The 60,948-nt window shown below is 36.6% G+C and overlaps 1 protein-coding gene across 3 annotated transcripts; it reads left to right on the top strand.

Moving 5' to 3' along the window:
- The first annotated feature begins 331 nt into the window (after window positions 1-331).
- Window positions 332-50,267, top strand: RBM26 (RNA binding motif protein 26). 3 transcript variants are annotated; one of them, XM_040054858.1, is made up of 22 exons: window positions 332-651; window positions 11,272-11,390; window positions 12,007-12,143; window positions 12,953-13,041; window positions 13,588-13,799; window positions 15,523-15,783; window positions 17,917-18,156; window positions 19,623-19,790; window positions 20,142-20,282; window positions 21,294-21,405; window positions 22,172-22,331; window positions 23,686-23,850; window positions 27,384-27,515; window positions 28,500-28,571; window positions 31,636-31,764; window positions 33,880-33,954; window positions 34,619-34,789; window positions 38,562-38,666; window positions 41,191-41,400; window positions 43,133-43,219; window positions 45,984-46,097; window positions 49,436-50,267. In XM_040054858.1, exons 1-22 carry the CDS (start codon window positions 581-583, stop codon window positions 49,523-49,525), a joined length of 3,060 nt encoding a protein of 1,019 aa, XP_039910792.1. In that variant the 5' UTR covers window positions 332-580; the 3' UTR covers window positions 49,526-50,267. The 3 variants fall into 3 exon arrangements, with proteins under 3 accessions (XP_039910792.1, XP_039910793.1, XP_039910794.1); XM_040054859.2 differs by having other exon boundaries at window positions 488-651; window positions 19,623-19,763; XM_040054860.2 differs by lacking the exon at window positions 31,636-31,764 and having other exon boundaries at window positions 489-651.
- The last annotated feature ends 10,681 nt before the right edge of the window (window positions 50,268-60,948 follow it).

Raw genomic sequence — 60,948 nt, 5'->3', positions numbered from 1 at the left:
GAGCACTGCTCCGTCCAGCCGCAGCACCAGCGAACTTGTGGGCTCTGAAACCTCCTCAGGCCGCCCCACAGACACGCCGCTCCCCCCGGCCCCCACGCCGCGGCCTCGCCTCCCGACAGCCCCCGCGCGCCGCCAGGCCTCGCGAGAAGCTGGGCTCTCGCGACAGCGGGGCGCCGCCATCTTACCCGCTCGCTCGGGCGCTCGCTCCGTCGGGCGCTGCGGCTCAGGCGGCGGGGGGGCCGCCCGTCCCGGACCGCGCCGCCGCCGCGCTCGGCCGCGCCGCCCTCCGGCGGGGGGAACCCGCGCAGTGCCCGGGACGCGCTCCCCGGCAGAGGAGCGGCGAGAGCGGGGCCCGCGGGAAGCAGCCGCCGCTCGACTGGTTCCGCCCCCTCCGTGTCGCTGGGCCTCCGGCCCCTACCGGGCGGCCTCTACTGAACCGGGAGGCGGCGGAGGGTGCGGGGAGTCGCGGCGGGAGCCGGGGTGCCGGCCGGCGGGGCGGCGCGGACCCCACCGCTGGGGCTGCTGCTGCTGCTGCTGCTGTTGCTGCTGGCGGGGAGGCGGGGGGCCCGGGCCGCTCTGGATGGTGGTTAAAATGATCATAGAAAACTTCGAGGCGCTGAAATCCTGGCTCAGCAAAACCTTGGAGCCCATGTGAGTAACAGCGACCCTTCCTCAACCCCTCGAATTAAATCTTTCCCTTGCAGAAGATGGGGATCCGCAGGGGCGGGAAACGCGGTGCTGGCGAGTCCCGGGAGGGCATCTCCCAGCGCCCGTCTTCTCCGGCCGCTGCCTGTGAGTCGTTCTCGCGCTCTCCCGCTCTCCCGTCGCCGTCTTCGGCCGGGGGTAGGACCATCTCCCTCCCGAGGATGCAGCTTCCCCCCCTAGCGACCGCGTTCCTCTTCCCTTTGTAGCCCAGGGAGAGCGGGAGACGCTGCGTGTGCGTGTGCAGCTCGCGGTGCCCCGCGCTCAGCCCCGGAGAGGCCGCGTTAATGAGCGCGGCCCGCCGCCCCGCGCAGGGACCTTCTCCGAGAGAGCTCAGGTGCCGCCGGGGCGTCTTGCGGGATCCTGGGGTCTTCCCGGTAGCGTTTTCTACAGACTCGTCGAACGTCATTCTTAGTTATTTTGAGTATTTGACGCTCTCTGGTTTACCTTCCCCGAAATGAAAATTGCATCAGTAGGGGACTTGGGAGTAGGAGCCCCAGAGAATAATTTGCCTGTTTGTGAATACGTGCGTGGCCTCTAAGCATAACATTCATGTGAGTAAGTGGGGCTCTTCTGCAAATGCGTCTACCTACTCTGAATGGTATTTTAGTGGAACTGAAGTGTGAACTTAGTTTTAAAGGTTTGTCTTCTGGAAGTATGGCATCTACAAATGAAAGTATACACTTTTCTTGTCATTCTGAACCGCTATTTTAACATGTCTGAATTAAATTGCTGGCCTTTGATTTGAGTTAAATGAACTCGAACTCCTGAATTCAGTCTGTTGTTAACTTCTGTGCTGAGGTGTTTACCCGCTGCAGGTTTTACTCTTGACGAGTTCAGATGGGCGGGGGAGGGGGCAGAATGTGCTTTATAACTTCCATAGCCATTAGTTAGGTATATGTATGTACAGATGCAATTTGTACGGCTTATGCTGAAATAACTTGAGAAAGTAATAAAATGCTGAGACATTTTTTAGGAGGGCTTCACTTGGTTTGTTCTTTTGTTTGTTTGGGTCTTTTTATTGGGAGGGGGCCGGTGGGGGGAAGTGGTAGTTCTCCTTTACTCCATAGGGTCTAATCCAGACCACACTGAAATAGATGAACTATGAATTTACTTTCTGTGGACTTTGAATTAGGCCCACAGCAAATTGCACCGAGTGTCTTCATTTTAAACGGTTTGACGTTTAAGATTTTTTGTTTTGAGGGGGGAAAAAAGGGCATCATCTTGAAAAGCTGTAGTTTGGGGAAGGTGAATTAATTACTTTTTCTCTTGGGTCAGTATAATTCAATATGTTGTATTTTGGAGTAGTAGACTTCCCTAGTCCTCTGCTGCATAATGCTCACTATTAGTTTCTGGGTACTTTCTTGCATGAATATTTTGTTAATAGCAATCAGCAGTTTGATGTCAGTGTTTTATTTAGAGTGTGCTGGTTAAGAGCCTTGGAACAGACTCCGGGTGGTCCGTGTTTCTTTGTTTGAATATTAAACCGTGAGCTCTCAGCAATAGTCAGCAGTTAAAGGGTGAAATTGAGATATTCAGCTTTCATGATCAGTGCAATTTTCTGCTTTTTTTCACTAAGAAGATATCACCAGCACGTATCTGTTAAATTAAATGTGGTGTGTGAGCAGATCAAATGTGGTTGTCGTTTTGGAAAACTGTAGAGAGCTAGGGAGATGCTAGTCTGGAGGATGATGAGTTCTCTGAATTTAATTTAGCTTTGGGAGGAAACAAACCAGCAGTGACTGTGATTCAGTTTTCTGCATTGTCCTGTGTAAGTGCATTGTTGAGTAGATGTTAGAATTGGTGGAGATGTATTGTCCTTTTCTAGCAGTCAAATACTCTTGGAGCTGCTTTTGGTATCAGCCGTCTGAAGTGTGTGACTACAGCCATAGCTTCTGGCTGTATGAAAATTGGAGTGTGCAGCTTCTTCTAAAGAAATAACTGTTGCATTGCTAGTACAGCGAGGCGCTAACTGCTGATCCTCTGGAGGTGTTACTGTAGCCCAAAAATGATTTTTGACTTGTCTTTTCCTGTTAATGAAATAAAAGTGCCGATTGTTTTTTGTTTAGTGGCTCTTACAGAACCTTTAGCTGCAAGATACTTAGCTTAGCCTCCTAACGGCACTAAGAAAGGCACCACTGTATTAGGCCATTATGGAGGTGAAGTCTTGGTGGTTTTAAGGGGAGAAGTGCATTTAAGAAGAAACATAAATTTTATACAAACCTGTTTTGATCTATATTTATGTGCTAGTTACCTAGAGCAGAGTAGTTAGAACATGCTTTCCAAGGAGCTGCATTTTTTATGTATCAGGATATATAACTTATTCCAAAGGCTGTGATGCACGTACTTACGAAACCTAATGTTTCAGAATTAACATATAGCAATAGCCACAAAAGTCTCATTTTATATTTTACAAAGTTCTAAAAATTCTGATTTCTTAATATAATGAAACAAGTGTGTTATGTAATTGTATGGACTGGACATGATTTTGTTGTTGGATTGCTTTCACGTGATGAAGTCTCTGGGAAACACTGTTCATAGACAAGAATATTTGAAGGAGAGGGATGGTGGAGGATTTAAGATTTGGAATTTTTTGTTGGTGGTAGGTTTTTGGGTTGGTTGGTTTGTTTTGGACTACTCTAATGCCTTTGGCAAAGCCTTGGTGATCATCCATACAGAAAGGCCTTATCTGAGTTTTGTCTTGCTGCAGTGAGGCAGAAACTGCAAATGCTGCCATGCTGGAGCATTTGCACAGTCCAGCTCTGTTTGAGGGGTAATAGGTCTCTAGGAGTTTTCTCCGGCTCTTCAAGAAGAGGCTGTTTTTGTGGTTTTGGAAATAACTCTTCGTGCAGCTCCATGTGGTGTACAGAGAATTGCTAAATATACACACAGAATCATTGCAGATCCAGCCATGTAAATGTAGTACCAGTACAGATAAAGTGCCAAGAGGCTTTTTGTGCTGTGACTGCTCTGTTTGACTGGAATTATCTTGTATGTTCAACTCCAGTCACCTCTTGTAAGGAAGGCATTTGTTACGAGTCATCCTTGCTGCTTGCAGCCAGCAATGAGCTAAGTTTTTAGTGTTACACACTTTTTTGTCCATGGCATGGTTTCTGTCAAGTGTTGGAAAGTAATGTTAAACTTGGAATACAACCGTATGCCTGTCACTTGTGATTTCTATACTACCAAGGCACTCACTGAGCCTGTCAATTGTGATGGGTTTCTTTTCTGCAAGTCCATTCCAGATACTCTGAGAACTGTGTATATAGTCCTTGCTGGAATATCAGGATTGGCTTGGCAAAGTTCCAAGTAGGTATTTCTTTAATTTTTTTTTTCTTGAATTTGTTTGAAACTCTACTTGTGAAAAAAAATTAGCTTTTTGTACTAATGCTACACTCACAATTTCCCTTTTGAGACGTGGTAATATTCTCCTTCTTGCCCTCATTCTCTACACTGGAAAGTTTCCTTGGTTTTAATTACTTTGTGTAAAATAAATTAAATTGAAATATTTCTGTGGCCTGCTGAATTTTACTTTCAATTTGATTAAGGCTTCCATATCTAATTTTTTCCACTTCACTGTATTTACATTTTTCTGAAGGTTTGTTCCTATACTAAACTTGAAAAAAAGATGAAATGCCTACAACAGCATTTATGCAGTATTTAGGCATACCTCATTGAAATGGAAAGGTATTTCGTATTGGTGGATTCTGTAAATGAATGTGGTGTTGTAACAACTTACATCAGATGGAATAAAATGAAATTTGTTTAAAGAATATTTTGAGTATATTTATCATTGGAATTTTTTATGGCAAATGATCTGTGTCCTCTGGTGTTTTGCCTTCATTCCTTTTCAGCCCCTTTTTTTTTTTTTTTTGGCTTCACAGGTTAATGATAAAAAGTAGCGAATAAAAAAAGTTTACCAGAGATGTAAGGAATATGCTAATAAGCCAGGCCATTGAAAGCATAGAAATAAGTTAAAATGAAAAACCTTGTCATTCCTTTCATGTGGTGCATCATCCTACCCATAACATTCATTGGGCCACCATGAGATTTCTCTCATTTTCCATGCAACTTCCTGAGAAGTTCAGAAGCAATAAGCATTTCTCATTTCACTTACTTTGTTGACACTTTGCATGAAACTATTCATATCTAATATAAATAAAGCACAAATGCATGTCAACGGTATGTCATTTTTAACACTAGTTATTTTTCTGCATCTGTTACGAAACTTGATAGAGCTACTGTATTTGAGAAATCAAGGTTCCTACCTTAGAGTGCTGATACTGCTAGCTTCTGTGTAAAAACATTACGTTAATATTAAAAGATTGGTATTATGTATAGTTGAAAGCAGAAAATAAAAAGGAGAAAATTACACCTGTTACGGGAAACCTTTTTTGTTCTTACTGCGAATATCAGCGGTGAAGTGAAACCTCTTTGACTGCATTGCAAGTCACAGAGACACTGTGATGAGTTTTGCTTTCTGCATTGAATGGGTGTTGGAGAGCCAGCAAGCTGACAGCTGTTCTTCCTCATGAGAGCTGTCTTGAATCTAGGGGTGGCATTCTAGGCTGCCAGTTACTGGTTGCAGCTGTATGAACATGTCAGATCTGGGTATCATAATAATTTAGAGCTGATTTAATGGCGTCATTAGCTTGAATAGCAGCTTTGGAGGCTGCAGCGTTCCTCAATGTATTTCTATTGCTTTAAGTACTGTTAAGAGTTGATGAAAGCAAGTATTTTAAGAATGGTCCTTCTCGGCCACAATAGTGTCTCAAGATAAAAGCTGGATCTTGCTGAATGAGTTCGTCATTAATTTTTATAGGTTGGTGGGGGTTTCGGGTTTGTTTGTTTGTTTTTTAAGTAACAACAGAGTGATGCAACTGCCTGAATTAGGCTGGCTGCACTGCCCAGTATGCAGTGTACATCTTTCTGCACCCACTCAGACCTGCAAGTGCAAAGCATTTCTCTTAGTCTTCAAACACAGCCACGTCCACCTTGGTTAATATCAAGAACTGAGCAGTATATTAGCAATCAGTCAAGCAACAAAACTAGACTATGAAATTTAGGTTATTAACTCTCAGGATCAGAGTATGACAAATAGCATGCACCTACATGTTATTTCCTTAAAAGCAACACCATTTGTTGTCTGGAGTTGTGCTTTTGAGGTTTCAGAGTGTTGTGGTAGTTTAAATTTGTCAAGGAACTCGTTTCAGGATTTGCAACATCTTTTTGGTTTGTACATTAATTTTAAAACTGAAGAAAAAATTCCCCTTGTGTAGTTTCTTTACATCTTAAAAAAGTAGTGTGTGTGTACAACATAAGCTGTGTGTTAATAAGGGCTTTTGAACATACAGCTACATCAGTAGTGTGTTTTTGCAAACACCTTTAATATCTATTCCATATATACTGCATTTCTCAGTTAAGACTAATGTCTGTAGTTGCCCATTGATTGAAAAAGTCAATGTGGGTTCTCAGAACATATTTTATATTAAAAAAATGAATATTGGAAGTGGATAGGTTAAAAGGTGTTTCATGAATTGCAAAGTATTCAAATAAGAAGAAAAGACTACTGAGAGGTGACTCAGCCAAATTACTTTTCCTTTTTCAAATATTATCTACAACAACAACAAAAATTAAGGCTTAAATTTACCCTGACAGCTTCAGCTTTTCTGGTTTATCTTTATTTGAAATAGTAGTTTCAAATAATGACTGCAAAACCAGGTGAGGTCAGAAACATGGGCTTTTGAACTTTCCTGTGAGCTTTGTTGAACTGTTTCTTCTGTGATTGAGCAAAATATTTGGTTAGGAGTTGTCTTCCTTTTTGAAGATTCTATCTGTTGCATAGCAATTGGAGGTATCCATATAACTCTGTAAAGAACATGTAGAGATCTAGGAAGAGAATTCTCCCGTTTATGCCTATATATTCAATACTGTATTGTAGGATTACTGAGCAGTCTCCCTTGTTTAATAGAGAGGAGTAGGCACTGTATATTTTCTGATGTGGGGAGTGCAGACTGCAAAAAAAGTATTACTAGAGGTAAAAACATTTAACATTGCTAGGAGCAATTATATATATTCAGAAATTGGTTGTAAGAAAGCATGCTATGGTGTTGAACGGTAGCACACACTGGGATGTACTTGCTGCAGTGGAAATGAATTCATATTACTTGTGCCAGCTGGTGTTTGTTTGTTAAAGAAAACATAAAAGCAAAAACAGGAGGAGGAACTTGTGATTACAGATGTGTATTAGTGTTTGCAGCACATGCCTACAGAATGTTGAAGGGATGGAGAAAGAGAAATCAGAGTTGAGAAATGTTTTTCTGCGTGCTTCAATGAATGTGACCATTTTTCTAGTATCCAGGCGTTATCATAAGAATGAAGTTATGTATAAAGTTCTGTCGCACTTGTAATGTAGAGATTGTGTTTATGGTGATGACTGATGTACCGCACTATATTCAAGTTTAGCTAAGGATTCAAACCTGTATGTAATAACTGAAAATGTGTATCATTCAGTGAGCAGTAGAATCCAAATACAGGGGTTTTTTCCTCATTTTTAGAGCAACTTTCTCTAATATCTTTCAGTCTGCAAAAATATAGATAGACATATATTGTTCCACACGGTATGTTTGCTGCCATCAGCATGGGTGCCTTTCCTCTTTTCTTTATTCTCACGTTACTTGTTAAGAAAACAAAGTTGATTATAAGAGCATAAAATGCAAGACAAAGAGGTTTAGAAAAACTGACAAAGCTAGCTCAAAATCAATGAAAAATCCATGTGTGCACAGCAAAGACAGAGCAAGAATATTGCATATTATTCACACACAAAGGCTGCTATTCTCTAAGAAAATACCGTTAAACTAGAGAACTTAAGATCTTGTTTATCAGAAAAACTCAAGGCCCCATAATCCAAACCAGCGGATTTTGGCTAAACCAGTGGATGAAGAATTTATATAGAACATTTCAGAATTAAGTTTGAGTGAAAAAGTGGAAAGGAATTGCTTTTTAGAAAAGCTTCCCCCAAACAGAATGATTAAAGATCATATGTAAAACTTTTGGTAGCTATAAACAGATTTTCAGGCAAACTTCCTTTATTCACGGTTTTGAAAACCTTAAATTTATTTGTTACTTCATAAGACCAGTTGGGCCTCTCTTCCACCACTTGAGGTTATTAGCAATTTAATTTTAACATCATTTTAAAAAAAGGCAGTTTACGAGAGCTTGAAAAGCAATAAAAGATCAGATTATAAACTTGTTAGATCTATTTAAGATACTATGTACAGAAACAGTCTTCACAGTAGTGTGGAGAAAACAGATTAATTGTTTGTGAATTATTTTAAGCTTTGAAGAACAGATACAGAAGAGGACACTTCTGTTTCAAGTCAGTATCTAAAAAAGGATGTCAGTCTGTGTGTAAAGACCTTTTGTAGTTTAATTTTAAAAAAATCAAAAGCACATAAAATCCTAATGTTGATTTACAAAAGCATCTTCATCTCACTGTACCACAAATAATGAACTCACTGTATTCGTTATTGCTTAATTAGTGTCAATTTGAAATAATTTGCCTGTTAGTAATTAAAATAGTATTTGTTCAGTAGCCAAAATTGAAAGCATGTCGATTCTTTTTGTTGTAGAAATTCCCCTGTACACACTGCATAACAATAATAGTAGAATTCAGTATGATTGTTTTGCATTGTTCATATGTGGCTGTACAGGGGGACTAATGTTGAAACATGTGCATGAGTGCACAGCAGAATGTGATCCTGTGTTTTGCAAATTAAAAGTACATTTTCATTGAGAATATTTCCATAAGATTATATTGGAGTTGGGTGGATGAGTTCAAGTCTTGGGATGGATGGGATTGCTAAGGTTTCCGAAGTCATCGTGGCAGGGAGGATGAAAGCATTAACAGTTCATTATTTTTGAACATCTTCTGTTTGTTTGGCTTTTGGAGTTGTGTTTGTTGGTTTTGTGTGGTTTTGTGGGTTATTTTGGTTTGTTTTTTGGGGGGATAATTTATGGTTTGTTTATTTTGTTACAGTCTAGGTGGCTTTCCAGAGATTTTCTGGGTTTTATCCTGCTTCTGAAAGGGGAATTGCTTTAAACTGAATATGAGGTTGTTGTATAGTCAGTGCTGTAGAAGCTGGAGAACTAAAACATTGCAGTAGCTAAGAGCAATAAGTTTTTACCTTCTAGACTGACTAGAGGTTCCTCCCTCCCTCCTAAATTTTGAGTGCATGTGTCATTTAAGTAAGTTGTAGCAGAATTTGAACAATGACAGCTGACTGTTTGTATTATCAAATGAGAACCAAACTTGTAGAAATGGAAATTAAAAAAGAAAAACTGAGGATAAAAAATACCTGTCATGATGAAAACAGCACATTAATTTTCCGTGGCACAATTCATCTTGAAACTGGGAGAGTATTGAAAATCTGAAGTGCCCTTGAAGTTACATGAAGAAACAGTAAAAAAAATTAATAACTTTGCAAATTCAAGGATTGAGAGGTTACGTACAGCAGGTCATAGGGCCTGCTGAAGGCAAAGAGAGCCCTCATTTGCAGCCTGTGATGAATACTGTTCGATGCTGGGCTTTTGGATAATCTGCTTGGCTGATGTGCTCAGTTGCTTGTAGGAGGTTGTGTCAGGTTGTGCACTGCCTTGGTGCTTTGACAGTATTTTCTTCATGATGAAGAATTGTTAGACCTAAATGGGGCAAACTAGATGCAAAAAATTTCTGAAGAATTTTCAGTCAGTGTGCAGTCTGGTTTTTGATTCGCAGTATATATTTTCATTTTGTTCATTTAGTGTGCGTGGGTTCTTTCAGAGTGTAGACTGATTATGAACTCCTGTTTCCTGTACCTATAAATAATGCAGACTAACATGGAATACAGTGGTACGTCCACTAGCAGCCCAAGTTGCTTTTTCAGCATGAAATTCCACTGTTGTCTGCTTTCTAGAGGATGCTGGGTTACATTTGAAGCTCTGACCTTTAACTTCAGGGCTCTGTGTGCTGGGCCCAGGCTATCCATAAGTGTTGATGACAGATCAGCTTCTTTTGCTTAGTGGATATGTTTGTGTGGGGGATGTTGCTTGTTGTGCAGGAGATAAGTTTTTCTGGTGAGAGGAATTAGGTGGTGTGATGTGTTTGTTTAGGGATTTGGGTTCTTTTGCTCAGTGTCCAAAATAGTTATTTCAATGATCAACATTGAGGTTAGTAATTAAGCTTCAGCATTTCTATCTTACTCATTGTGGAAGGGATTTCAAACTTCTTATTCCTTTATTATGACTGTTGGACCCCCTGTGCTAGAGCAGTACTTGTGTAACATTCAAATGCAGTGCAATTCCTTGACCACAGATTAATTTTTCTTACTGGTTGTTTTTGCTAGATAGGATGCATCAATGTGGTTTTTTTCTTCTTGTCATTCTTTAAACATTAGTACAAACTTTGGCCACCCAAATAAGCTGTCTGTATCACATGACATCTATGCATCCATTGAATACTGCGTTATTTTGTGGGGCCTGAAGTCTTCCTTTGGTGTATGCTACATGAGGAGATTAAGTTGTGTGAGACCAGTGTCTCACCATTTCTTTAGTTACTGTTTTTGAAACATGAATAATTTTGTGCAGTAGTCTCACTTTGGCAGGCTTTACAAAACCACCACAAAGTTCATTGCAGCTTCCTATTTGTGAAACATTGTAAAAAAAAAAAAAAAAAAAAAAAAAAAAAAGCCACTTATATTAAATAATGTTCTACTAGATACATGGCTTTCTTCATTTTAAGTTCTTTGTTGATGCACATACAGCCATCAATCAGCTTCTACATTGAGGCACTCCATATGTAATTGTAGGTTGATTTCTGAATTCAGATATCAACTGGATAATGATCCCCTAATTTTCTCCCCATTTTCAGTGTACCTCATATAGAAGGTACCTTTATATTATCTGTTATAACCTCTTACTGTCTGCTACAGTATATGAATTTAAGCTTTTGAAACCAAGTTTGAAACTGAAAAAATCAATTTCAGTTTTCATGGTGTTCATATGTAAGTAGTAATAAGGATGTTCAAAATTGTATTTAGACAAATGCCTGGGGGTCTGATTTTTTTTTTTTTTTTTTTTTTTTTTTTTTTTTTTAAGCCTTGATCACTTCTACTGTATCACTGTATTAATTTGTGATTGGAAGACTGACTTTTCCCAGCTAACAGTTACTCAGTGTTACATTCAGAATTACTGATTCCATGTTTGGGGAGTTAGGGAAGTATTTGTTGTCTTTTGTTTTAACAGAAAACAGACAGTTGAGGCTGTTTCTTATGAAATAGTTTGTTCTAGTTTGCTCTGATGTTCTCTGTGCAGTATTGTTAGGAAATATTCTAGGCAATAGTTCTCTTGAAAAGGAAGGCGATACTTAGAAATGTTATGTATCTGGACTCTGCTTTGAAAAATACACCTGAGTATTTTTCAATTGCTTTGGTAGGAAATGGTTTTTGCCCTATATATGTATTGGTCATACCACTTTCAGACATTAATTTATGTAATTAAATTGCTTTTTTTTTCTAACTAATCTATTTGCAGATGTGATGCAGATCCATCTGCCCTAGCTAAATATGTTCTGGCTTTGGTAAAGAAGGATAAAAGTGAAAAGGAGCTGAAGGCATTGTGTGTTGATCAGCTGGATGTATTTCTTCAGAAAGGTATGGGCTTTGTCATAACAATTTAGATTGAGTGAAAATTCTGTCTTGTTCAATTTATTTAAGCAATCATTTACCATAGAATTGGGCTTTAATCTCTTTATTAGCTTTGTTACTTTGTAGAATATAATTCTCTTTTCACAGAGTAATTTTTAAAAGCCCAGGTGTACAGGTTAGTGTGCATACGTTAGGTATATGTTTTGTTAGTACTCACAGAGGCCCAGAACCATAGAATGGTTTGGGTTAAAAGGGACCATAAAGATTCTCTAGTTCAGCCCCCTGTCCTGGGCAGGGACACCTCGCACCAGAGCAGGTTTATCAGGGCCTTGTCTGACCTGGTTTTGAATGCTGCCAGGGCTGGGTCATCCTTAACTTCCCTGGGCTTGAAAACTTTAGTGAAACATTGTTCATTATTGACATTTTTTGACTCTGTAAATGTCCATTTAAAATATAAATTAGGAACACAGTATTTAAAGAAAAGAATCTGTTGTTTTAACTTTTTGCTGAATGCTGGTTTTGGTTGCTTGTCTGGGTTTTTGGGGTTTATTATTATTATTTTTTAAAACAAATGTTAACCATGGTTTTATACAATGGATATTTGTACACTCTTTACTTTTAGAAACTCAGATATTTGTGGAAAAACTGTTTGATGCTGTGAATACAAAAAGCTACCTACCTCCACCAGAGCAACCATCATCAGGAAGCCTGAAAGTAGAATTTTTTCAGCACCAAGAAAAAGAGACAAAAAAAGAAGAGGTGGGCATTGCTTTTAGTTTACGTGTACATCTTTTTCCTCACTCATGTAATTTGCTTGTCTATTTAACTTCATGGTGTTTATTAGTAACAGTTATTAGTAATTTCTTATAGTTTATATCAATAATATTATTAATAATTACATGACAGCATTAAAATAAGTTAGAAGATTTGTGCTTGACATGTTGAGCACTGCTGCATGATTTTTCTAACACAAGTGGGTGTCTTAAAGGTAAACCAAAGTGGTTTTGCTGAGGCAAGGGTAAATGAAGTCATTGAGCAGTACAACCTGCATTAGTTCTCTGGTCAAAATTGCTGTTGTAGTTGTGCTGCACTTCAGTTCTCCATAAATCCAGGCTGCCATTCTAAATTGCAATTCTCATTCCTTCAGCTGCTTGATCCAGATAACATCCTTTTGTCAGGAGTGTTTATGTTGTTTGTTTAGCCAGAAGAATAAATTTGTGCTTTTCAATAGCAGCCTAGGTTTGCCTGTGTGACAGTGTTTTAAGTGTGAACTGAACTAGATAACCTTCTGATGAAGAAAAAGGCTTTGGTGTTGGTTGTTGAATATCCATGCCTTCTCAAATCTTCCCAAAGCCTTAATATGTTTTTTTTGTCTACCTGCAGTAAAAGCAGCTGTATTTTCAATGCGGATTGATTATTTTATTTTCTCTCAAACAGGGCTAAGTATGTTAGAGACTGAAATATTTAATTTAGTGCTACTGCTGATGGCTCAGTTTTTATTTGGTTATGCAGAAGTTTGCATTTTAGTGTACTCATGTTTTGATCTAATATGTATGCTTTGAATTCAGATAGTTAAAGAGGAAGAGCGAGAGAAGAAGTTCTCTAGAAGATTAAATCACAGCCCTCCTCAATCAAGTTCTCGCTACAGAGACACCAGGTAAAAATTTTTGCTTATCCCCTTGTATCAGTAATGAGATGGATTTGGACTTTTTACTGAATTAAATACTTTGTTTCTGTGTTGTCATCTAATAAGCCTCAAAAGAAGACTTCTGTTGTTTTAATGCATATATAGTTAAGGGGCAAGGGTGTGTCAGTGTGCCCAGCTATCCTTCAAGGAATTTTATGAGTAATTCTGGTGTTAGATTTGTTGTTTATATTGCAGTATTTATTCTGCTTGATATTGAGTTTGAATTTTGATTTAGAAGCATTCCCTTCAATAAGTCTTGGTGTTTCCAACTTGGGAACTATGCAGTATTGGACAGAAACAGAAATTCATGCATGCTTTAAGTCTTAGGTATGGTAAAAATAAAGCCAATAAGCAAAATTAATTTTAAAATCCTTCTGAGAAGAAAGGAGTAGCCATAAGTTGCATACAATTTGTAGCTCTTCTCTAGTTAGACATTTCTTAAATTTTCCTAGTAATAAGGATTGCAAATTACAGCTTCATAATTCTCAAAATTACCCTCTAATATTTCATTTTTAGAAGTCGTGATGAAAGGAAAAAAGATGAACGTTCTCGGAAGAGGGATTATGACCGAAATCCTCCCAGGAGAGATTCCTATAGGGATCGGTACAACAGGCGGAGAGGGAGGAGTCGAAGCTACAGCAGGAGTCGAAGTAGGAGTTGGAGCAAAGAGAGGTTGCGAGACCGTGATCGAGACCGGAGCAGAAGCCGGAGCAGAACGCGAAGCAGAGGTACCAACAGTTGGTCTCTAAAATACGGTGAATGTTTTCTACAAAATTTAGAAACTAAATGTGAAAACTGTGTTCAAAGTGTACTAGAATTTCCTCTGTTGTTCTTTATTCCTTTATTCAAATATAGCTTTGTTTTCTGTGGAAATGAGGCTTCCGTGATTGTGTTCTCAGTACTTGTTTTCCTCTTACCCGCTGTTCTTCTTTAGTACCTTTGTATTGAGGTGACTGTGCTGGCCACTTCTTAGCAAGAGAGGCAGAAAAATACAAGTTAGTTGCATTTCATTAAGTTTTAGGAAACTCAGAATCAGGTTTAGATACAGATAGTAATACCCATCTACAAAGGTGGAACTGGCAGAAATTGCCTGTTTGGCAGTAAAGGACTTGTCAAGCAAAGCAGTACAGCTCAGTTCTTTTGGTCTTGTCCCCTCTTTAGCGTCATAGGTGAAGGGCTGAAATCATTACAGTAAATATTTGCATTTGTGCACCTATCTGTAGGACTTCAGGCTTCAATACAGTAGTTTGTAGAATTAAACGTCTTTAAAAGGGGGGTTGCTTTTTCAGCTGAAAGGAGTGTTTTTTCCCGCAATAGGTTTTAATGGTAAATTACAGAGCAGTGAAAGTAGTTTTATGTCTTTGTCTTGTCTTAAACAATATGTGGGTAAAAACAGTTTGGTAGAACTCTCTTTTGTATTATTTTTCTTTCTGTAAAACAGGCCTTGGTAACCCTTAAAACCAGGAATGCAGATTTCTGAAAATATGAGAGCAGATATTTTTCTAACAACTTGCTAGCAAGCAAATTAAATAACATGCAGCAGTTTAACTAAAAGATTACAACATGATTAAGTCTGAATTTAAGGATTATTTACATAAACTGAAATGGCAGTACAGTATAGACAATATTGTATAGTGAAAGCTTTGTTTCTTCTTAGAACATGAAGAAAAACCTGTTTTACCCACACTGATGAGTGATCTTTAAGCTATTTCATAATGTTACTTTAATGTGGAGTTATTTAAGTCTATTAACTTACGTCATGACATAACTATTCTGTCTTAATTGGGATACTTACTGTTTATTTGGTGGTAATACTAGAAAGTGAAGAGAATAGTTTGTATGTATTCAGAATAAAAGGTCATTTTACTTGCTGTATCTGCCCAGGAGTGTTCCACACCTGTCAAGCATTATTATTTCACCTATTGTGGCAAAGCTTTACCTGCAATAAATACATGCATTCAAGTGGAACAGGAAATGAAGATACAACAATAACATTGTCTTGAAACGTAGAAGATAAAGATACATGCATCACTAAAGAAGTACTCTGCCTGAAGTTAAATAGGGTATCTGCACTACTGTGGATGCAGCTGTTATTAAAATAGCCCAGGGTCTCACTGTGTACTTCACAGATCATTATTTTTCTGGTTAAACCTTTGGAATGTAGAATCATGGAATAGGTGAGGTTAGAGGAGACCTGAAGGTGGTGTAATCTAACACCCTTTATCGAAGCAAATAAGCTGGAGCAGATTGCTTAGGACCAGCTGGATTATAAATAATTCCAAGGGTGGAGACTCCACAGACACTTTGGGACGCCTGTAAAACATTTCAATTCCTAAGTATGTATATTGAGTTGGTGTGGAGTAAAGACTGTAGAGAGTAATGGCTGTTTCTGGTGAAAAGGTGGATAAGGAGTCATCCAATATTATTTTTATTTTTATTTTTTTGTTACAGACAGGGATTTGGGAAAGCCAAAATATGACATGGATAGAACAGATCCATTAGAGAACAATTATACTCCTGTTTCTTCTGTGACAAATATTTCATCTGGCCACTACCCTGTCCCTACACTGAGCAGTACTATTACTGTTATTGCTCCTGCTCATCATGGAAATAACACTACTGAAAGTTGGTCAGAATTCCATGAAGAGCAGCTGGACCACAACTCCTATGGAAGACCTCCGCTGCCAAAGAAACGCTGTAGAGATTATGATGGTAAGTGCATTTTAAGTTTTTAATTGCTTCTTGCAGCTGTGATTGTCCCCTTTCTGAAAAGATTGAGGTAATTCACCCTTCTTTCTCTGATCTTCTCTGGTAAAGTGGGGTTTTTCTGTTGCACAGTTCTTGAATGCAAATTTTGTACCACTTCTTGCAGACTTCAGACAGCTTGCTCTTTTAGTGTTTGTATATTTTTTTTAACTTGCTAGGACTATTCTCTATAAATGCAAAATAGTATATTAAAAAGTTATAAAAAGAATCCAGTTGTACCCAGGTTTTCTGTCTTATGTCATGTTCCAACCAAATACTGTATTTGATGGCTTTGACAATGGTTAGTACCTTACTGATCTCATCCTATTTCATTCTGTTGTATTGAAGAGACAATTTTTAACTACAGCAGTCTAGAGCTGAAACTTCCCAAGCTCATGTTAGACCATCATTTCTTTCTGTATGGCTGTTTCTTAAAACTGGCTAGGTTTTCACTTACCTCTCTCTTAAGCTTTCATTTTAAATGTCTTGTGCCGCAATACGCACAGGAGGCTGTTGCAGCTGGCAGTGCCTTAACTGAATTCAGCCTGTCAACCTGTGAGCTCAGGAGAGTTGAAATCTCCCTGTAAGGTTGCTTCTGAGGAATTTTGTTGTTATTGTTGTGTACTACAGTGAGGAGTTTAAGTTCTAGGCCAGTTTACATTCAGAACTCTGATTAGAATTTTTTTTTTTTTAAAGTAAAAAAAATGGGAAACTGAGCTCTCAAGTGTTGGCAGAGTCGTGCTTAGGAAGAATAGCTTTGCCAGTGTACATCACAGCAATGCTGTGGAGCAAGTGTAATTGTGAATGTGTCTTTTTGTTTTGAAGTCCTCCTCCTATCTGCACTTTCAAATTTTCAACTTTACCTTCTGGTGAACTTCTGTTTTTGTTTAACATTTCAATTTAATGTGCTCTATAATTCTTCCTGAAGATGGGGTAATGCATACTGCTTCCCCAAGTCATGTTTTGAGGAAGTGGGCACTCCTCTTTTCTTCCTGTTTGTAAAACAGGTGTTTTAGCCTTTTCCCTGTATTGCATTGACTGGTATTTTGGTGTTGTTTGTTTTTGTGGGCACTATTGCTAAAAGATAATAATAGAATAGTTTGGGCTAGAAGGCCCCTATAGAAGTCATCTAATCTAGCATCCCTACAGTGAGCGTGGTCATATTCAAGATTCAACAAGATCTTGCTCAGAGGCCAGTCCAACATGATCTCTGTGTTTCCAGGGAAGGGGCATCCACTGCTTTTCAGGGCAACCTCTTCCACTATTTCACCACCCTCATAATAATAATTTCTTTTTCTTACATTTACTTTGACTCTATGGTGTTTTAATTTAAAACTGTGACCCCCGGTCCTATCACTTCAGGTCCCACCAAAAAGTTTGAAGTACTTAAAGGCTGCAGTGAGTACTTAAATTCACTGCTCTGAGCCTTCTTTTCTCCAGTCTGAACAGCTCCAACTCTCTCAGCCCTTCCTCATAAGAGAGGTGCTTCAGGCTTCTGGTAATTTTTGTGACCCTTCTCTGACCCACTTCTATGTTTGACTTGTGTGTAAAAGAAAATAAGTGAATATATATATTTAATATTTACAAATGCATGTGTTATGTGAAAATAGCAATTTTTTTTTCTCTTACATAATCACATTAAACTATGGCAAATGTTTATAATGCTTCCTGAAGTAATTGCAGAAGAGGAAAAAAAGAATGAATTTGCTCATGTTGGAATTTCAGAATGTTAATATCTAGCTTTTAATAGGGGTTTCTCAGTCCTAGTGTCTGCACTTTTTGCTTAGAAACAAATTGATTCTGTTATGTGATGACATCTAGATTTCGTACTTTGCTTTCACTATTTGTTATAATTCAGTGCAAAATTAGTTCTTCAAGAAGAATAGAACGCTTCTGTGCTAGCAAGTTTCTGCAATGTCCGTGTGTGCTGACTGTTAACAATAAAGTTTAACGGTCAGTTTCACTTTCTGATCTAAGCTTCTGCTGCTCTGTGGAGCTCTTAATTTACAAACTGCCACATTATACATTGAATGTCTTATATTCACCCTGAATCAAGCAGCAGCTGTTGAATACTAACATCAGTTTTTCTTGATGTTTCAGAGAAGGGCTTCTGTATGAGAGGAGACATGTGCCCTTTTGATCATGGAAGCGATCCAGTAGTGGTAGAAGATGTGAATCTTCCGGGCATTCTGCCTTTTCCAGCACAACCCCCTGTTGTTGAAGGACCACCTCCTCCTGGACTTCCTCCCCCTCCACCAATTCTGAGTCCTCCTCCTGTTAACCTTAGACCACCAGTACCACCACCTGGCCCCTTACCACCCAGCCTTCCACCTGTAACAGGTAATCAAAAAATATTAAATTCCATTTTTTAGTAGAAAAGCCTTACATGAATAAATAGAATTTTCTACTAAAAAATTAATTTTTTTAATGGAAAAGGATCTTGAGCTGTACACAGTGAAAAAACTGTTCTGAAGAATCCCAGTTGTATTATAGAAAGTTGAACTGAGCTCTACTATGGCATGGCTTACCTCAAAATTATTCTTTCTGATGATAATTGTTAGAGAGGTGGTTGTTCTAAAATGTTCCAAGCTAAATGTCACTCTTTAGTATGGAATAATATTTTCAAGTAAAAGCATGACATAGCAAAATTAAATTCCTTGAGTATTACAGAGAAGTTGTCCAAAGTTGACTACTGTTAAAGAAGGGAAAATCCTGGAAACAGCAGATCCTTACTGTGTAATTTATATTAATAGAAGTAAAGATAATTCATGACTGCATCAAATTTATACCTGCAAATACCATTTGGGGTTAATTTTGAAACTAACTTGTAAAGTAACTAAGAAACTCTCCACTTTGTTTACTGTTTCACTGGAAAGTACTTCAGCTGAAGCATTAAAAATTTCAGGACAACTTATGTGCCTGTCATTTATAAAGCAGCCAAAGTTTAGTGCTCAGTTATCTTGTGTGGTTTAAAAGCTATTATGTTAGTTTTATGTGATTATTCCTTTCTCTCTTTTTTTATTAACTTAGGTGTCCTGCTTGGTAAAATTATTTCAGGAGTAACTGATATTTGAAACTGCTTAGACATTTCTTTAACAGATTTAATTTCCTGTTGATAGTATATAGTGTAGCCTCCTCTGGGTTGGTCCGTTCTACCTTATATGCTGTTTTCAGATCTGCTTCATAAGTTCAGATATAGCACTTTATAACTTCTTCCAAAATCTGCTCTTCTCAGTGATTACATTGAGGATTTGGCTTGACTGCTTAGCTTTGAAAGTGTCACATTAGCTGCTGTAAAAAAAGTCAAACCAACCAAACAAAAAACCCCCTCTGTTTTAAGAAGAGTTTCATTAGGGTTGAAGATTTCTTCTTGGGTGTTTGGAAAAATAATTTCAGTCGAGTTAGTTATTGTCACCATAGAATATTTTTATTTTATTAAAAATACTTATTTATTTTAAAAATAGAATTTGTTTCTTTGATCAGTTTTTATCGAGCTTTAAAATGCTTCTGTTAGTAAAGATGAATACTGGGCTAGCAATTAAATTTTGCTTGTAGAGAGAAGGTGTTTGGAGAAATGTTAAATGATTCAAATGCTTTTCTCTCTAATCCAAGTTCTGAGTCATTTGCTGTTGGGGGTGGTTTCATGTGAATTTATGGTAGAGCATCAAGTCTGCAGATGTGTCTTCTCAGCCCCGTTTCTCTTAAATAGCTTTAAAAGCATTTCAGATCAGTTTCCTTTTGAGTGGAGTATAATGGAAGTGCAGTGGATAATAAATGAAGGCAGTGTTTTCTTTTGTTTTTGACAGGACCACCCCCTCCCCTTCCACCATTGCAGCCTGCTGGCATGGATGCCCCCCCAAACTCAGCAACCAGCTCAGTTCCTACTGTTGTTACCACCGGTATTCATCACCAGCCGCCTCCTGCTCCACCCTCTCTTTTTACAGCAGGTGTAGTACTGAGGCTTTGCCCACAAGGTTTGCTAAATAGAAAAACATTGATTCATATTATACTGTACTTTATAGAGATTTTAATGTTATAGTCGGGGAGATATTTGTATCATATAGACTGCGGCAGTAGATTAACATTCTTCTTTTCAGACTTTGTTCAAGATGGAAGTAAAATTTGCATATAAAGTGTGAATTTTGACTGGAGAGTAATATTTTCATTGTGTTTAAGCAGAAAACTTGGGACAACAGTTTTTTATGATAGTGGTTATACAGCTGTTTTATTGTAACTCTATCTTGTAATTAAATTTAGTATTACATTTGAATCCTTGGGGGGTTTAACTGCAATTTATTTTAATTAGACAATTTCTTTGTTACCAGAAACGTATGACACAGATGGCTATAATCCAGAAGCTCCAAGTATTACAAATACTTCAAGACCTATGTATAGACATAGAGTACATGCCCAAAGACCAAATTTGATAGGACTCACATCAGGTGATATGGATCTACCACCCAGAGGTATGCTCTCAAAGCTATACTTAGTTTAGCTGATTTTCTTACATTCATGCAGGTTAAGGAACTTTTCAGAGAATACCTGGAAAACACTGCATTTTTCTAAAATCTTCTGGAATTAAGAGATGCTTAGCTGAATAGGGAACTTATGTCTATAATTGCATTTTTACAGGTAAAATGAAATCTCTTGCTATAGTATTGAACAGTTTACTCTTAGCTGAAGTAACTGGTCCCTATGTATATCTTTTGTACAGAAAAATATTAATGTTTCTGTAGTAGAGCCTCAGGATGATTTTTGCTGCAGAGAGGAGGGAGTAATTTTTATCTGGTAACAGCTTTATGTATGAGTAATCTTAACCTCACAGTTCCTGTGGCCCTGAGAAGAAGCAGCAGCACATAAAATGAGAATGGAAGAGGGATAAAACCATTTTTGATGTGGTTTTTATTTGCATTTGTATGTATTTATCTTTAATCTTACTGTGTTTCTGTTGGTGTATTTTCAGTGAGGAGTCCCCCAGTGTGATTCCTGTTCTTCAGCAAAAGTGACTCCTTTCCCACTCCATCCATAAATCTTGCTCCTAGGTGTTAGTGCCTGGAGTACTGTGCATTTCCTATCATGACCATTTTTGTGTGTGCCATCTAATAGTAGAATGGAGGTGCTAGCTGGAGTGGTGTGAGCCTCAGAATATTGCATGGGACATTGTGATTCATTGTGAATCAGAGCGCAGTCATCTTGAGGCAGATGCCTTCTGTCACACCTTTTTTGTTTTCTGTATGTGTGATGTTACTGTGACAAGATGAATGCTGTTGGCTATTTTGATCTGTCACAGCATCTGTTGATAGTAAAGAAGAGAAGTCTGTGACCAAGGTTTGATTCAGTCAGAACAAGAATCATAGTAATTTCAAAATAAACAGTCGTGCTTTGCAGTGCAAATTGAGTGTGAGCAGAATACTGTTTTACAATCAAATACACAGAAAATAAATTTTAAAAAGTAAAATCTTCTTATCTATTTACAGAAAAACCTCCTAATAAAAGTAGTATGAGAATAGTGGTAGATGCTGAATCCAGAAAAAGAACAATTGGTGCAGGGGATGGTGGAGTTCCTACAAAGAAGACTTGGTTTGACAAGTGAGTGACTGTTAACACAGTGTTGGCTTAAGAGTTGGAATTTCATGAACCGTTTTACTGTAATCTGAAACATATGTATATGTCTATAAATTGCCAGCAAGTGAAACTGTGAGTACACTGATAGTACTAAAGTAAATCATACTGTAGAGTGATTTGTATTTGACTTTCTTCTATCGAAGGTAGTATACAGATAGATGAAGTTGCTTTGGATGATACTAAGATCTGCTTGGCACGATCTAAGAAGTAGGAAAGCTGCAGTGTGATGGTTGTTAAGAGATGACTGATTATAGTTGTGAAATGTGAATTTTATCACTGCTATTTTGATACGAGTTGCCAGGTACGTTACTGTGAAAAAAAGCAGAGGGTGCAAGGTTGGAAGGGGTGTTAAGAGATTGCTGGGAGTGAGGAGAGCATTGAAGTAATAATTATTTGAAACAGTAGTGGGGAAATTTCATGGCATAGCTAATAAACAGTTTTTGGAGAGAAGCAGTAGAAGCAGGAAGTTAGGAATTACTGACATGGGCAAATAATGTGAATTACCTCACAGATTTATGTCCTGGGGTATGCTGAGAATATCATTGGGGAAGATGGCAAATGTATGGGCATGTGTCATGTACTCTCCTTCACTTTCCTAAAATTTCATTATTTTTTAAGTCTACAGATCTTTGTGTCTCATGCACACATGCTTCTGTGTAAGCATATACAATTTAACATTGTGTTTGCTAGTTTGCTATGGATTTCTGGCTTGATTTTTTATTTGTTGCAGGCAAAATTTTAACAGAACAAATAGTCCAGGTTTCCAGAAGAAAGTGCAGTTTGGAAATGAAAATACAAAACTTGAATTGAGAAAAGTTCCCCCAGAACTTAACAACATCAGCAAACTTAATGAGCACTTCAGTAAGTTTGGAAACTTAGTCAACTTGCAGGTAAGAGTCAACAAAGAACAAGCAGTATGCTTTGATGTCAAGATAGTAGTAGTTGCTAAAAGCAGAATACCAGTTTTTTTCCTGGTTCCCTGAAACTCTTTATTGTTTTCCTAACTTGTTTCTTAAACAAGATCTTGGATTTTTAAAGATACTGCCTTTAAATGGAATTAAATGTTCTAATTATCTTTTAGATTTTTAACAAATGTGTTCCTCAGAGGTAAGACTTTCAAGAGACATTGTTTAAAACATTGCAGATTGATTGCACGTGGGTTTTTCTCACCCATTTTCTCAAGTTTGGATCTGCTATCATAAATGCTCTGTATATTCAGAGATACAGAAAACCTGTATTTCTCATTCAGAAAGCAGTCCCTGTGACATAATTGCTTTCTAGTTCCACGGTAATGGTGGTTTGTCCCTCAGAAAGACTTTGTGGTTTATTGGAGTCACCCAGTAAGCAGTTAAGAGAGAGGAAAGCAATGAAAGAAGTAGGGCCTGACTTAAGTTGATGTTACATATTGCAGGCTGCACATGTAATGTGAGTATTTCATTTCCAGTCTCTAAGCTACTCAGTGTGACCTTTCACCATGCTTCATTATGAACAAGTTTCAGATGCTACCTTGCATTCTTTTAAACCCTCTCCTGTGTGCACCGAGGGCTGGAATGAAGAGGTGCAACAATATTTTTGTATGCACTAATACAGTACAGAATAAACCTTCTGTGCCTGTCTGAACACTGGAGGGATTTTAAATCTCTCTTAATTGCTATTAAATATTTCTTAAGCCTTTCTATAGTTTACCTAAGAATATGGGTTTATTAGCAGCCAGTATTATTCATTAAGACAAGTAAAATATGGATGTGTATGGAGAAACAGATACGTATATGGAGATGTCAAGCTGTGCTCTTGCAAAGAGTATAATCTTGGCTTCTGAAGCTAAAATAATATGTTAATGTGCAAAGGAGGGAAATCAAAATGAGCTTTGCTGTCTAGCTCTGATACTAGATAGGACATTTACTATCTGGCTTCTGCATTTTTTGTAGTAATTTTCTTTACTTTGCTGATGCTTCCTTTTGTCTTTCAAACAGCTACTCATATTTACAAACAGAAATACTGCTTAACTGGAGTTTTGCTTTACTTCGTTTGTTGGAGGTTTTTTAACTATTCTTAAAGTTTATAGCATAATCTCAAAGTTCATTTTGACACCCGGCCTTGCAGATGGAAAGTATTTATCTAATGACACATATTGTGTGTAAATTGTAAGCTTCTAAGCCTTAAAGCTAATGATTTAATGATCATTTAGACACAAATGAGAATCCTCTGTGTAGTGAATTTTGTTCTTCTGTTTTTAAAACTTAGGTTGCATATCAAGGTGATCCAGAAGGTGCCCTTATTCAGTTTGCCACACATGAGGAAGCGAAGAAAGCTATATCAAGTACAGAAGCAGTATTAAATAATCGTTTTATTAAAGTTTATTGGCATCGAGAGGGCAGCACACCACAAATCCAGACTACTGCCCAGAAGGTAGGGGATCTAAGTCTGTTCTAGTGTATTATGTAAAAGAGTCTTCAAAACATTTTTAAGAGAATGTTTATATCAAGTAAACTAAGTTCTTTTGAGATAATGACTCTTTCATGTGATTAATTTCCAGAAGTAACTCTTACGTTGTAAATTCTTTGACCTCATAAACTGTGTTCAGCAGTTGATTAGCAGGGTGAGACTGAAGGTATTTAAAGAAAGCCCTTCAGTGACTTTTGCTATTTTCCACTCTGTTATCATCTCAAGCAAGATTTGATACAATTCTCTGCTGAATGACATCTCTTTAATTAGGATAGGCTTTTCTAATTTCTTCTGGTAAGCATAAGAAGGGCAGCATAGTTATATTTCTTTTAATGAAAGATAATCTCTATTTCCTTCCAAGAGGTTCTGGTTTTTGCTGTTTTCTATTAAGCACCTTTCCCTTTCCCTTTCCCTTTCCCTTTCCCTTTCCCTTTCCCTTTCCCTTTCCCTTTCCCTTTCCCTTTCCCTTTCCCTTTCCCTTTCCCTTTCCCTTTCCCTTCCCTTTCCTTTCCTTCATGCATATTGTTGTACAAAGTTGCAGAAGAATTTGTTTTACAAAGAGGCACCTATGTGTATACACAACTATACACTCACAGATCTAAGGACTTGCAAACAACGGTGGAAGAAGAGAACTGCATTAGAGAGACTAATTTTGTAGGAAGGGATCAGGGACATTTTTAATAGGGAGGTAGTTGCTGATCTCTGTGATATCCTGGGACAGAATGTCTGGGAATTGGAGGTGTATCACAGGAGGTCCAGACTAGACATGAAGCATTTCTCTACTGGGAGAATGGTCAGGCAGTGAAACAGGTTTTCTAGAGAGATGACTGATGTCACCAAGCCTGTCACTGTTTAAGTGGTATTGGACAGTGTCCTTAACAATGTGCTTTAAATTTTGGTCAATCCTGAAGTGACCATACAGTTGGACTAGATGATTGTTTCAGGTCCCTTACAACTGAAATACTCTAATCGATTTTTTTTTTTTTTATTGAATTGCAGAGGAATGCCTTTTGGAAGTTGTCATGTTTGTAGCAGCATTGGCAACATTAAAAGAAACAAAAGAGCAGTTACTGTTGTGAAGGGTAGATTTGTAACCTGTTTCAAACCAAATCAGACTTGTCAGCAGTACAATAGTGGCTGTACTCAAGCAGAAGAAGAACCTTGGATTCTCCCTGGTTCTGTAGGTTATTGAGTAGAGTCTTCTCAGCGGCTGGTGTAGCAAGTCCTTCAAAATATTTGTGTATCCTGTTCTCTTGCATTTGCCATCAGTGTGGAACAGCACATTCTGCCCTTCAGAAATATGGGACAGGCTCTGTGGAAGAAATGGTCACTTAATTTTATATGCTGTTATAATACGTGAATGACTTGTTAGAGTATTCTTTCAATTGCTGCTCTGAGTTGAGAATATATATTTTCTCTTAATGGTGTATATCATCATCATTCAGAATCATGACCTGGTTTTCCATGGCAATCCTGCTCTATAGCATTTTAAGTTTCCTTTCTCCCTTTCTTTGTAAGAAGTGCCATGATTTTTGTCTTCAAAAATTCGGTTTTAATGACATCTGTCTTACTGTCTTCCCTATTATTATCCTTTAGATTTTATTAGTATCCTTAATGCTTTGTCTAAAGTAGTGTTGCTCAAAATGGTATTTGTTTTCTAAGCTTGATTTTCATCTCAGCCAGAAGAGGGCAGTGGAGTACATCATTTGCATCCCTACAGATATTCCCTCTTACTCAAAGGATAGCTTGGACTATGCTATCAGCTTATTTGCTGATTACGCTTTTCAGAGTATTATTGGAGTATTAACTGTATTTCCAAACAGACATTCAGTCTATATATTTGTTATTTTTAGTAGTCCCATAATTTTTAGTGGTGGTAGCAGCTTTCAGTCACACCACCTTTAGCAAGTTAACTTAGCTGGTTTGGGAATGAATCCCCCTTAGTCCTGGGGATGGTATTAAATATTCCTGCTTCACCAAGAACAGCCATTCAGCACATGTCAGCAGACTGCATTTTGAAGACTGCTATCAGCCACAGAAGGCACACAGCAACAAGAAAAACTTTTAACATGAAATTAAAATTTTAAGAGCAATGCTTCTGTTTTCTTCTACCCCAAGACAGAACATTTAACAAGTTGTTGAGTCAGTAAACAGGTATTTTTTGTTCATAAGTCTTTCAGGAGCATGAATATTTACTTCTCTTTTCATTGAAATTAATATTTGGTATCATATCTGTGAGTAGTATGGAAACTTCTTCATATAAATATTTGTACAAATATTTGTATTTTTGTCAAGATTTCTGTTAATTAATCTGGCTTCCAACCAGATTTTTTCTGTCAGCCACCAAAGACAGGCTTTTGAATTTTCTTCAGTGTAAAGTCAGTTGACTTTTAAATTGTCCCTTCAGCAGTATCTGGTCCAGCACAATCACTTAACCATTGCAGTTTTATCAGAAGGATTACTTTGGAAGGGTTTTGCTGTAGAATTTTCAAGAGTGGTGGAAGTACTTAGGTAAAGATGGTGGGAGTCAACTATAATAAATCATCAAATAAAAGACTTCTGCCAGGACGCAGAAAATAATATGCACTTCATATCTGAGGTAGAAAAACCAGGAAGTTCTGGGCTTTAAAGGCAGCACAAAGAGATTTAGGTTAAATATTATAAAAACATTTCCTAACGCCAAAGCTTGCTGAAGCACTTTTGCCTAAAAAGGTGACAGGACCTGTTTCAGAAATCTGTAGGAACGAGATAGATAGATACTGTCAGTAATGGCATAACTGACTTTGCCCTGCAGTGGAGAAATGGATTAGGTGACCTTCTGAGAGCTATAAATATGACAATAAGCTTGCTTGGAAGCATATTTTTTGCTCTTAACTGTTCAATGTTTTTGTCAAAGGAAAAAAAGGAAAGGTGTTAGCTGTCAGGGTGTATCCATGGTAGATGCAAAGATTATGTGCTCTCTTTTCTTTTTCTTCTGGCCCATGACTGCATGTTTCTATATCCTATTTTTTCTGTTTGTCCAAGTTAAACACATAGGAGATGAAAAGTGACGTATCATGGTAAAAAGTGAGAGTCTTTGTGATACAAGTTTGTATTTTGTCTTTTCATAACTAAATGGGTGATGGTGAGAGAGTTATGAGAGGAATCAGAAGACTTATTTATTACCTTTTATTTTGTTCTAACAGATAGAATTTAAGTTAGGCTGAGTAAATGTAATTAATAGAAACAAATCAGAGTTGTTCGGTCACTTTTGTAAGCTGCAAGTGCAAAATGGATGTTATTGCCACTCGCGCTACGCAAATACTCCGTATAACATAGTAAATCTCATGGAGCGGTTGTTTATCCCGTTGGGTGAAAAAGCCATCGAATGGTAGAAGGGAAGGAGCACAAACGTAAATTCCATTGTAGTTTCATTGTGTACCAGCTGAGTGACACGTGGAGCAGCCTTTGTTGTTAATCTTGCTCTGTGCCTTTTGGGGGCTGGGGCGGTGTTGCAGGTGATCCAGCCCTTAGTGCAGCAGCCCGCTTTGCCTGTAGTGAAGCAGTCGGTGAAGGAGCGGCTCGGCCCAGTACCTGCGAGTAATATTGAACCTGCGGAAGCACAGGGTGCCAACACAGAAGTCGCTCAGGTTTGTATTGTAGTGAGAAATTCACTTGCCTGTTCTTTCTGAAATAGGTTCTGTAGTATATGAATGTGCCAGTTACTTCTATAGTGCAAGTATACATTTACTACTTCAAATTGCATCTGCTTATATTGTTAGTGGTGATATCCTATTAAACTTTCCTCAGTGCAATGATATTTGGCTTTTTTACCTGAGCATGGTAGTTAATTTTTTTTTATCGTAGCTTTTTACATGGTTTTAAAAAGAAAAACTGACAGGCTCTCAGACTGTTTCAGGATTGTTGTGTTATATTGCTGATGTCAGATTTCAAAATTAAGTGAGTCTCCATCCAAAGAATGAAAAGCTGGGGTTTTTTTAATGTATATATATTTCATCTGTTAAACACCTAACACCATTAGAGAATGAAGCTCTGTATCTAAAAGAATTTTCAGAATTTGTACATCACCCCTAATAAAAGGAAGAATGTAACCACAGTACCAGTGTGAACAATGACAGAATCTGGTGTTACTCCCATTAGAAATAGTCTTTAATGTTTCATTATATTTGCAACATTTCCTTTTTAGCATTATGCCACTGCTTTGGTTTTACTTCTGGAAAGGAAGACCGGCACAAATCGGAACACATTTGTAGTTTAAATTCAAAAAACTTCTTGCATTTGATGCAGATGTAAACTGCACATAATAGATTGTAGAACACAAGAAACTGTAGTGTATTTAAAAGGGCCTGTGCAGATAATCCTCTGCCAGCTAGCATGTCTTGGACTTCTTGCAAAAAATACATAGGTTAATCTTTGATTCCAAATTTGCCTTCGTATTTGTCTTACCCAGTTATAGACATACATTAATCAAATATCTAAAATGTATTTTATCAATAGTTTGAATATTTTTCTTGTAGCTTAAAAGGCTCTGGTTTTATTAGTTAAATATTTTTTTCTAATTTGATAATGCTTGTAGTGTACATTTGAACTATAATTTTGCTTTATTTCCTTAGAATGTGACTAAATTATCTGTGAAGGATAGACTGGGTTTTGTGTCAAAGCCAGTTACTCCAACAACTGAAAAGGTAAGAAAATGTCTCATATTCTCTCATATTTATTTTCAGTAGGATTAATTTTTTTATGAAACTCCTTGTGTCAGTATTGTTTCATAACTATGAATAAAATAATTTGTGGAGGTTTAGTTTTAGGAAGTACAATGAATCAAAAGTCAGCAGATGGCTAAATAATTACAAGAAGGACAAAAGCTGCTATTTTGTGGATTTTGTTTAATCTATCAGGTTTCTTTTATTCAGTCATAAAAAGAACTTGATCTGTTCCACAATCCTGAGTTATTTAGAAGTATACAAAAATAAATTTTAAAAATAAATAACGTTTGACATTATATATGACACTCTAGAAAGCAGTTCTATAAAAATGTTTCTGGACGTCTGTGCCCCTTAAAAGGTGCTGCTATAAACATTTACTGTTTTATTTGATTTTACAATTTGCAGTACTTGTGAAAAGATAAAGGTGAAAATTAATCAGTATAGAAAGGACAAAGAGAGGTGAGGTGGGAAAGGTGTGCCTGAATTGTGGTTATGAGCTATGTGTTTTGGCCAGTGGTTCCAAATTTCAGAATACAAAGTGGTTGATGTGTTTACTGTAGTAGCAAAGTTTGTAAGGCATGTTTACAGATCTATTTACCACTTCAGGGGACAGGCTTCTCTGATGTTTTTAACATTTTTATGAGAAAACTTGCAGTAGAAAGACAGCAAGTTTTACGCGGTAACAGGAGTCCTCGGTCTAGGTATATATCTTTTCTATTGGGAGTTAGCTTGACCTGAAATAAATGAAGCATCTACTGTATTTCCCCACACATATCCCCTCCCTCCCCTTTTCAGTATGGCACTTGATGGATTAAGTGGCATCTAACAGGTAAAATTCACTCCGGAGATACTTAGCGTAGAAAGGTAACAATACTTAAAGTTGATAATATTAGTTGTAATATTTGAAAATGTGTCTTTGATCCATTTCAAGCCGAGCAGTCCACCTAAATGCATTGATCAAGGCTTCTTGCCTGTATTTTGTTATTAGTTTGATTAGTTCCATTCTTGGTACTCTAAATTAGTTGCAGGTAAATAACTTTCTGTGTATTCCAGAACTACATTTTACATACATAATACGTGTTTACTTTAGAAATAAGAAGTCTGCTTCCGCTTGAATGGAAATACTTTTTTTCCTCAATCTGTAAGAGTTGAGTTATCCTGAAACACTTTTCTTTAAAGAGTAAATTTTATTCTGGAATATTTTTCTGTTGTGTTGTTTTACAGTACTGATGTGAGTTTGCTGAGGGCTGGGCTGTTCACTGGATTTGTTGTGAAACAGCAATTTACTTTGACATTTTTAGTAGGATTCTGAAACTTGGTTTGGCTTACTTTTACCTAGTACTGCCTCTTTACAAGAAAATACCTTGCTTAGTTTGCAGTCGTATTCTATAACTGTTGGAAATAAAATGATTGACATTCATTAAAGAACAGAGGTGTCATGTTTTAGGTGGTTTTTTGGGCCTGATAGAGTGCACAGTTTGACAAGAACTTTGCAATGAGAAAGGAGGTAGCAATTCTATCCAAAAAGCAGGAGGAAAAGGTGATAAAACAGTCATTGTGAGACCTTGTAAGATCTGTATAGGGACTTAAAATTTGTGGACTTGTGAAGAGATTCACGCTATTCAGACTGTTCCTTCTCTTGAATAGTATTAAGCGATCTAGAAGACCTTAGTGTTGCTTTTGACTTGTCTTTGTTGGTGCTCTAGTGTCTCTCCTTACATCTACATAAAATAGATGAGGTGGTGTGGTTCACTCTGCCCTGAAGACAGTTCAGGGCAAAAGGAATGTGTCAGTATTTCTGTCTTTGCTTGATCCTGTTTGTCTTGTAGCCTATCCTAAAGCTACTTTGTAATAGAAACTGTATGACTGGAATATGAATACTTCAATGTTCTTTAACAGATTTAGAAAAAATCCTTCATCTTTGTAATGGCCTGCCTAGAGCCTGCATTTTGTACCACCTTCTGTAGTACCCCATAATGTGTTGGTTTCTTTTTGCTGTTGTTTTCTATGCACTGCATACTCTTGAAAACACTTTACTGTGGGAAGTATAAATATCACACTGGAGTGCAAAGGGTTTATATGAACCATTCCTGTTGTAAATTCTTCTAATCTCTTGGTCTTTTCTGTTTCTTGTCTGTCTCTTTTTTGTTCCCTCGTGTTGGTGGGCATTTTGTCTATTTTATGGAGTGCATGGTGACCAATAGAATCTGCATGCATCTTTTACTTTTCAACTCCTGGAAGTCATACCAATTGCCTAATTTCTTCTATTTGCTAACAAGGTGGACAAGATCATACCTATATTATCTCTAGGACTTAGCCATGGATTTTTCAGTATTAGCATGCCCAAGAAACTCTCTAAGGAGCATGCTAGAAACCAGAATAGATCAAATCTTCAGATATTGTGAAGATGTGCCTAATATGTTTTAGAGAGATTTTAAAGCAGTTGTCAGTGTTCTCAGTAAGTCGTGGAGAAATGTCATACCTCATTACAAGTATAGGACGGAGAACAGAGAGACATAGGAGTCTCTTCCTCTGCTGTATAATGTTGAAGGCTTCCTTGTACTTGAGTTACTTCTTGGATTGTGCAAGCTCTACTTCACACCAACTGCGTATGAAAAAAACCTGTTGTCTCTACGTTGGACCATAGTGTCTAAAATTATGTTGAAATTTTGCTTGGAAAATTTATGCAGCCACGAAATTCAGAACACAAAAACAACAGTTACTCTTGCAAATATCTCAATCTTCTGTTTCCTTAGTTATGCTCAAGTATGTAAATACTTATGTATTTGAAGCTTGGAGGTACATACAAAATCTAAAAGGAGAGGATTTATAAGCTGATAGCTTACATATCTGATGTGGTGCTGCCTCTTCAGAAATTGTTTAAATTCAACAAGTCCAAATGTAATTGCTACCCCAAATTTTTATTTTCCGTATCATCAAAGGAGACAAAAGAAAAGACACTTATATATTTTTAAGCAGTCATGCGGGTTTTTTAAAAGATTGAAATTCACTGGCAAAAAAATAAAATGATTTCCTCCTATAGGTTTTATCTACTTCTACTGGCTTGACAAAAACTGTGTACAACCCTGCTGCTTTGAAGGCAGCACAGAAATCTTTGCCTGTTGTTTCCACTTCCGTGCTAGACTCTAATGAAGCACAGAAGAAAAAACAGGTAAATTAAATATGCTTCTTTTTAAAATGGACCTAGGTTGGGAACTTGTGACCTAGAGATAGAGCACTATGTATATTCATCTCAAGAACATAGATGATAAATTCACTATAATGTTTTTTTTTCCACCCACATATTACAAGAAAATTCTGCATTGTTTTGTTATTTTTCTGTGTATGTTCAGGCAGTGTAAGCAGGTTTAAAACTGTTACACTTTTTCCTGGAATCAGAATCTACACGTTGAGGCATGGATTGTCTGTTGTGAGTGAAAGGGAGTATAGTATAGTCACTGTTCTTCTCTCTTAAACTGTTGTGGAACTGGCCTCTATTCTCAGTGTATTTTTGAACGTGTGACCAAAATTGTTTCTTTGACAGGACTGAGAATTTTATGACTCTGCATTTTGTTGTTTACAAGCTATAGTTCTTGTGCACCCGTTTTTATTTTTGCATAGGACTAGGCTTTCTCTATTTTATTTATGTTAGAATGGCAATGCAACAAAAATATATTTGGCATTAATAGGTTTCTCAGTTATAGTTTACCTTGCTTGGAATTTTCAAGAGAGCACAGCAAAGCTCCTTCAGGTTTATTCTAATCATTTAGAGAAACAAAATAGAGGAAATTGTTTGCCTTACTGCTTTTTAACCACAAATTATGAATACAATACTAAGTTATGCCCAAACATAAGTGTTGAAATTATTATAATTATTAAACAAATATTTTGGTCAAATACTGCTAAATTTCTGTAACTGATGTCTAATATAATTTGAACTAGCAGTTTCTAGCTGCATGTGAGTTTTGCCATTGGTCCAGAATTTAAAGAAAGCCGTTCTGATTTTGAAATTTCATTTCATGTCTGTCCCCTAACACATGCTTTTAGAATTAGAGCCTTTACCTTTCAAGTTAAGATGCTAAATGCCTGTGAAATGGCAGAAAACTCATAATAAAATTGTTGACTCATCATAGCAGCTGTAGAGTTTTTTTGAGAGAAGACACTGAAGTTGTGCCTAAGTGATTGGCTCTTTTGTCATGTGATCTTGTGCTCCTTCCTGCCTTCAGAGATTTCTGTTACAATATACTAGTACTTGTGGAAAAACATGATTTTGTGGGACTGACTCCCTTCTTTTCCTTCTGTCTCCCTGGCTATTTTTCGCATTCATCGCCTTACCTTCCCTTTCCCTTCAGAAAAATGATTGCACACTGTATTGAATTACTAACATTTCATGCGGCAGAACTTTTTGGTATTTGGGAAGGCATACAGAAGTTTTACTACTATTTCTTTTTCTATGGCTGTTGTGCATTTACAGTCTTTGTATAAGATATTCCACTTGCAGTTGATCCCAGTTGATCATCTTCTGCCTGTCCTCTGATGTTCTATTAAATACATTGATATCAAAGCTCTTAAGGGTTTTCCGCTAAGACTTCTATATTCTGTATTTGAGAACAAGAAGCAACTGCTTTCTTACAAGCAGCATTAGTAGGCACTGAGCACAGCAGGGGTGGCATCTCCTCCTGCTTCTCATTCCCAGTGCAATATGGTCACTGATCTGTTTCAGTTCATTTTGATTCGCCCATGCCTGGTCAAGGTTCTGTTGTTGGTAGATGGAGTAGCTGTACTTATCACTTCCCTGTCAGAGCGCTCAGACACAACAGAGGGGCTTTTCTTTGGGTGACACTTCAAGTTTGGAAAACAAAATTTGTTTTCTTTTTACTATTGAAAGTTCTGGAGACTGTGTTTTAATTAATGGGCTTGATTTATAGTTGCTTTCGAGATAATTACGCTCTCACATTTAAACACTTGCATGCTGTACCTCTGGAGGTAGTGTAATATGTTGCCTTTCAGCTTTCAGTGGAGTTGTGTAAAGTTTTACATTATATGTGAGCAGTAATTAAGTCTTCACAGCACAGATCTAACTAAAAAGGATAATTAGATCTCTCTCTAATTCGGTGATGCATTGTATGCCAAAACATAGTTGGAAATATCAGTACCTTGCATTTCCTGTTACTATTTTTTCCCCTGTTACTGTAAGTTACCATTGTGTAGTTGTCAGGTATAGTATATTATTTTGGCATTATGTTTCAAAGTCTAGAAACTTTCTATAATCTTCTTATGCTTCTAGGAAGCATTGCGACTTCAACAAGATGTGAGGAAAAAGAAGCAAGAAATCTTGGAGAAGCACATTGAAACACAGAAGGTAAATTAAAAGCATTAAAGACAGTCACAAATTCAGCTATAAAATCCCAGCTCAGTGTAAAATATTCGGGGACTTGTAAGAATTAACAAAAAGATGGCCTATAAGATAAGCATGCTCTTAGAATGGCGTTAGCATACTATTTTGAGTTTACTGGTTTTGATCTAACTTGTCCTGTTAGTTCACTTAAAACCATACAAGCTTATGCAAATTTTTTCCAGTTTTAATTGATACTGCCTAATTTGGGAGCAGTGTGCATGTATTTGGGAGAAGGGAAAGCCTAAGTTCTGTTTGACAAGAGCAGGAAAGAATTATGTAGAAAATTATGTATGACTGCACATAGGCTTAGGAAGAGGAAAAAAGCAAAAATATCATTTAAGGTGAATAAAATTTTGAAAAAATTCAAGTGTGTTATGCTTATCTGTCCAAATGAATTGGAAGTATCAGTTTAGGAATATCAGATAGTAGGAAACAAATCAGAGATTCAGACAAAAATTTTAATTTAATACAGCATGTTAAAAGTCCTATATGTTTACTTGTAGGTCACAGCAAAAGAAATGCAATATTTGGGGGTTTTTTTCATTAGTTTTAATGACCACTGGAAAACAGATCTGTAGTAGTAATTGCTGGATAACAAGACTTTTTTTTTTTTTTCTGAACTGGACAGATGCTGATTTCAAAGCTGGAGAAGAATAAAGCCATGAAGTCAGAAGACAAAGCAGAAATCATGAAAACACTGGAAATTTTAACTAATAGCATTACCAAGTTAAAGGACGAATTAAAAGGTGTATCACCAGGAGGAGGGACTCCTTTAAAAAGCATGAAAACTAAAACTCAGGTACTCAAGTTTTGATCAGCTTTTTAATAGATGAATTTATGTGTTTGTTTCAGAAGAATAAAATAAGTAGTCACATCAATTAAACCCCCAACTGGTTTAGTTTTTAAGTCCTCTTTGAAGTGAGATCTGTTTTGCCTTCTTATCGAAGGAGCACAGTTAATTTTAAAACCATGCTGTTGTCTGAAAGCTGTATCTGCTGTTATACAGATACTGCATCATCTAGAAGATCAAAAAAACCAAATCAAAAGTGTCATGGTTCTTTCTTTTACTTAGTCCAGTGCTTTGTGTATAGTCTATTGCTTTCTTAAATTTTTAATAGAAATTATGAAAATAGTATTTCTTACGCAAAAAGATTGTAGTTAGGCAGTGCAAGTGTCTTCCGGTCAGGCTTAATACACAAAACAAACTGTACTGTTACATAATTTCCTGTGACTTTTTGTGTCATGGAAATGTGTCAGTATATTAACCTTTTAAGACTGGAGATTATACTGGTTGGTTTTCCTTTGATCTAGGTGCCCGTATTTGAATTACACCTGTGAGAAGAGCTTTTCCTCTGCTATGATTCTTGTTGATACATGGCTTTAACAGTTTTTTTAACAGCTGTTATATTCCATGCAATTATATTACCTTTTTAAAATGCAGTATTTTGCTTTTGCTTGATACAGAAGCATCTGTTACTAAACAGATCACAGCCTTGAAAAGAAATACCAAAAAGGAATACTGAAATTACTTCTATGTACTTAACTACAGCTTCTTATGTCGTTTGTCAGGAAAAAGTTGAAGCAACATGTATTTATCCTGAAAACGGGCATAGATTGCTGGGGTAGAATAGAATAGGTTGCTGAGAGAGGTGGTGGAGTCACCATCCCTGTGGTGTTTAAGCTGCTTCAGGTGTCTGGATCGGGTGCTGGGTGATGTGGTTTAGGGGTTAAAGTGGTAGTGCTGAGTTGACGGTTGGACTTGATCTTAAAGATCTCTTCCAACCTTGGTAAATTCTTTGATTCTTGCTCCAGGCTTTAACAGTCTCAGGAGGAGGGATTGATGAAGGCAAGTCTTTCTGGTAAAGAATGAGGAGTTGGAGGTATTGGGTACCTCCTGTTCTCATGTCCTTTGTTGTCAGGTTCTCTTTGATGTCCAGCAGTCAGACTACATTTTTCACGGCATAGTGTCCCTCTTGCTGCTATCTGATGTGTTGAAGCCCTTCTTGTTTCTTACCCCCTTGCTAGATTCAAAGCCCGCGGTGGGCTTCTGCTTTCCAAACCAGTACCTGCATGCTGAGACAATTTCACTGTGTTCCTTTCATGCTCCACCTCTTGTACACCTTAGTTTTGGATACAGGTTTTGTTAGAATCATCGTGTTCATCCAGGAAAGCATCCTGCCAACTTTACTTCCTGCACCTTCTGGAACTTGGAGGATGCAATTCTCGGAAGTCATCCTTCCTTTCCAGCAATTACCCAGACCCATGGTGTTCAAATAGGAGGCTTTTTCCAGCTGTCTGAAGAAGGCCTCATCTACTTTTACAAGGCTGGATGGTGTGTAGCACACACTGACTGCAGTATCACCTGCATAGGTCTGCCATCTGTCCTGACTCACTAATTTCAGCTGGCTCATCATTTGTCCCCAGGCAGAGCTCCCTGTGTTCACACTGCACTCTCTAATGAAGAGCAACTCCTACTCCTTGCCTTCCTGGCTCATCCCTCCTTAAGAGACTGTCTGTCCACTGTTTCTCTACGATGTTTCTGTAGTCCCAGGGAGATTGTAGCCCTGTAACTGCACACAGGCATCCAGTGCCTTCTCTTCATTTCACAAGTTTTGTCTAGTAGTGTTTAGGCTCTTTAGAGAGGCACCGATTTCCCAGAAAAGGGAGATCTTGCTCTGATTCTGTGGTGTAGGCCCTCCCTCATTTGTATGATTGGTAAGTTTATGTTTGAGATGGTTCTTCAACCCGATTTTGTTTCTCTGGAGATCTCTTCTGCCCACATCACCCTTTGCTTGGTAACCTGGTCCACCACTTCCTTGTGTGATAGTTATTCTTACTTAGAGAAAGTGAGGCAATATACTGATATTGAAGTTCTAATGAAGTTTTTGAGCTGCTTTTCCATTTCCTTTGTAATATGGAAAATGAAGAAACATTTTAAATAAACCCACTTCATAGTGGAAAAGTATGCATTATCTTTGTGCAGTTTTGTTGACATTTGAAATAGCAAAAACAATCACCCCCATCTGACTTTTGTAGAAGTGAGGATTTTATAGAGCCCTTGGTCAAAATTTACAACTTTGAAAATTTTCTGAAAGACTTTGATCTTGGTTCGCTTGTGTTTTTTAAGACCTGGACAGCTCTGAATAAGACTGGCCACATGACTGTGCCATTATCTTGACCTATTTTAGCTTCTTCCAGTTCATTCAGATTACAAAAGCCTCTTCCCCCTTAATGTGAAACCTTTGCTGCCTCTTGATGTGTCCTGGAGGAGGTAGTTTCTTCTTCAGACTTGCCACAGCTCTGTAGCAGGGCAGTCTCCATTAAGACCACTAATAATAAACCTTAAAAGTCTTCATTACACCAGTGTCACTGGCTGCTCTGTGAGTGCTAACTGCTGATCATCATTAAACTTCAGAAGCGCTTCTTTTGTCATGTCATTGATGTATTGCAACACAGTGGGATTTGAGAGAAACACTGATTCCAATTTTGAAAACTTGGAAAACCATTATACAGGAGATAATGGATTTTTTTCACCAGGTTGCAGTAGATAATCAGAAAATGGGCCTCAATAGACTGGAGGTTGAAGTTGCCAGTTGAATAATCCAGGTTTTTTGGTTTTTTTTTTCTTTTAAAGATTCCAGGAAAAAGGCAGAAATGTCAACTTTCTTTATCAGTGATGATTCTTGGTTTCCAACAGTCAAAAGTGCAAAAACCTCATCTCTTTACATGCAGCCTTTGCAAACGTTCCCTGCTGTTGTTTTGAATCAACACATGTAAACATAAGCTGTTTCACAATCCTCTGTAGTTTTTTTTATGGCTAGCCTTCATTTGGGATGTCATTGAAATGTTTGGGTCCTGCTTCTTTCATTAAAAAAAAGAAGACAGAGAAGTTTCACTTTGGATCAGTACTTCAAATTAAGTTTTCATGGTCATATAAAATCTTTCCCCGCACCTCAGTGGTTGCAGTGAACATATCCTAATTGGGGTTCAGAGATACCTTTCTGTTTCATATATGTTTTCTGAACTTTAATAATTTTTTTAAGATACTGTGTTCTGGAAGATTATGTTGAATGCATCAGAGAGCGTCAGTCTTTTGTTAGCAAAGGTCTTGTGACTTCCTGTATTTTTTCACTGTGGACTGAACAGGACTACCATTTGTGCTTTTGCATTATGACATTATAATAAGCTTAGATGCTTTTTATCAGTGCTTACTGAGCATAGATTTTGTATTCATTGATAGCTGTACTGCTTTTTTTGTTGTTGTTTTTGTTGTTGTTCATCTCATTGCCATAAACATTTAATCGTGAATTTTTACTGTACGTATCTTTTGAAAAAATTTCATTAGCTTTGGCTTTGCTTGGTGTAGTCTAAAAGGTTTGACATTGCAAAGCTCAGATGGAAGTTTACTTTGCCATGAAGGCTCCTAAGCTTGTTCTTGGTTTGTATTTGAAAGTGGAAACCTGGTGTAATAAGCAGTATACCAGTAAAGTTACAGCTTTTTATTGAACAGTTGTTTCCTTAGTAGAGAAAGCCAACTGTGGAACTAATAATTTACCATAACTATTTCTTAGATGCAGAAGGAGTTACTAGATACTGAACTGGATTTATACAAGAAGATGCAAGCTGGGGAGGAAGTTACTGAATTAAGACGAAAATATACAGAACTGCAGCTGGAAGTATGTTTATGTCTTCTTTTGTAGCAATTAACTTTTAATCAAATATTTTCTTATATGTTTATTACCTTGAGTACTGTATCATGAACTATTTTTATCCAGAGTGCAATATTAAGTTGCATGTAGATGGAGATACTTAGCAATAATAAATAATAAATATTTTTAAAAAACACTTTCTCTGCTTCAGTGGAATTCAGAATTAGTATTGTCTTTAATTACTATTACTAATCTGTTTAAATTCTGTAACAATTTAGGTGATACGGTATTTTATAGATTTGTGGTAGTAATGCTGTCTTGAGAACATGGAGTGTTTTTAAATTGTTGCCTGAAGGTTGTTTTGTGTTTGACACAGAAAAGTTGAGAAACACTGCCTGATCTTTTGTTCTTAAGTGTTAGCATCCTTTTAATGAGATTAATCAAAAAAGCCTGAGGTGCCAAAAATACTATTATTGCAGTGTTGGTTTCAAGGGGAGAACTTAACAAAAGCAAATACACTGTTTCAAGAAGTATTCAATGTGTAGAAACACAATCTTTTCTTCAGGTACTTGCTTTGAAAAAAAAATGAGATGTCTGTACAAAATTCTTCAAATGTATGTCTAATTTTGAGAAATCTAGAATGCTGTGAGTGTCATTCTATGTTACATTGCACTTCTTGCCTATATGATTGTGTAAGATCTCCTTGAATGGCTTGATAATCTCATCTCTTTTTACTGTTAAGTAGGGCTGCTGTGTTGCTTAAATAACTTGTCTTAATGAAGTTTGGTCACGTCTTACATGTTAACTGCATATGAATACAGTGCAGATACTTGTGGCATAATTGCTTTAAAATCTTACTTTAAAACTTAAGTTGTTATGCAGCTTTGATAATTGTGAAAACAGTTTTGCTAATAAACCAAGGCAGTTGCATAGAGATGACACAAAAGCTTATGTTAACAATGTATTTTCTGATGGTGAGTTATTACTGTGTAAGTGTAATGACAGCTTGTTTATAAACTCAACATCTCAGAAAATACGTGAATTGAATGACATGTAAAATAGGAATAGAAATGTAGGTGTATAGTCAAGATAAAGTTACATCATAGCTGAATGCACTAATTCTACTCCATCTCTCATTAAGTCTGTTTGTATTTTGAGTTGGGCGAAAAAGAGCTCTTTCCAGACACGAATATTTAAATGAAATTTCTGAAATTTATCAAATACCAGCAGGAGTAGATGGAGAAAAACAGGGTCACGATGCACACTTACATGTTTCAGGGAACAGCGTGAAATATAATTCTTGTACAAATTACAAGAGGGATATGGGTTTTTTCCCCCCTTGATGTTAGCTTGAATCTTCAGTGTTCTTAAAAATGCTTTTAAAAACTTTCATTCACACATTGTGCTTGTGGCTTTGACTCCCACAATATTTTGTGTTGCTCCTTTGACTCATAAGCCGTTTTTCAGTTCCAGGTGTCCCTGACTTTACCAAAAGAAAATCCAAATACTTTACAGCTTGTTTGTTGAGTCAGCATGCCCCAAATTACTCATTTAAACATTTTAAAATGTTTAAAAAATCCCAAACAAAGAACAAAACTAAAAATACCCAAATACTTCAGGATTCTGTTTATGAAAAACTAAAAAGCAAACTAGATACTATTGTAAAATTATCTGAATAATTTAATGAATAAAGCCATAAGAAAATTAGCTCCTCATGAGTGATATCACTGACATGCATTAAAATAGTGCCATTGCTGTTTGAGTTTGTAAACACTGTAGGATTTACTGAAAGTGTGGTGATTTCATTTAACATTTGATTCCTGTGACAAATCTATTTGGGTTCGAAAAGATGTTTTTTCTTGCTGTAAACATTGAAATTAGGTATCTGAAAAGGGTCTTTCAAATAAGTAAGTTCTGGAAATTATTTTTGGAATGACTGTCTGTCATTAGCCTTTTGATTGTTCTTGAATAGTATATACCAGGTTTTTAGAAGGGGTAAACAGGTACTGTGGGAATGGGTATTTTTGACTACTTAGAGTCAAGTGTTCAGCGAATATTTTGTCCTTGGAGATGCTCCTTAGGAGCCTTTGTTTCACATCTCACAATTCTGTGGCCAAAAGCTCTTAAGCTACAATAGTTCTGGTTGGCATAAAAGTCTTGCCTTAACTTGAGAAACAAACAAATAGAGTAAAGGGACTAATTAAGTAGTTAGACACTGTATCAAGAAATTTTGATAATGGCATTTCAGTTCTACAGCAGTTGCTTTTTCCTATGAAGCGTTTACCTTCACAGATAAGGGCTCTTTTGATACCTGGTTCTTGTTTCCTATTTCCATTCTATTGGTCTGCTAATAATAAACCTTCAGTTAATTAGCTTTTGAATGTTATTTAAATGTTCACCTTCTGTTATTTGAGGACCTGCAAGCTGCTCTTTCTGGGGCTTTCTTGGGAATGTGTTTTTAGGAAACATCAGAATATTTGTTTGTTAATTCTATCTAAAGAAGTAGATGGTGAATTTTAATCTATGAATATGTTATGCGTAAACATCTTAGGCTGCCAAGCGAGGGATTCTCTCTTCGGTTCGTGGTAGAGGGGTTCACGCAAGAGGCCGGGGTGCATCGCGTAGCAGAGGCAGAGGAATTCGGGGCCGGGGGAGAGGCAGAGGAGTTCCTGTGCACGCGGTGGTGGATCATCGGCCCAGGGCACTGGAAATCTCTGCGTTCACCGAAAGCGACAGAGAAGATCTTCTGCCTCATTTTGCGGTATGTCACAACTGCACTTTTTTTTTTTTCCCCCCGCTTTGGAGTCCCCTTCCATTGAATGACTGATTTTTCTCCTGATTCAGTTCATCTGGAAATATTATGTAGGAATGAATCTTTAGCATGATATGCAGAGGATGCATTAGGAAAAGATAGAACAGGAAAAATGCACTCCTGCTTCAACTAGTTATAGCTGTAATCACATAACATTTACGAGGCTTCTTTTTTTTCTTACAAAGAAAAATGGCTTGTAATACTTACTTGCTCAGGACATATGTAAATTTTTTACTATTTTTTAGGTACAAAAAGATAAAATAACTGAAGGGATGGTGAGAACAGGGATGGATTTATTGCCAAACTTTCAGTATCTGAAGTCTGTTTGTCTTTGTTGAAGTATCTTAAAAAATGCTTAATGAAAATTTTCTTTGCACATTTTCAGTGCTTTTGCTCGACTTTCTGAATTTAAGAGTCAGAGTAAAAATGATGCAATTATATGTAGATACTGAAAAGACATCCAAACATTTTTGTCTAATCATGTACTTAAGCTTAAGAAGTCATATCATTTTCAATTTTTCCTTTCTATTTTCAGTCTAAAAAATGATAAATTGGCGTATATAATTTTTAGCAAATTTTTCTTTGCAAATATAATAGTGAAAAATCAACATAATTTTATAAAAACACTTATCCTCCATTTAAAAAAAGAGTATAATAAAAGGAAATTTGTTCATTTTGTGGAATAAATGTTAAGAATATCATGCGAATCTCCATCTGTTCCACCCTGTCCTTTGTTTATTTGGGTTTTTTTCCCCAGCATTTAATTGTTTTGGTCCTCTCTGAAGGGAGAAGTCCAGGAGCCAGTTAGTCCACTAAATTCTACTCCAGTCAGTGTACTTAATTAATATTTCCTGTCAGGCAGTCATGCAAGAAGCATTAAAAAAAAAAACAAAACCAAACAAGGACCTGTCTCTCTTTTCATAGGAAAATTACTATCTTTAATGAGCCAAAATGTTAATCAAAAAGAAACTTAATAAAATTAACACATACAGTTCCATTCACAGTGTTAGTAGGATAACATTGAGAAAAAAATTGTTTATGTGATTTTGCAGGTTGCAAGTTTGCTGTTTTAAACTTGCTCCAAATTCCATTGGAAATGCTCTGAGCTATATTTCTGTTTCTGTGATACGATACCACAACCCTGTGCACAGGGTTATTGTTACACTTGTACAGATGTGTTTTTTAGTTGGCCTTTGCAGCTTACAGTGATGGCAGCATCAAAGGCAGCAGTACCATCGCAGCCATTACAGGAATAGATAGGTCATGTTATTAAGATGCTGAAATACATTTAAGTTTTCAAACTTTTTCTACAGCTCCTGACTCTGGGAAATATTTCTCTGGAAGAGTTTCATTAATAGGCTAATGGAATAATTTCAAGGTTTTTTTTTTTTTCTAATCAGAAGAGAAATACTGAAGAGGAACAGCCAATTTTTGTCATAGTTTTACCTCATACTTACAGGAATTGGGAAATCCAAAGATGAGAGTGTTTTGGTGTTTTAGCAATGCAAGTACAAGTAACTGTGTTCTTGGCTAGGACAAGTACTCTGGCCCTAAGACTGTGAAATATACACTGTTCTAATTTTCTACTTATTTTTTGAAGGCATTTGATCTAGAACTGTATTTTTAGAGGTGTGAGAACAATTTTACTAAACTTTTTGTTTGTTTGTTTGTTTATCAAAAGCAATATGGTGAAATTGAAGATTGCCAGATAGATGACTCTTCTCTCCATGCAGTGATTACTTTTAAAACAAGAGCAGAAGCTGAAGCTGTGAGTATAGTCTTTCTTGAAAATATGGTGCAGCATTTAAATACTTTGTTTGTTACACTTCTGTATTTGATTAAATGTAATACTGCTAGCTATTATAAAACTATTCCCACAAAAGTTTGAATTTAAAGTGTCAGAACTGTATAGTACTGAAATACTTAGGAAATTAAGTTTATAGCAAAGCAAAGTGTAGGATGTAAGAGGGATATTAAGAGAAGCACTTAGGAATTGATATTGAAGTATCTTGATTTATCTTCATTTTATTGCCAGGTTTTTTCATATGAAGACTTGGTACCCTCATAGTCTACCTAGAATTTCAGTGATATCCTGCAGAGTCAGGACTATATATTTACTTTGGAATCAGTTTGGTTTACCTTCGTCTGAAAACCCATGGTAGTGTAAATGGGATTTGATCTGATTCTTTTTTTCCCCTTTATAGTGTATTTTTTAAAAAGTTATGAAATTACAGAAGCATAGAATTGCAGAAGTAACTTCTAAAAACTAAAATCCAGAGTTGACTTAAGTTATAATTCAGTATCATTATGTATGGATCATTAGAAGTTAATACATTTGCCTCAACAGGACTCCTGCCTTACTTTGCCCCGGTATAGGCATATAATGTAGGTATAATGATCCTGAAAAAAATTAATGCACATAGTTGTTCTGCAAATGATTTTTTTTTCTTTAAAATCCTTGTGTCACTGATGGGACTACAGAAAGAATGAATTCATATTTGCAGTATAGTTGTATGGAAAGATTTCATTTTATGTTTATATTTTGCACAAATTTTATCTTGTGGAATTTACCTGAATGCAGTTTTTATACCTGGCCAGACTATTCTCTTTTACATCTTGAGGCACCAGTGAGGTGATTGACAGAAATAACTGGTATTTACAGTGCAAAAATGCAGAGGACAATAGTTTTGAACACTTAGAGTATCATTTATGGTTAGATATTTTGATATCCATGTGCCAAAAATGTTTTACAAAAACACGGAATTCTGTTTTGTTTGTGAAACTCTTAGCAGTAGCAATTATGAGTACTAACTATATGGAGATAGTATTTATTCTGTAAAAAAGGAGATACAGTTAATGGTATATGGTGTATACTGTCTGGTAGGGGTAAAACAGTCTTGTACAGCTGTATTGAAGGTACACAGTTCAACAGTGAATAAAAGTTCTGTTCAAAGATAAAAGCTGCTGTAATTAGTATATTCATATATGAATTGAATTAAAGTTGGGATTTTAGTTTTGTTGCTTCCTGCTATTGGGTACTTCTTTTTGCAGTTTCATATTCTTTGACACTGTAGTTTACATAAGAAATACTCTTAGGTGTGGAGAGAAAGTTCTGCTTCCCTGAAAAGAAAATAGGTCACCTAGAACTATAATGTTTTTTGTGGACTATGCAAATAAAGTCTTTACTTCTCCCAGACAGAGTATGATTTACTGCAAGGATCAGGATTTATGATCAGTGTTTGAGATGTCCATGTTCTAGTGAGCATTAAAATATTTAATTGTCAACTTTGTGTTTGATTAGACTTTTGTGTCTAATTTCACCTTCCATTTTTAAAGGAAGATTTTATTAAAACTGGGTTCAATCAAATCTAGGAAAATTTGTATTTTCTTTCGGATATCCTTACATACTAAATATATTTCCATTGGAATGTCTATGTTTACAACTAAAGCATTAAGCCTGGCAATTTGAGAAGTTGTAGAAGGTAATCGTTAAAAACCTATGATGATGCAAATTGTGAAGTAAATGCAGCAAATATTTTACTTCCTTAAATGAAAATAGACCTAGGCTTTATGATCATATATGTTCTAGCCTAGAAGGAAGAGGAAGATTCCCTATTGTAAAATGTCGCATTTTTATGAAGTAGTAATTTCTTCCAAAGATTACAAGTTATTTCTGGGCCTAAATGTCACATATAAGTACTTTTAAAAATTCTAGTTGTGTGACAATGTGATGAGACCATGGACAAAAAGCTCCTGAGCTGCATTTTAATAAGCACAGAATCTTTTAAATTTATCATAAATTTATATGTACAGATTTAAAATTTATACCTGGGGACTTTAATATCACACAATTCATGTTCAGATGTCATTGAACATGTAATTGTTTCTACATTTCACATTATGCTGTGCTTTCAGATTGTACTATAAATCTTTTGTGACCATGACGGTTATTTCGGAATGTTGCTAACGCTGATTTATGCTCATTCATGTTACTTTAATTTGAACATACTATTTCCAAAGCAGCCACTTAATGCAGCTGATACTTAGAAAGACATGAATATCCCATAAGTTTAAAATTCTTACATTTCAATTACAACAGCTTTACAGGTAGTGGAACATTTTCCAGTAGATTAAGTTGTAATCACAAAGGGGCTTTTTTTCAGTTGTTTGGTTGTTGGGTTTTTAAAAAATACGTTAAATAATTTGTGGTGTGTCTTACTTCCTCTAGTAAGTTATGCATTAATAGTTTTGTGTCTGTCTTTAAAAGGTGAGGAACCCAGCAAAATAATACTAAAAAACAGGAAGGTGTTGGTGCAGTATGTTACCCGCATTACCAAATGATTTATGGTCTTCCAAGCTTATTTTCTTTTGAATCTATTTGCATCATTTTCCTCGAAGGATGTATGAAGTCCATGTGCAGTGCATGAAGTTGTTTCATTTAAGCTAGTAACAGTACTTCAGTATGAACATATTACAGCTTAGACTTTCTCTTGTAAAGTGGCTTGTAACTAAGATAGTTAAACTTGTTTTAGGCTGCAATTCATGGATCTCGTTTCAAAGGACAAGAGCTAAAGTTGGCATGGAACAAGCCTGTTGCTAGTATGTCAGCTATTGAAACAGAAGAAGCTGAACCTGATGAAGAAGAAGTAAGCTTGCTTTTTCTTTATTTTTTAATTCAGTTTTTCTTTTTTAAGATTAAATAATGCAGCTTTTTCAAAAAGAAAATTTATCTGTGGATTCATAATTGTATTTTTTTAATCTATCTCATATTTTGATATCAGAAAGTAGATTTCTGTATATTTCTTGGGGTTTAGGGTGTTGAAAGTCTAGATACATTGCTTTTCCTTGCATAAGTATTTCATTTCTTACATAATAAAAAACTTTAGAGGATATATCTAGAAAATGGAAGGCACAGGTTTGAACTTACATGAAAAGGATTGAGGATTTTATCCAAAACATGGGTTTGTGCCATCTGCTTTTGGCACTAATTTCTTAGAGGATCATCTTTCAGACTCTAATTTTCCTTTATAGATATGGTTTGGAGGATACAGGTCAAGGAACAATTCAGAGCATTTCCTGACTTCATTCAGACATCTAAAGTACCCTTGCTGAGTCTTAGTCTTCATCATGGTGCATGAGAGATACTAAAGCCTTGTCAAAATAATCCTAATTGGTTAATGTAGGAATAGTGAGGCAATATGTGTTGATGCAATCTAACTCATTACACTCAAAATACTTAGGTTTGTGAATTCAGAAGAATAGACATCACCTGGGGATAAAGTCAAGCAATTGTTTTCCAAATTTAGTTACTGTCAATTAACTGTATCCACACAATTAACGTAGAAAAATTGAAGTGGAAGTGCACCTTGACTTACTCAATGACAATATTTGTCTGCATCTTTTGCTTGTGGTATTTTGGTGGATCTACCACAGAAGCAGCTTTGTGAGTTTGCTTTGGTACAACCAAATTTGGTTAGTTTTCTTACACTTGGTGGTGTTCAATTTCTGTTTTCTTCTGGAAGAAAGTCACTTTGTCTGTTGGCTTCCTGTCTCCAGAAATGCTGATTTGTTTCTTGTGTGCTAGTTGAAGATGGGTACCTCTCAAATCAGACATTTGTACATTCCAGTTTACTGAGTGCTGTTTTCCTCCATGTACACAAACCTCAAGTGTTGTCAGATGGTCATGAGCTGTGAGTGAACAAGATAATGTATTATGGAATCTCCAGAGCATCTTGGGTATTTTGTCACATCTCCTTCCAGAAGTATTGCCCGGGAAGATCAACAGCAGTGTGTTGATGCAAGGAGTCTGCATTATTGAGAGGTCTGCTTGAGTAATCACTTCACTGGATACTTTAGTGTAATGAAGGAAGGGCATACAGGGATATGCAAACATTTCAACAGAGTAAAGGAAGGAAAGTACAGATTCCTTGGTAGGTGAACTACAGCAATCTGTCTTTTAACTACCTTAGGTAATTATTCATGTGGAAAATACCTAGGAGTTGAACTTGGATCGAAACCCTTAGTTGTTCATTGGTTTTGTCTGCTTGCTACTTAGTTATTTTGTTTTATAGCAGCTATCGTAAACACATGAAAAAGGTTTTCTTCATTATTCCATATCTATACTGCCATGTTAGTTCAGCTGAGTACTCTGCTATAGAAAGTGGCAGGCTTAAGACTTGAATGAAACTGGAAACTTTGTCTAAAAAAAAGAAAAGAGCTAGATAATACAGCCGAGTGAGAGACTTAATAACAAAACAGGGTTTCCAGTCCATTTATGAAAGTAGGAGGAAAGTCTTCTGGACTTGAGTGCTTAAGAAAAACTCTGATGAGTAGCCAGCTAATTACAAAAGCATGTGGTCTTCCTGGATGCCTTATGTTCTACACTTGAGTGCCTAACAAAAGAGTTGACTCTGCTGAGTCAGCAGCTAATCCCTAGGAAGAGTGTAAGTAGATAAAAGCTTTTAATCATCAGGGGGTTGCAGTTCAGGCACCTCTTGAGTTAGAGATGTGGTGTCTTTGTAGTTGAAAGGACTTGATGTGTGTTTACTGTATTAATTTATCTGGTTTCTTTGGAATCTGAATAACATCTGTAATGTCCCGTAACAGGGAGTGCTACTATTGAACTATGTTTTGCCTGAATAAGTATTGTTCTATTGGATCTGCCACCTAAATGTTCTCCCTTCACTTTCTTTAAGACACTTAATATACAGGGACACTGCCATACTTCTCTCAGTTATTTTCTCTCCCCATAGTTGTTCCCCTGTATGGAAGCCTGGTTTTTTGCTCAGCCCTACTACCATTCAGTCTTGTGTTCTTTAGAGTTCTGCACTGTGCACTGCCAAGGATTTTGACTCTGACTGTTGCACTGTTTGTATTTTAGCTCACTGAGCATCAGGGAGTACCAGGAAAGAATCTTAAGTCCTCAGACAGCTTCTGTGTTTTAGTCAGGGCCAGACTATGCAGGCATACATTGACAGATGGGTCAGGTGTTGTTGCAGCTCCTTTTGAAACTGTTCTTTCTCTGTACAAGAGTAATGAAGATAGTAGTTTCTCCCTCTTGTAAAAACGCCTACTGGAAGGAGAGAAGGCTTAGTTCTAGGCTTTCTTCACCCTAGAGCCTCTTCTCTTTCAGAAGACTTATAATTTTGCAAATCAACCTTCACACCTCTTGCTGAATTTGAAAATACTGTAGCCAAAAACATATAATTCCTTAGACTAAGCAAGAAAGAACACAGCTGCTATCTAACAGCTGGGCAGTTTTTCTAGGGAAAGACACGCTTGTGTCTTAGTCCTTTCTTTAGCTATGGCAGAGTTTGCTGTGTTAGGTGTTATCGTCAAAAAATTTCCAAGATAGGATAGTTTATATACACCCCTGTGTCTATATATGGATAGAAGTTCAAGCAACATTCAAAGGCTTTGAAGTCTGTCAGTTTACTACTTTGTTATTGAATGGAATTGAAAATACGCTAATACAGTTTGTCTGAATTTCTCTAAATACCTGTCTCCCTACCTCAGTCGTTTAAATTTTTATATTGATTGTAATCTTGATTAAGCTGTCAGAAGCAAAAAATCCCAGGTTCAACCTTTCTGATACTTTGGAACAGGTGGATAAAGCAGGTGGATGAAAACAAGCATAAATACTGTGAACGTGTGAAAAACCGTTAGCTTTCAGTACAGCGTATTAAGTTTCATGGAACACAGTGGTTTGGACATGAATGATATGCTGAAGAATCAGAAGAGCTGTTTAAGGATGAGGTGCATGTGTCATGGTCATCTTAAAGTCTATTGAAAAAGTTTCATTTGCCTTTTAGTAATATATGTATATAAGACATAAACATGCAGTGTACTTTCTTGAAAGCATTAATGTTTACCTATTCACAGGCAGATTTTTTTTCTCTAGTAAAGTGCAAGTGCCAGAGATTTGTATTTTGCCTTTTGATTTTTAACACTTTCTGATATAAGTTACCACATTTTTCTCTTGAAGTTTCAGGAAGAATCTTTGGTGGATGACTCACTACTTCAAGATGATGATGAAGAGGAAGAGGAGAATGAATCTCGTTCATGGAGAAGATGATTCAACTGATCAAAGACAGCGCTAGAACTGCACCTGTGTTGCATTAGTATTACCTAATGTACTTCTGCATCTTTGTATTAAAAGGGGTTTTGTGATGAAGTTGGATTCAGATATAGATTAAAAAGCAGCTGGTCAGTTATACATTTTGAGAGATTGATGTTTGAGTTACATTTCAGTAAATGATTGCTAAAGACATCATACTAGGAACATATGCAATGTTTTTATTACATAGTTCTACAGAAAGTTACAGAATTCTTTGGGTTCTTTGTAATTTACTGAATTGGTCAAACACAAATGACCAAAAGTTGTTATAACATAGATAATTTTTGTTCTATTCCAGATACGGAATGAAAATTTGCATTTAAAATCTTTGTGAATGTTTTCAGAAATGAATAGATAACAGTACTAAACAGGAGTCTCTAAAGTTATGTATTCATAATATTGCATAGTAGTATGCTTAGGCTTTACTATGTACTAGCCTTTTGTTGGATTTGTGTACGTATTTTACCTATGGGTTTTAATGATAAAGTGTATGACTGCTTTGCATATAAGTCCTTATGACTTTAAGATGTTAAAAAAATAAAGAAATGGAATGGTCTTAAAAAAAAAAAAAAAAAAAGAAAAAAAAAAGAGCAATAACCAAAAAATCTAAGGCAATGGTCCTTCATGATGAAAAAAAAAAAAAGAAAAAAAAAAAGAAAAAAAAAGACAAAAGACCATTCCAAATGGCAACCCCCACCCCCATGTTCACAAAAGGAGCTTGAATCACTATCACTTACACTAAAACAATACCAAATATATAAAACCAATCTCAATCATGTTTTATCTACATTAACACATGGTGTACTCTGCATAAAAACTTTTGGATGTTCTCAATTTAAAGTGATGCTAGTCAAATCTTAAATAGGATAATACTCCAAGAATAAGGAATTTTTTTATATCTCTGTGCTGTGCAACTCTAGAAGAAAGTTTGATGCCACAAAAATAACATGCAGTACTGAAATATAATTTAGAAAAATGTGTGAGGAGAATCTGAATACTTAGTAGGTAATATTCTAAAAATTCGGGTACACAACTAATGCATTTTTTATATTCCTGTGTTTTTATGATTACATTTTTTCATTTCAAAAGTAACACTTGGAAAATCCTAAGTTCACACTATAGCACATATTCACCATTCAAAAATATATCTAATGTTAGTGTACTCCACAGAAAATCTCCATTGGCTCTTTCTATAGAAGGTCTTTCTGGTATGTGAGGTCTGAAGTTGCTTCTTGGGAAGGGGAGCTGCCTACTCCTTCGCAATAAAGGACCTCTCAGAAAGACTTGTTTTATATCCATTTAGTGGCATTTTGCTGGACTGATTTCAAAGAGAAACCCATTTGTTAAGTATTAAAGTTTTGGGGTTTGTTTTTGTTCTGAAGGGAGTAGGTGGTGTGTTGTTTTAATATTTTCCCCCCATTAATTAATTAATGAGTGCATCATGAAACCACTGTCTTATTTATCAAATAGATGGATATGAGCCTGTACTGCTGTTCATTTAAGTGGTGGACTCGATGATCCTTGTGGGTCCTTTCCGACTTGGAATATTCTGTGATTTTGTGATAGTAGTTCAGTTAATAGGGTGTTTTGTTTAGTCCATGTTTTTGTCTTTTGCTGGAAAGAGAGGGAGAACTGGTAGAAGTCATGTCCCTGACCTTATTTTTTCTTTTTTTTTTCCAAGTCCAAAGTAGGAATGAAGCAAAGTGGAAGTAGTAGCATTCTAGAGACAAAACCTCCAGTTGTAGAATTTTTGTTTGTGCTTTTCAATTACTTGAAGGGATTTTAAGAACTGGATCCTGGTTTGGGTTTGTTTTGTTGTTGTTGTTGAGCATTTGGTTTGGTTTCCCCTCTGTCCTGATGTGTATGCATATCTTGTTGCAAAAAACATGCACTTAAATTTTTGTACAGTCCTAGTTTCACATTGAAATGTCACAATTGACTGCCATGCTTGTTACACTAAGTTCTAAATTTTGCCATAAGGAATTGTATTTGGGAAATTTATTTCCTTTTACATTGAATTTCAGGCAAAATAAAATATTTTACGAACCTTTTTATCCAGTGCTCTGAATGAGCTGTTCTAATTCACTGAATTAAGTACAAGCTTTCGTAGTTATTTAATTAATTTAGTACATTTGAAGAGTGCCACATTGATAGTCCATGGCGTGGAGATTTTTTGTGTTGTCTTAGGAACAGGTACATACAGCACAAGAAAATACTGTCCATGCTCCATAAAGTGTTTGCATGGCGTGCTTTGCTGCTCAAACCTGTCTTTTCACTGCAGTCACTTAACACAAGCTAATGGCAACTATAGGTGTGTTTTTTACATGGATCCTTCTTTAAAATCATCTGAAATTGCCGTATCATATAATTTGAAAACTTAGGTTCCAAGTTTTCCTGCTTGTTTTGAATTCAGCCTGGTAATGCATCCATCATTGAAACTTTGCACCCTGCTCTACTGGTAAGGGGAGAAAACCTTTTAAAATTCTTTTATCACTTTCTGCAAACTGCCACTGGTGTGTATTTTGTTCCCTGCTGTTACGTTGTGGCATTCTGAATGGTTGGAAAACACCTGGATCAGAATGGCTTGGTTTATTCTCACTTTAAAACCAACCTCAGTCAAAACCAATCTGTGTTTATATGTCATTCAACAGAAGAAAACTGTCCCAGTTGCAGTCTGAATGGATTCTCTACAGATTTCTGTCATTATCAAATTATTTTCTTCATTTGATTTCTTGTTGGCTTGCTCTGTCTTCCTTGTCCAGCTCTGCTCTCCCCTCCATCATTTTGCTACTATCTTAGCCAATGCTTGTTATTTTAGTTCAGTCAAATCCTTATTAACATAACTTACAGTGAAATCTTATGTCACCTGGAGCAGCATCCTTGTTTCAATCAACAAACCAACTATCCTGCTGGCTTGGTTTTCCTCAAAGCAGCTTTTCAAAATTTACATCGAATAAAAGGTAACATTTAAGAAGGTATTTTATTTTCCACTTGGATGCTAAAGGGCTTGAGTAGGATGTGAGCTGACATGCAGTTCAATGGCAATATTGTTTAAAAGTACATTCAGTTGAACTACAAAACGTTTGAAGAGAATCAGTAATTCAGACTGTATTACAAACTCTACAAAACAGTAAATTAACAAGGATGTCCCTTTGAAGCAACGTTTATGGCCAGTACTATTCATATTTTTCCTCCTCTTAAGACCAGTCATAGACTATAGTTGTATAAAGGCACAAAGTTAATATAAAGGGGTAGGAACCTTCAATGAAACACCTCATTTGCTCTAATTCAACTTTGGTTTTTTTTATGTTGCACCTAATGAAGATATAGTCAGATTTAATCCTGACTAGGATAGTAAGTTACAATGAAAAAAATTAAATTAGAGCAACTGGAAGAAATAACAGAAATTTGAGGGGTTTCTGGGAAAACAGGTGAAATTTGAAAAGATTTTATTGTTCATCATACTGCTCTGAGCAGAGCAGGATCTTACTATATTGATATTATAGCTGTTGGTTACTTTCAAATGAACCTGTTAAGTCAGACAACGTAAAAGTTCTTGATCAAGGTAAAAGAAAAGATGCATCTTTCTCAAATGAGCCAGTATAGCTGTAAACTTATCCTTGAGGAAAGATGAATCTTTTTTTGTGGACTCAGTGCGGAGGTCAATGTAGACCTTTATAAATATACTAGTGTGCTTGTTACACAGGTTCCTGTGTAAATACTGTAGTCTTATAAGTTTTTTTGTTGGGTTTTTTGAGGGTTTGTTTGTTTGTTTGTTTTTTAATATGCCTCTCCATGTTTTCTTCTGAACCATGTTTTCACTCTGAGGACATCAAAAATACTTGCAACAGAAATAGACTGATGATTTCAGTCTTCATTTGGATTTTCTTGAAATCTAGTGGCAACTCTGATGAGAAGGATTTAGAGAACATACCACCTATACCACCCATACCATCTATTTTTCCTAATAGATAATTATTTTTAAAGTCCTATACGTATTAATGCTAAAATTTATCTGAATGATTGTACTTTGTTCTTGGTTCAAATGAAGTTTAACATTTTTTTCTTCTTCTTGCAGTAAGCTTGTAATCCTGAGACCAGTTGATGTCTTTGAAAATCACCTCATCTGACCCTGTGGTATATTTTAGTAATTTTGATATTATAGTTTTAATTTTTGAATTCCAAGATCCTTCCTGATTGTTAGCAGAATAGACTAAATCAGTTTCTCCCCTCTGTGCCAAGAACTGGAATACCATGTGTAGCAGATCTGGTCTAGTTGGTGAACTGGATTTTAGTGTTTCCCTATCAGCAAATGGGAGAAAAAAGTTTGAGACATATACACTTCAAAATTCATTTTTATGAAAAACATCTGCAGTAGACCTGTTTGTTTCATTTTGACCTCTTGGATACAGACAGGGTAGAATAGTCTTTTTTCTCTTTTACGCTACTTTCTTTTTCTGTGTTGCAGATGCACATATATTTTTTGGATAGTAATTTGATGGGTAAAAATTCTCTTTAAAAAAATCCGATCTTTTAATATCATCTAGTGTATACTCTTTATTTACAAAGAAAGGGGAGAAAAGTAATTGTGTTAAGAGTTCCTCCTGACAAGCTGTGAAAATTATTGGAAATCAGAAATGTTGTTTACAGGCCCCAAAACTTCAACAGTGTAGATGTTCTTTTCCCAGTTGCTGAAGAATGACTTCTGTTTCTTTAACCTAGTGTTCTTTTAAATACAAAAGAAACACTAGATTCTCAAAAATGTTTTTGTGATGGTCTGCAGCCAGACAGGATATGTCCCAGCTCTAAGCCATATGAACTCTTCGCTAAGCAATAATTTGCTCTATAGGGAAGTAACAAATGTTTCTTAGGTTTTAAAGGTCAAAATTTATTCTTTGTCTAGCACAAAATTTTGTGCAATAAAGACATTTGAGCCAAAGAGAAAAAAAAAGACTTCACGAAAATGTGTGTTGATCTATGCTTGTAAAAATCTATATCCTTTTGCTAAAGTCAGGTGCATGTTGCTAATCCACGTGTAGTGTAGCTGAGATCTATTGAAGCACAGAAATGCCTTTAGGGTAAAACCCCTCATTTTTATAGAGCTTCCCAGTTCTGCAGAGCTCTTCTGCATAAAAGCCAAGAGAAGTGTTCTTTCCATTAAAGTACCTTGTTTTAATATGAAGAAATGTTCTTCCTCTCATTTTGCAAACTGTCCTTTTGCTGCTTAAAAAACCAAAGCAAAACAAACAAAAAAATCAAAGCAAAACAAAACAAAACAAAACAAAAAAAAAAAAAAAAAAAAAAAACACCGCACAAAAAACCCCACTTCTGATTTATTGTGTCGTTTTTTGGGTTTTGGGTTTGTTTTTTTTTTCCTTGAGATAAAGCCTCGTATTTTCTCTTTCAGCTGCTAGAGGGCACTATGGCTACACAGGTGAAGCACAAAAGCTGGGAAGTGCTCCCATTTTAACAGTTCAGTGATATTTTTCTTGTTTCAGTTCTCATGCTAATATTTGCATTTCTTGCAAAAACCTGTATACGTCTCTACTATGTCAGCAGAAATTCTGTTTGTGTGAACTGAAACAAAATATCTCTCTGGATTTAGGTACAAATGATAAAACATGACTCCAGGTGTTTAAATCTGAATAAAACAGAAGAATGTTTCTGTGTTGCAAGAGGCATGTTTCTGTTGCCTTTTCTGCTCTGGGAGTTGAATTAGGTTTGATAGATTACACTAGAACATATAGAAAACTTTGGGTAGCTTCGTCCTGTTTGTCAAAGCTTTTTGTAAGAATTAATCTTTTAAACGTGTTTGTGCTCTGGAATAGGAAAAGCTAATTTTTATTGCTGGAAAGTGGAGTGGTAATGGCACATGACATTGGGTTTTCATACAAACTACAAAAGAAGTCACCAATCTAACACAGTTTGAATGAATTTCACCACTGTAACTGGTTATATTTGTGTTATGGTAGACTCATCTTATATACATCAAATAATTACTACTGTAGCTCCGCCAAATGGTGTACTGTAATTACACAACTTTCCAGTTATAATGTGGAATACTTGCTTATCCTTGTACACCCATTCACTGTCTCTTACTGTCTTGTCTGGGTATGCCAGGAAGCTGCTGGTAGCCCATGCCTTGGAACACTGAGTATGCAGATGGAGCACTTGGAACTCTGAGAGTGCAGTGTCTATGCACACAAATCATATACTGGCCAACACCATGCAATACATGTGTGTGACTCATTCTGTGTTGTTTTCCATTCCCTTTCAGTCATTAGTGCAATGTCAAAAAGTACTGAGGCACCACAGATTTTGTTAACACTCCTCCTAATTCACAAAATCAGCTCTGTGGAGATTATTACATGCTTTCCTTTTTTCTTGAAGGGGGCCACTGTATCAACACCTGTGGATAAACATCACAAACTGCTGCAAGACTTCCAAGGAGTCAGTATCTTTGAATTCACCTAAAGATGGAAACCTTATTTACCGGAAGTGATTCTGAGAAGAGGAATTCTGGTTGTAAAAATTACTTTGTTTTATTTATCATGATTTTTTCCTTGCATTGAGATCTGATAGATTATTAATATTTATTCACTGCTGCTCTCAGAGAGGTATTAGGTAATGTTTATGATACATCCCCCATGTGAAATATTTCTACCTGTTAAATAGGAAATCAAAGAGTATTTTAGTACAGTTTTTAATTACTTTTTTCTGTGTACTTTCTCTGTGGTAATACTTTACCTTAGAAAACAGATGAGTGTTTGGATACTATTTATTTATTTGCAGAGTTCTACAATCTTCGGCTTTTTCATTGGTGTTGTTTTTCAACTTGCCTATTGGTTATACCATCCTTCATGTATTAGGCAAAAAATAAGTTGTGTAAGGGTGAGTAGAATTAGAATTTTTATCAAGAACACAAAAACAAAAATATCCAGTAAGCAGAAAGTGAGCAGGTTTAGAAAACTTCAGCATAGAATTTTGTATAGATGTTCAGAAGGGTGGACTTTCTATACCTGAGTAATTGAAATCTCGACCATCTTTCAAACAAGTTCTTACACTGAAGGCAAATGTTACCTGCTCATAATTGAAAACTTCGCATTGTTCTAGTAATGAAACAGACCTGGATAGGGAATCATAACTGCTTATGTACTTGAACACATTTTAAATGGGTTAATCTTTCTATAGAGAGATTAAAAATCCAGTTTTGCTGCTACATCCAAGAGTATATATGCAGTATCTGTGGAGTGATCCATGTACTTTTAAAACACTTAGTCAGTAATTGGTGAACATTTGTTTCCACTATTAAAAACTTGGACTCTGGTGATCCTACAAGCTACTTCTGTTGGAATTTTTGTTGTTGTTGTTGTTGCTGTTTTTTGGGGGTTTTTTGTTTTGTTTTTGTTTTGTTTTTTGGTTCTTTGGGGGGTTTTGTTTGTTCATTTTTTTGTTGTTGTTTGGTTTTGGGTTTGAAGTTTTTTGGGGCGGGGGAAAGGGCATGTTTGTGGCTTTGTTTGGGTTTTTTTCCAGTAGTAAAATTTCATCAGTTACTTTGCAAAACTACCTTTTCTTGTTGAGGATTTGGAATTCTTTGTTCCCAGGAGCAAGATCCTGTGTATTGCCTATGTAGATGTATTAATGCGATCTAGCCAAATTTATCTGTGAGAGTATTCTGTTACTGAAAAATGTGAGATTAAAGAACAAAAAACAATTGCTGTAGCCTTTATGGTGGAATAAGCAAAGTGCTGGACAGCAGACTTACTGCCTGACCTGAACTACAAAATAAGTTTTCTATTAGAGGTAATGTAAGAATATCAGCAGTACAACAGAATGATATAGAGCACTTTTTGCTGTCAATATGTAATGAAAAATTAAGTAATGTAAGTCATATTAGACCTTGTTAAGTTTCAATAGGTTAGTTCTCTCTGTATGTGCAGTTTTGTATTGGTGAAATCCCAGAATATTACTTGCATGTCTTCACTAAATTTATGTTCTAGTAACTTGAATATTAAAATAATTTAAAGTATATTTATTTCTTCAGTTTCTGTGTTGAACTGTCTCCAAATATCCCTTCAACTGAATTTAACGTAAGTACTATTTATTTTCCATCCTTGTTTTCTGTAATCCTTTCTCTACTAAAAATACAGATGTCTTTGCTCTTTATTGGCGCTTCTCTGCAAATCTACTATGTATTGAATTTTTTGAAGACAGCTTAACAGGAAAACACAGAATAAATAGAGAATAAGTTACAGAACTTGGAATCTGAAATAACTAAAATATTAACCAGGAAAATTTGGTACACTACCTTTTTTAAGATGGCAGTATATCATGCTACAGTACTATCTGTAGATAAGCTTTTGTTAAACTTTTAAAGTAATTTGAGTAGGTAATTACTAGTGTGTTAGTAGTCTAAGGCAAGATTGATGGCAACTTGATTGGCTGTAGCAGTTACTAAAGTTCACATTTTATGACCTCCTTAAAAATATTAGTTTAGAAGCTTATGAATTACTCTCTGGAGTCACCCTGAATTAACAAATACTGAGCTAGTTTTTAGAGTTTGAATCTTTCTGTGAAATAATTTCTGCCCACTGTTGAGCTTTATGGTGTTTTATAGAATTAATTTTCTAGCTAAAACAGTAGTAACTCTTTGATGGCCAGGATTAGGTTGTGAAAAATGTTCTCATAAATAGCTGTAATTCCATGCCAGCATCAGAGAGGACCCTGGCTGGTCACTCCTGCCCATCCTCTCTGCTTGATACCGCAGGTATTTGAGTGATAATATAGTAATTGAGGAACTGGGCCATGCTTTAAAAATGGATTAGTAAAAATTAATTACCTCCTAATCTACCAGATAACAGAAAAGATGTTATTGATGGGGGATGCTGGAACAGGAGTGAGGAGGTGAGATCAGTAGACCTCTTCATCCCATGACTGTATTTCAAGCCATGCTACGTTGACTGAAAAAACCCACACCACTGTGCTCTTCTTGGCACACATATTTTTGGCTGCTTCTTGAAGCCACACGTGTGTTTGGCTTTAGCTCTTGGTTTGTCTCCTCTCTTCCCCTGACTTACCCAAGCCGGGACAAAACATTTAATAGACCCTTTAGTGAACAGATTGCGGAAGCTGAAGTGCTTCCACAGAAGATCAGAAGAGCAGTTGAGAAGAGAAGCTTTGAACTTTGCACAGGACTCAGGAGAAGCACAGAACAAGCACTGTCCTTCAGCCGTGACCCACTAAATTGAAAGCTATATGGCCTTGTGCTTGAGCTGACTCTGGACCCAGTTGCATTCTTAATAGCCTTACAAACAGGGACCTTGCTGTAGGAGCTCTGACTCCTATTGGCATATCCCTCAGTGGTTCTGATGGGAGAAAGGCAGTCTCACATCAGTCAAGGATCACCTCCAAAAGAGGTGTGACAAACCTTGAAAGGTTTCTGTCTGACTTTAGGACCTTCATTTAGCTTATTGTGAGTATGGTAGCTTTGTGTCAGAGGCTGCGTGACTCGTTACTACAGTGCTAATGCCGCAGCAGCAGGGTTTCCTCCTCTACTCCCCATTGTGCAGCAGAGCCATTGTGCTTGCACTTAAACTTCCTAGGAGAACTCAGCTTTGCCAGCTGGGTGAAGCAGCCCTGAGGCTAGGTTGGAGCCTCAGGAAGAGATAATTTCCTCTAATGGATCTGTGTAGAAAACCTAAACCATTGGCAGGGAGTTAAGGCAACTCTGACAGTGTTTAGGGACCTTAGTCGAGGAATCCAGCAGGTTGGAAGAAAACAGAATAAGTGTAGGGATGCACCATGCACTGTAGGACTTGAAATTAGGTTAGATAGTAGAAAGGCTGGCTTTGTTTAAATTAGTTGGTTGTTGGTAAAACAAACTACCAATATTAAAATTCTAGAAGGAGGTACTCTGGCAGATGGAAGCTGAGGCTTCAAGTTCTTGGCCAAACAATTATGTGCAGGTTTTCTTTCCGGCAATCTACCCTCCCTCTGCCACATCTGTGCAGACAGTTTGTTGCAGACAAGTCATGCTGTAAAAGATTCAGGAAATACTGCTAAATCCAGAGAACAGGGCCAGGAAATACTGATTCTGCCTAGTACTTTGACATAGGATTCCATCTGGAATTTTAGAGTATCATCCCAGATAGCTAGAAGTAAAGAGAAGCCTCACTTTAGTGATTACTTCTGCATGGCTTAGTGATTGCAGGATTTAGTGTTCCTTGTTATGAGTCCCTGTGGAATGTGTTGTGTCAACAGTCAGTTACTCTTTTGAAAGACTACTTTGCCAGGCAGTGGATGTTTGTGTGTTCAAACCTGTTCATCCAAGTTAGGTAGGATAATATCAACAAGTCAGGTAATGGAACTTTCCTGGTTTTTCAGCTGTTTAACCTGTTGCCTGAGTGAACAAATTAGGAAGCAGTTACATGAGCAACTTAATGGGCAGATCATAATATCAGATGGGACATTGCATGATGTTGCGTTACTGTCAGTGGAACAAGGGAATCCTCTTTCATTATTGTGGCTACAGAGTAAGATGAAAGGTAGTGGTCTAAACTCTTACAGTTACATTAACAGGAGCTTATGTCAATTAAACCTTCAAAATGCACACTTTTGCAGTGCATAGAATTTCAGTACTTAACTCCTTTCAGATTTCTCCAGATACACAAAGAATGATCTTACCATGATCGTCTTTCTCTGAATTGATTTGTAGCTGTTCTGAACCTTAAAAGTGTTAGGAGCCATCCCCTAGCATTGTCTTACCTGAGAGAGGTTGTGTATTCTTTGATGTCTGTTTTCTAAAATCAGATTATCAAAACCATTCAAAATAAAAACAGTCATGTGAAAGGAAGGGTAGAGTGTAATCTTCAGCCTTTATCAGAGTCCAAAGATCACAATGAAAAGTAATTACCTACTTTTATCTCCATGGATCCACATGAAAATCTCTAAAATATCCCCAAATACCATACATACTTTTAGTTGCAAAAATACGCATTAGGTTTTGTAGAACTCAGCATTTTGTTTGTTTTCCCCCAAATGTCTGAACAAAGAATGATTAGCCTTCTCTAACCATTCTGTTCAGTATTGTTTAGTGGTTATAGAAACAATGCATATAGGAACCCTTTGCATGAATTTTAAATGATATTTTGGGTTGATTTGGGTACCCTAGGACCTTCTGAATTTTTCTTCAGCTCCAACAACCAAATGAATGGTGAAAAAAGCCCATGAATGTTCTTGCAACACGAACTTCTGCCTGTAGCAACTTGCCTAAAGATCTTGCAAAGTGCTAGACTGTGGTGGCTTTCAAGTAACTTCATGTCACACAGTAGTTTAGTGGCTGCGTATCACATTTCCGTATATCTTCATAGCTTTTGCTTTTA

This window comes from Hirundo rustica, chromosome 2 (genome assembly GCF_015227805.2).
Source record: "Hirundo rustica isolate bHirRus1 chromosome 2, bHirRus1.pri.v3, whole genome shotgun sequence".
NCBI lineage: Eukaryota > Metazoa > Chordata > Aves > Passeriformes > Hirundinidae > Hirundo > Hirundo rustica.
The sequence above is the reverse complement of the archived record's forward strand: the minus strand, read 5'-3'. Positions and strand labels throughout refer to the sequence as shown.

What these genes read in the sequence shown, in the direction of transcription:
- RBM26 (XM_040054858.1), top strand. Translation starts at nt 581, where the DNA reads ATGGTGGTTAAAATGATCATAGAAAACTTCGAGGCGCTGAAATCCTGG. An exon ending in AAGAGACAAAAAAAGAAGAG is followed by an intron (nt 12,144 to 12,952) that starts GTGGGCATTGCT and finishes CTTTGAATTCAG; the next exon opens with ATAGTTAAAGAGGAAGAGCG. An exon ending in CCAACACAGAAGTCGCTCAG is followed by an intron (nt 27,516 to 28,499) that starts GTTTGTATTGTA and finishes TTATTTCCTTAG; the next exon opens with AATGTGACTAAATTATCTGT.